Source organism: Miniopterus schreibersii (assembly GCF_964146895.1).
Source record: "Miniopterus schreibersii genome assembly, chromosome: 11".
Classification (NCBI taxonomy): Eukaryota; Metazoa; Chordata; class Mammalia; order Chiroptera; family Miniopteridae; genus Miniopterus; species Miniopterus schreibersii.
Genome location: NC_138111.1, coordinates 5,076,062 through 5,127,888, shown reverse-complemented (window position 1 = coordinate 5,127,888; position 51,827 = coordinate 5,076,062). Strand labels below are relative to the sequence as shown.

Sequence of the window (51,827 nt, the reverse complement as noted above, 5' to 3'; positions counted from 1 at the left end):
ACTGGGGCTGCCAGAATTGACAATCACACAGACAGAAAGTGACAGGGGAGGCAGCTGAACCCATCGCTGTGCCCCACACCCACTGCCCTAGGAAGACAGCCTGGCACTGGGCAAGCTGCCCTATCCTGCTCCCTAGGTGGTGGTTCTAGACACGCTGTTGCATCCTTGGACAGAGGAGAGGCTGTTACCCAATTCCACCTCCTTCCCTAGCTCCGCCCTCCCCCTGGGGAAGTGTTGAAAGAAACGTTCACTTTTCCTCTAACAAGAAGGGGGAGGCCTGGGAGAGGCCAGAGGAGGGGGCATCAGATGTCATGGGTCTGAAACAAATATCCAATATTTTACTGTGATGTTCTATTTGGAAAGCTAACAAAAACTCCTTGTTTCTAGAAGGTGAAACCCAGAGAATCTTCTGGGTTAGTGGAGATGCTGAGCAAAGAGGTTTTCTCTAAAAGCAGTGATTCTCAGCTGAGCAGGGACTGGCCTGGGCTCTACTCAGTTTCCTCCCAAGATTCTGTTGGAAGGAGGGTAGCGCTGCCTCAATGGGCAGGGAGCATATCGCCCTGCCTGACCCTCTCAGGGCTCCCTGAGTCCCCACAACTACCCAGGGAAGCTGCTGGGTGGGTTCGAGGCTGAGTCAGCCCTATCCCCTGCGGGACAACAGCTGAGAGCGCTCCTGGGCATTTGCTGGGACCCAGCCAGACAGCACATGGCATCAGGTGACACAATCAAGGCTGGGCTAGCACCACCTCCTGAAGCCCTTGGGAGCCCTCAGCAAGGGGAGGGGACGCCACTGGGTACAAGGGGCACTCTGACTCTGGCGCACAGATTGGCCAGAGGCTGACCAGGCCACGCGTCTGTCCACCATGGCCTTCTTCTGCTGGGGGCCAGGGTAGGGCCCTGTGGCGTTTGTTTCTCTTGGGTTGGTTGGTGTCTGGCGGAAGGGGCTGAGGCTCTCCATTCCTAGAAGCAATGTGTGACCCTCCCCACCTGCCACGTAGCATTAGGGGCAGGGGCGGGGTGCCCAGCCTTTGAAGTCCCATGATCTGCTTCAGTCTCCAGGTTACCTAACCACACCTGAGCCTCAGTTTCCTTATTGGCTGGGGTGAAAGGAGTACCTGTCCCCAGTCCCCAAAGCCATTCCTCATTTTGCCTCTCATAAGTGCATCCCAGCACGTGGGCTCTGCTTCCTTCAGGTCTGCCCAAGGGAAAGCAAGACAAAGACAAAAGCCAGGGAGGGGACGGTCTCAGAGGGTCCCACAAGATCACAGAGGGTGTGGACAGAAGAGCAGCTGATTACATAGCTGGTCGGGGCAGGGGAGGAGCCCCCTGATCCCTCTTGGGGCCTCACTAGGAGGCTTACCTCCTGGGGAGAAGATTGGAGGGAGCCAGGCCTGGAGGTTGAATGGGAGGCAGGGAGGCAGCTTGGAGAGCCGGGCCCTGTGAAGAGGGGCTGGCGTGAGCCGAGCTGGGCTGCCCTGGGTGCTCAGACAGAGCTCCGCCGGGCCTGTGTGTTTTCCACCTCTTGGTGGGAGTGCCACAAGGAGCAGATGCCAATCTGCCACCTGTAAATAAAGCAGCCTGTGAATCTTTCATGGGCTTGTGCTTAAAAATAGATGAGGTGAGGCCTTCAGGCCCAATTCCTGGGGCTCTGCAGAGGGCTGGGGCCACAAACTCCCCAGGGAGGCAGGGAGAAGAGTGAGGGCCAGGGATCCACGGGGTGCTGGCCAGGGCACATGCTTCTGGGCACATGTGGCCTGAGCTCAGGGGCCAATGGGAAACCACCATCTGGGTGTGCCATCCAGACTGCTGGGTCACAGGCTGGGAAGAGGGGTTGAAAGGCAGAAAGCACAGGGCAGAGGCCAGGTGAGGCCCCACCAGCCAACCTGCCTCTGACGTTGGCTGCTACCCCAGTCTCAGATGGGTCCTCAGAGATGGTCTCGCCCAGCCCCCACTCCCAGACAGGAACAGAGGGGCCCAGAAAGTTGAGAAGACACCCTGAGGTCCCTGACCAGCAAGATGGAGTGGGAGACAGGATTAGGTGAGGGCCTTAGACCCAGGTGGCCCTGCCCAGCCCTCCAGGTGATCTCAGACCAGCCCTTCCTTTCTGGGCCTCAGTTTCCTTATCTGTGCCGAGGAACAACGATAGGCTCTTGGGGGCCTAGTGAGGTTAAATGGGACAGGCTGTGTGTGAGATGCCAGCCGTCAGCAGCGCTTCACCAGGCTGGCTGCCCTCCGGCCACCTAACCCATGGTCCAGTTGGCTTCCAGACTCAGTCAGCTGCCCTAGTGCTCCCAGGCCAGCCCTTGGGACTGATGGGGCCGTCTGCCTTGCCCCACTATTCCTGGTTTTGGCTGCTGGCTAAGGGGCAGCCTCTCTGGGCCAAGGGGCCTCAGAGGTGCCCTGGCCCCTGCTATCAGGCCTCTCACCACTGGGGAGGGTGGAGGCAACAAGCCCTAGGGAAGGGGCCCGGACTGGGGGGTGTCCTCTCCATTCTGAAGGCCAGCAACCTGTCTCTGACACTGGGGGGAGGGGTGGGGACAGTGTGGGGAGGGAGGGAGGGATGACGGCTCTGCTGCTGATCAGGCCTCCTTCACCCTCCCCCTGAATTTGCTGCATTCTGCAGCCCTGGAGAGCTCCGAGTAGCCTGCTACCCCCACCAGCACTGTGGCCAGGCAGGACGTCCTTTCCGTGAGCACTGCCCATGATGTCACGTCCCAGCGAACCCAGTCTGGAGACTCAGAATCACCAATTTAGGGAGCAATTTTTCCCTCTCTTGATAAGATGAGGCAGAAGGTGGGAGGTGGGGAGCTCAGCTCTGCAGGGACCTAGGCTGAATTCTGCCTGACACCTGTGGCCAGCGAGCCCTCCCCTCTGTGGGCTGCTGGCGGCTCTCTGGTCAAATGGAAGGAAGGGACTCAGGGAGGCCAGGCCCTCACCATGGGAATGTGGGCCTTGGCTTTACGGGGCCTCTTCTGCAGCAGTGTGTTCTCAGTCCCAGGGCCAGGTGACCCACACAGGGCTTCCAGGGATCTTCCTTCCTCCCGCAAGCCAGGTGGCAACGTAAGAAGCGTCCAAACCTGGAGAGAATTTAATAAGGGTTTACTTGAACCAACCCGACATGTGCCAAGGAACAAGGCTTCAGATGCTCCTGAGAATAACAGTTGGGCGGCTTCTCCTACGCATTCGATATTAGGGGAGCCTAAGGGAGGTGGCGTGGAGACGGGATCGGATTACAGGGTAGTTAGCAAGATGCTGTGCTCTGCTGAGGCTTAATACCCCCATCAGGTGCACAAGAACAATGGACAGGGTCACTTCACAAAGAAGTCACAGGCCTGGGCCCTGGCTCCCCACCACGATCTGTTCATTAGGAATGTATGGTCACATCACTCTGTGGTCACTCTCCACAGAACATCCCTTTTTTGTCACAAACTAAATAATACCAAGGAAACTCCGCGGGAGCTCAGGGGCAGTGGAGGGAGCAGGAACCTGGCAGGAGAAGGCGAGGGAAGCCTCTGGGTGAAGACGGAAGCGAGACACTGCCCAGGACCACTGGGCACGGCTGTCTAGGCTGTGCGATGGCCAAGTCTAGGGCGTGCCAACAACAGTAACTACAGCTGGAGCTGTTCCTTCCAGAGTGAGCAGACCTGGTGCTCTGGCCTTTGACCTTCGCCACACCCTTCATCACCCAGAGACCTGGACAAATGAGTTCAAAGTCATGGTGAGTGGGTGAGAGGTCAGAGGCCCTGCCTGCTGTCAGCCAGTACCAGTGTCAACACTCACCTGAGTCAGAGCTTCGGGCGGGTGTGGTCTTCCCGTGACCATCCAGACTAATTAGTCATTGAATTAATGAGCTTGGAACTTGCTTGAGCTTCCGCCCTACCCAGACTCCCGCTTGCCCACGCTGTCCCCAAGTAGGGGCTCCCAATCTAGCAAACACAAATACAGGACACGGGGAAGATGTCAGATAAACAAGGAACATTTTTTTAGCATAAGTATATCCCATGTAATATTTGGGACATACTTGTACTGAAATGTATTATTTGTTATGTACTCTATTGAAGGTTAATACCCCCTTGTTTTTGGTCTGGCACCCCCCTTCCCAGAGTAGGGCCAGAGCCCCGTGCTTACCTCTGGATTCTCTGCGTTTTCCTGCCACCTGCAGAGCTGGCTTGGCCCCTGTGAACTGCTGGGCAGCACTGCCCTCTAGTGGACAGTGCGGGGAGGGGGGAAGCCACAGAAGATTGGAGGGAGGGGCTCCAGGTTCTGGAACCCCTCCTCTGCCCCTGGCAGGAAAAGGAGAAGCAACCACCTGATAATTACCAGAGCACCCCACCTGCCCAGGGCCAGCTGCCCGTCAGTGAGCACAATGGTCCCCCCTGGACTGCAAGCTGAGACCCTGCTCTTGGTGCCCACCCCAGTGGCCGGCCTGGAGAGGCCCAAGGTGCAGGCACCTGAGGCTCTGCCTGGACCAGGATGCAAAGGTGATTCCAGTGTGCGAAGTGGTATGGTATTTGGGAGCAGGGGACTTCAAGAGGTGCTTTTCTCCTTCTAGCCCTCTTCTCATTTGAGCTTCAAGTCCCTTCCTCTGAACTCCCCAGCCCAGGGCAGTCAGTGCCCCTTTGAGTAGCAGAGAGCACGGAGAATAGGTCTCCAGGGCGGGGCCCCCAGGCTGCCATGCTGGGGGTCCCTGGAGGCTGTTTTCACACCATGGTGAGAGCTGAAGCCCAGCCTGGCCCTGGGAAAGGTGTTCTGACCAGCAAGACAAAGCATAGGAGACTGGCAGGGGCCCAGTGTCTGGCCCAGTGAGACTGCAGTGGTGCAGGAACCTGTCCCACAGGCCACAGGCATGACCAGCCCGCACGCTGCTGCACGCCTCTGGGGAGAACCTTCCTGCAGAGAGCAGAGCCTGGCCGCAGCCTTATGGGAGAGGGCTTGTGGTTTCCAATCTGTTTGTGGTCGGCCAACTCCTTTAGGTAGAATCTCCCTCTCTGGGCCTACCTAGCTCCTCCATGGACACCTTCGCTTCTGAGCAGACCTTGGAGGGACATTCACAGCGAGGCCGAGATGCCCACATCAGATCACCTGTCACTCTGTGGCTTGGACACGGGAGCGTGCTGGTGTCCCTCAGCAGGGCTGGGTGACATCTCTTGACACTCCCACACATTTACAACCCACGTGCACCTGCCTGTGTACACAGCGTCCCTCTTCTAGACTAGGACCGTGACATCTGTTCTTCCCCACCTGGCTTTGTTGCCACCCCGACGTGCCCTGAGCGTCTCCCGGAGTGAGGTTACCCAGTAGGCCACCGTGTTGGGGCTTAACTAGCCCTCCCTCCCCGCTGCCTTCACACAGGCTGCTCCCTCTGCCCGTGGGCCGTCTCGCCTGGAAGAACCCCACTGTCTTTGAGGCCCAGTATAATGTCTCTCCCTGGGTGGGACCTGCCCCGGCTGCCTGGTCACCAGGACTGCATCGGTCACCCTTTATCATTGCGTAGCAGTGAAACCACGTGGGCCTGTCTCCTGCGCGGTGACATTAGTTTTCAGGACACAGGTTTCGTTTACTCCCCTTTCCATCCCCAGCTCCAGAGTCAATGTGAAGCTCTCAGTAAATACTGAATGAACGAATGAATGAATGAACACCCAGCTTCTGATCCTTCCCGTGGGCTGAAGTGTCCTGGAGATGGAGGGTCTATTGAGTTCACTGAACATGGGCGGGTCCTTGCAAGTCCCATACCAGCAGTCCTCCGTGCCAGGAGGTGAGGGTCCCTGGGGGCCCCTGAGGGCCTGGCCACTTCACATGCTCAGGGATAGTTAGGTCTACACAGGGAGACTTCAGGGGATGACACCGCAGCAGGACGCACTGAGGTGGAGCCAGTGCAGGAAGTCCTAGTGTGATAGCAAATGTTGGAGCCCCAAAGTGCAGGGCTGTCTCCACTCTCCACAAATGGCCAACCTGGGACTCAGAGGACAAGCAGTGCCTCTGTCACACACCACAGTGAAGGGCCAGGATCAGACCTGTCCGTCTGACTCCAGGGCTCTGCCTCTAACCACAACTAATGCGACCCCTTCGCTTGTCAGTGCCTGTGACTGTCACCTGTCACAAGCCACCAGTCTGACATACAGGCAAACAGGCCCTGCTGATATTTATTCAGATTGCAGGTCACCTCCTCTGTCCCTGTCTCCTATGTTCTCTGTCTCCTGTCTCCCTCCCCCTCTTCCCTCTCTCACTCTTTTTCCAGCCCCATCATGATCTCCTTACTGGTCCTGCAGGAACTACTCCAGGGAAGAGGAGCTCACAGTCTCCTGCACCAGCCTCCAGGAGGCAGAGGGGACCATGGACTCAGCAGGGTCAAGAGCTGTAGGGTCAGTGGTCTGATCTTCTAGCTGTCCCTGCGCCTGGGCCCTTCACTGTGAACATCTGCAGTGTCACACGTTTGTCAGCAGCACTGGCCTGGGCCCGGCTGTGTGTGAATCCGTGTATGTGAGCTGGCTGCCTGTGTGTGCGCGCGTCTGTGTTCGCCCTGTGCTGGGGTGAGGGATCTGGCAGCAACTGGAGCCAGACAGAGACGGACTCACTCGCTTGGCCGTGGCTGCAGGGAGCACAGGGTCCAGCGGAGAGCCCAACACTGATGGGGAAGGTAGTGGGGGTCCTGGTCCAAGGTGGAAGTCCAGGGTTAAGGGGGCTCTAGTGACCTGTCAGATCAGAAGGGCCCCTGTGAGAGGGTCATTTGAGCTGGGACCCACCAAAAGGGGTTGCTGTGGAGGGGAGGAGGGGTGGGTGGAATTCCCGACAGAGGGAACAGCATTTCCAAAGGCTTCAAAGCAGAAAAGAGCAGGTGCATTCTGGGAGGTCAATGAGAAGGACATGCCCCACAAGGCCGTGCCACCGGTGGAGAGGGAAGCAGGCGGGAGGCTAACTCCCCCAGGACTGCCACCCCAGAACTCTCATGGCCAGTGCTACTGCAGGGGCCTGCCCCCATCAGTGTCCCCCAAGCCTCCAGCCTGAGATGGCTGAGTTTCTTCCTCAGTTACCTCCAGGGCTGGGCTCTGTGGACAGTGTTACCATGGTAGCAGCCCGTAGAAAGCCTTTGACTGAGAAATGTCACCTGCAGGAACCTGTCCTAAGTTAATGATTAAGGAATGGGATAGAGACGTAGCCAGAAGGTCACTCACCCGGCCTTGTTTAGGGAACAGAAAATTTGCAACATCCTAAATGCCCCTGAGAGGTGACTGGTTACATAAACTGGGGTCCATTCAGGCAATAGAATGCTGAGCGACCCTTACCCTAGGGCTCCAGGCCTCGGAAAGGGGAAGCATATTCTCCAAGGCCTGGAGGTCTGCCCAACACCCACAGCAATGCCACTGCCCTGCCGGGACGCCCCCCCCAAGAAGCCCAAGGTGTTGGGGGAAAACAAGTCTTTCTGATGCCAAAGGGAAGCTTGTTTTTATTGTGATGGTTAGACAATTTCTTTTACATGTCATCAAAGTAAAAGCACAGCATTTAAAACTTCACTTGGAGCTTGTGGGTCTCCAGGAATCTGGCTGAGGACTCCAGTTCTATTGGGAAAACAATCAGAGAAAAGTGACCCCATTTACATAAATTGCCACTTGGTTGAGGATACTGAGTGCCCGAAGGTGGGTCATGTGATTCAAAGCATGGGCGTTATGGGTCTCAGTAAGAAAATCTTGTGACCCGGGGTTAGGCAAAGACTTCTTAGCTGTGACACACATGAAATGCACAAACTGGAAGATAAAAAAAATGAATAAATTGGACCTCAACAAATTAAGAACTTGTGCTCTATGAAAGACACTGTTAAGAAAACTGAAAAGAGCCCTGGCCGGTGTGGCTCAGTTGGTTTGGCATCCTCCCAGTGCACCAAAAGGTTGCCAGCTTGATTCCCTGTCAGGGCACATGCCTGGGTTGCCAGCTTGATCCCCAGTTGGGGGCGTGCAGAAGGCAACGATATAAAAGGTACATTTGACTGTATTCCTTTCGCTCTCACGTATATGCTTCTCTCTCCCTCCCTCTCTAAAAATCAATAAAAAATCTTTAAGAAAGAAAGAGAGAGAGAGGAAAGAAAGAGGAAGGAAGGAAGGAAGGAAGGAAGGAAGGAAGGAAGGAAGGAAGGGAGGAAGGAAGGAAGGAAGGGAGGAAGGAAAAAAGAAAGAAAGAAAGAAAGGAAAGAAAGAAAGAAAGAAAGAAAGAAAGAAAGAAAGAAAGAAAGAAAGAAAGAAAGAAAGAAAGAAAAGAAAGAAGAAAGAGAAAGAAAGAAAAGCTGAAAAGACAATCCATAGACTGAGAGAAAAATCTTTGCAAATCACCTGTTTGACCATGTAACCCAGTAACAAGGGGACAATACAAAAAATTGGGCAGAAAAATTGAATAGACACTTTGCCAGAGAAGGTGTATGGGTTGCAAGTAAGCACATGAGAAATTATTCAGCACCCTGGGTCGTTTGGAAACTGCACACGACAGCCACAAGGAGACTGCGCTCGCTCTGGCCCGGCTAGACTTCAGGACTGAGTGCGCCGCGCTGCCAGGATGAGGCCGCTGGACTCCCGCAACCTGTAGCGGGGACAAAATCGAGGCAGCTCTGCACAAACGCCCGAGTGACAAAGTTTACTCAGCCCTGTTCCGAATCTGGAATCAACTCAAACGCCCTCCAGCCTGGTGAAGGGCTGAGGGAGCCTGAGCATCTCGCGGCAGGGAAGAGGGGCTGACCGTTCAGCGCCAGAGGCCGGACGCCAAGGCCAGCACGTGGAGACCAGCCAGAGCCCGCCAGGGCCGCGCCGCCCCAGGGCTGAGAGAGAGGGGAGTGGGGCGGGCCGGGGGACGGATCCCCATCCTGAACCCGACGCTAAATTTGTAAACAGCGCAGAGCTGCACGGTGTAAAAGGTACATTTGACTGTATTCCTTTAAAAAAATGGAAGAAACGGGTAAACGCTGCCACGGCGTCCACCGCCCCCCTCCAGGCCCACGGTTGGCGCCGACCCCCACTCGGGACCTCTCCCCGGCACGCCCCGTCCCTGGGCTTCCTGCCCTGCCTGACCCCAACCCAGGGGCTCTGCGGGCTGCGAGGCTCGTTCCCGCCCCCTCTGCCGGGGCGCCGCGACAGCCCCGCGTGCGGCAGCCCCGCTGCTCCAGGGCGCGGGGTGAGGCGCGGGTGGGTAGGCCCCGGGTGCCCTCCCCCTTCTCACCAGGGCTGGGGCGCGCCGAGAGGGGGGCGCGGAAGGGTGTGGCGGGGCCGCAGGCGCCTCCACCCCGGCCCCAGCACCCTGGCTCCCCTCCGCTGCGCCCCTCCCTCCTCTTGGGTCTTCATTCCCACCCCTGCGCGCCCTCGCCCCTCCTTCCCCGCTCTCTCTCCGCGCGCGCCCCCGCAGCGCCCCCTCCCAGCCCCCTTCCCCCTCTTCCTCTCCCCCGCGCGCCCCCTCCCAGCCCCCTCCCCCCTCTTCCTCTCCCCCGCGCGCCCCCGCAGCGCCCCCTCCCAGCCCCCCCTCTTCCTCTCCCCCGCGCGCCCCCTCCCAGCCCCCTCCCCCCTCTTCCTCTCCCCCGCGCGCCCCCGCAGCGCCCCCTCCCAGCCCCCTTTCCCCTCTTCCTCGCCCCCGCGCGCCCCCGCAGCGCCCCCTCCCAGCCCCCTTTCCCCTCTTCCTCTCCCCCGCGCGCCCCCGCAGCGCCCCCTCCCAGCCCCCTCCCCCCTCTCCCTCTCCCCCGCGCGCCCCCGCCGCTCCCCTCCCGCGGGCGGCCGGCGGAGGAGCGCGCCCTCGCGGGGACGCGGCGGGCGAGCGCGCGCGACGAGCGGCGGGAGCGCGGCCGTTGCGGGCCGGCCCGCGGGGCTGAGGCCGAGCGGGCCCGGCGCCCACCATGCGGCGGCTGCGGCGCCTGGCGCACCTGGTGCTCTTCTGCCCCTTCTCCAAGGGCTTGCAGGTAGGCGCGCCGCGGCCGGCCCTGGCCTGTGCCCACCCCGCCCGCCCGCCCGCCGCGCTCGGGCGGAGGCCGTGCGCGCGGCGTGTAGCCCTGGGAGGCGGGTGGGGGGCAGGGGCAGAATTCAGGACGCGTGACGAGTGGCCTCGGGGAGCCTGGGGGGCCGGGATGGGCGGGGTGGCTGCGGCGAGCGGAGAGGCCCCCGGCGCCCGTGCTGCGTGGTGGCAGCCCCTGCTCCCAGGGCTGAAGAAGGCCCCACCCCCCCTTGGGCTGGATGGACCCTGCTACCGGAGGCCCAGAAACCACACCAAAAACCTTCCTTTTTTTTCTACTTAAATATAAGGATTTTCTGTTGTGGAAAACTTGGGGCACAAAAATGCCCCAAGACGGACATACATAACCTCCCGCTGGGTTATCCCCCCCGCTAGGTTATCCCCCAGCCAGTCGAGTTTAGGGTGTGCCCTGACCCCACGTTGACCTTGCACAAGTCATGTGCTCGCCTGGGTCCTCTGTCTGCAGGGGAGGCCCAGGCTGCCTTGGGTGCCAGCTGCTGGGGGGGAACCCTGTCATCTCTGCATTGGGTGGTCCGAGCCAGGCCTGTATCAGTCTCAAATCGTCCAGGCCCCTCCTGTGGCTGTGATGCCCTACAGCACAGCCTTTCTGGGGCCAGGGCAGGCGTTCCTGCCAGGTTGGCGTCCTTGGCCCAGGGCCCCGCTGTCCTCAGCTGCTCCTTTCTGGGAAGAATTGGGGAGAAGTGTGGGAGCCTGGAAACACGCAGGTTACATGCCTGTGCCAGACGCCCTCCCTGCCCTCCCAGGTGGAGTGTGCTCTGGCCCCCAGCTCTGGTGGAAGGCCTCGACCACTGCAGGGGCAGCCCAGGAATGTCAGAGGGCTGGAGAGGGGTTCCTGTGAGTTCCCCTGATCTGAGCCCTGCCCTGTCCTCTATTAGTGTCGAGGACACACTCTGAGCCTCAGTTTCCCTGCCTATCAAACACCCTCCTGGGTTGGTGGTGCATGTAGGGAGCTAGCCCATGGGCCACAGATCATTGTGCTGTTACTGTCCCCCAAGCACCCCTCCCTACCCTCCCGTGGCTCCTCCCCAGGAGTAAGGCCTGCCCTGACCCAGGACTCACTCACCAGTGCAGGGCAACGGGATGGGGTCAGTGGCTGCCCCTGGAGGAAGTGCCAGTGGCAGATGAGGGCCTAGGATTCAGTCAGAGTTAGCCAGGTGGGGTCAGTGTATGGAAGGGCCACCACTGGAAGGCCAGGAAGGCTTGGTGCCTTGAGGGGGTGGGGTGGGGTGGGGTAAGGGAGTGGGCTGTGACTGGGGCCTCCTGCAGGCAGGCTCCTGCTCCTGCGATTGCTCTGTGAAGCCTGGTCTCCCCCACCCCCTGGTCCACTGGCTACAGCCTGCCCTCCTGTGGTCCCCCTAGGGCCCCAGTGCTGAAAGCCCACCCAGGCCCTGCCCACTATCACCTCAGGGGACCTTGTTCACCAGCAGTGGGAAGTCCTTGACCCTATCCTGCTCCAACACCCCCCAACTGCCTTGCCCCCCCACCCACTGTTTCTCTGCTTTCCTGTTTTTCCTTTTGAACAAATCTGACGGAAACAGACGCAGTGGCAGGAACAAGTGGGCCTGAGGCCCAACCCCCTCATTCTGCTCCAGGGCCACTCCAGTCCCCACTGCTCCTCAGTGGCCACTGAGGCGCCTAGCCTGTCCCCAGAGTTCTCCGGGTCCTCCTGCTACAGCCCTTCCCGGGGTGGCCAGCCATGTGCGTGGGTGCCAGGAAGTAGGAGGTGAGGACCCTGCCTCTCCTTGAAGAATTATAAAAAATGAATGCAGCTGGGGGTCTTGTGGCCTCTGTCTCAGGGCGGCCCCCAGCCCCCGGCTAACTTGGACCTAGGACTAACCACCAGAAACCCAGGACTGGAGTTGCAGCCCAGTCCACCAATGGGGGGAGCGTCGCCATCGCTGGCAGTGGTGCCTCCTCTGAGGACAGGCTGGCCTGAAGCCCTGAGCCCCTGCTCTCCTGGCTCCTGGGGCTCAGCTACTGCTCCTGGACAGCAGCCTGAGAGGCTGTGATTTGCCAGGACAGGGAGTGGGGAAGAGTGGTGGTGGTGTCCTTGAATCGGGGCTAAGGGTTGCATGCGAGACAGTGTCCCCAGCCCACCAGCTGTGGGCTCTGGGGCGCTCGTGCCCTATGATTCCACTTGTCATCTGGGGAAGCTGCCAGAGGGGCTGAGCCCTACATGGAAGCAGTTTCTGGCCACCTGAACATCAGAAGCTGTGTCTTATTTATTCTTTACTGTGGTACATTATACAATACAAAATTGACTGTCTTTACCATGTCTAAGTGCACAGCTTAGTGGCATTAGGTACATTCACCCTGTTGTGCAGCGGCCACCACCATGCTCTCCAGGACTTTCCCTCTTCCCCAAACTCACCCTCTGCCCATTGAGCACTCGCTCCCACCCCTCCCCTGGCCCCTGAACCCACCATCTATTTCCTGTCTCTGTGGATCTGAGTCCTCCGGGGACCTTGAATGAGTGGGATCCTACAGGATTTGTCCTTCTGCGACTGGCTTCTTTCACTGAGCATTATGACTTCAGGGCTTATCCACATTGTAGCAAGAATCAGGATTTCCTTCCTTTTAAAGGCGGAATGATAGATCCCGTCTTCTGTCAGTGGCACTTGGGTTGTGTCCCTACTTTGGCTGTTGGGAATACGCTGCTGTGAACATGGGCGTTAAGGCCGGGTCGCCAGGCTCGCCGGCCCACTGTGCGGCCGCGGCCCTGCCCTCTGCCCCAGCAGCCCCGAGGCCCATCCTCCCCCTGGCCTGGGTCCAGCCGAACTCTCCACCCATCGGAGGACAGAGTGACTGCCTGGTGATTCTCCAGCCTGCCCTTGTGTGGCGGTTACATGTCATTTTGAAATGAGGGCAAGACAGGAGGGAAATTTGTAAAAAAAAACCCTTTATTCGGCAAAATAAGGAGTTGACTACCCTGTATCCCCCCATTTTGAAATTGATTTTTACTTGCCCCCTGTATTTAAAAGTCTGGGCACCTGCCCCCACTTCGGAGTAGTGAACCTAGGGGGAGGAAGACAGGAGGAGACCCCAGACCATCCCTGGGCCTCAGGCAGTTCTGGACGCTGGGACAGGGCCGGCTGATGGGAAGGCGGGGTCTGTGAGAGGGGGTAACGCATCCCGAATGTGGCACTTCCTCATGTGCCCCTCACCCAGCAGGGCCGGCTGCCGGGCCTCAGGGTCAAGTACGTCTTTCTGGTCTGGCTGGGCATCTTTGCTGGCAGCTGGCTGGCGTACGTGAACTACTCGTCCTACGCAGAGCTCTGCCGCGGGCACGTCTGCCAGGTGGTCATCGTAAGTGTCCCCTTGGGCTGGGTGTCTGGGTTGACATGGGGCAGCAGGCTGAGTGCTCTGTCCCTCCCCTTGCTGGCCCACAGACAGGGACAGGCCTTCCTCAGAGGCCCTGCAGGGGGCTTTTAAGATGGATCCTCTGGCTGGCGGTGGAGGAGACTGGGGGTGGCGGAAGGCAGGACCATGGGGAGGCCATTGCAGGCACCCAGGAGAGCACCGGCCATTCGCTGGGGACGGACAGATGGGCAGACTCCAGAAGTTTGGGAGGGAGACTGGAACAGGCAGATGTTGGTGACCTTGAAGACCCCTTCTGGGGACAAGGGTCCATCAAAGGAGGCGGCAGGACGTGGTCCTCAGAGCTTCCTGCCTAGTCAACAGTCATGGTTTATAGACTCGGGGAGACCCCAGGACTTGAACTTGCCTGCAGTTGCCCCATATCAGCCGGGGCGGCTCAGAGTTTCTGCTGGTTGGAAGGTGAGGGGCACCTGTTTGGGTTCTGTGTGGTGACTGAAGCCAGCCTGCTCTGGCCAGGGTTCTTCGGGGGCCTAGTTTGGGAAAGTTTAGAGATGGTGGTAGGGAGGGGCATGAGGGTCTGGAGCACGGAGAGCCCATGTGACAGGACTTGCAAAGGGCTGGCCCCCGTGGTGCCTGGTTCTCAGATTGTTGGCTGAGTACCTACCTCCCAGGGGCCCGGCTAGCACAGGCCCCAAGGACACAGCCCTCACACTCAAGGCAGGAAAGGTCTTCAGGCCTGCTGTCTCTTCTTGGACTCCATTGTTCATTCCAGAAATGCTCGCTGGTGGCCTGCAGTGGCCAGGTCTGAGCTGGGCACAGACCCATGGCCAGGACCAGGGAGGCACTGCTGGTGGACAGCTCTGGGTGGGGGCATGGGTGTGGGCGTGGGTACAGCTGGAGAGGTCTAGAAGGCGCCGGGCAGCCAGGTGCCACATAGCAGTCAGCCCAGGGGCCATGGGGAGCAGATGCACTGTGGGACTGAGGGCAGTTGGTGGATGGGTCTCCCAGTGAGACTTGGGAGGAGGCCAGAGCTGGGGGTCTGGCCATTAGAGAGCAGTGAGCAAATGGTCAGTGTGACACACTTCCTTTGTGCCAGCAGCAGCCCCTCTCCCATCACCAAGAGAGCTGAGGGAGCCGCGGGGGAGCAGAGGAGGAATGGTCTCCACTCACCAGGAGGAAACTAGCCTCCGTGTTCCTGGGTGCCTTGGCCCGGCCAGCAGGCAGGGAGGTCCTCCACCCCAAAGGATCTGGTGTGCCTCCAAACTCTGGGGTGGCCCACCAGGGAACGTGGGTGGCAGACTGCTCTGCAGAGGCGCCCACTAGGGCCAGGCTGGGCATCCACAGAAGCTGAGGCAGGTGGTGTGCCCAGTGGCTGGAGGCTGCCTGACTACTGCAGCAGCTGTAGCAGTCTGGGCCCCTCTGTGAAGTGCTGTGGCCTAAGAGCCAGGGAGCCACTGGCAGATGTGATGAGGGCCTCAGCCTGCCACCCAGGGCTGCAACATGTAAAGGGTGGGGGAGGGCCTAGATCAGCCAGGGAGGAGCCCCTGAGTCCGTTTCCCAGGCCACTCCCTAGCATGTTCCTCCTCTCCTAGTGTGACCAGTACCGCAAGGGCATCATCTCGGGCTCCCTCTGCCAGGACCTGTGCCAGCTGCAAAAGGTGGAGTGGAGGACCTGCCACTCCTCTGTCCCTGGTCAGCAGGTGAGCCTGGTGGGGTGGGGCCCAGGGCCATGCCTGGAGACCCTCCCTCTATGTGTCTGGGGACTTGGGGCTTAGAGGCTGAGGCGCAGCGGGAGAGGGGCTTCTACACGGAGGATCCCTGTGGCCCATCCAGGTGTACAGCGGGCTCTGGCAGGGCAAGGAGGTGACCATCAAGTGTGGCATCGAAGAGAGCCTGAACTCCAAGGCCAGGTCAGATGCGGCCCCCCGGCGGGAGCTGGTGCTATTTGATAAGCCCACTCGGGGCACCTCAATTAAAGAGTTCCGGGAGATGACTCTCAGCTTTCTCAAGGTCAGTTGGCTCTCTTTCGGGCTGTGTGCAGTTCATGCCTGAGGATGTGTGCACAGAGCAGGAACCAGGCCAGGTGGGGGCCATATAGGCTGGCCAGGCTTCTGGCTAGCCCTCTAGCTCCAAGCAGATCCTTGCTCAGGATGGCCCACTAGGCAGAGAGCACCCTGCTCCCCGGGGCATCAGTAGGGGAGAGCAGGGAGCTGCAGGTGCAGAGGAGGTGGGGTGTGGCAGGAGCGAGTGAGAGCAGAAGAGAAGTGACTGGCCCCACCCAGCAAGCTCTCACCTCCTTGCTGAGGTGCCCACCCCTAGGCCCTCTGAGCATGGTGGAGACATGGGGACACAGTCCCTCGGAGCAGTTCTAGGAGAGAGGCAGGTGGGTGAGTGGTCAGGGTGGGCTTCCAGGAGGTGGCAGTTTGAGGCTGAGCTCCCCTAAGGTTTCAGATGTGCCGTGTCCCGCATGCAGCCCACCCAACTAGCACCCACGTGTCTGGCAGGACCATGCCAAGGCCGGCACCCTGCCACCTTAGCAACATGCTAGCTCTGAAATCACTGTCCTCTCTTTTGGTCCCAAACGTCAGGCGAACCTGGGAGACCTGCCCTCCCTGCCCGCACTGGTTGGACAGGTCCTGCTCATGGCTGACTTCAACAAGGACAGCAGGGTGTCCCTGGCCGAGGCCAAGTCCGTGTGGGCCCTGCTGCAGCGGAACGAGTTCCTGCTGTTGCTGTCCCTGCAGGACAAGGAGCACGCCTCCCGGCTGCTGGGCTTCTGCGGGGACCTGTACATCACTGAGGGTGTTCTGCATAGCTCCTGGCATGAGGCCGCGCTCCCACCCCTCCTGCGCCCACTGCTGCCCCCCGCCCTGCACCGTGCCCTGCAGCAGTGGCTGGGGCCTGCATGGCCCTGGCGGGCCAAGATCGCCATTGGCCTGCTGGAGTTTGTGGAGGAACTATTCCATGGCTCCTACGGGACCTTCTACATGTGTGAGACCACGCTGGCCAACGTGGGCTACACGGCCAAGCACGACTTCAGGATGGCTGACCTGCAGCAGGTGGCGCCAGAGGCCACTGTGCGCCGCTTCCTGCAGGGCCGCCACTGTGAGCACAGCTCAGACTGCACGTATGGGCGCGACTGTAGGGCGCCCTGCGACAAGCTCATGCGGCAGTGTAAGGGTGACCTCATCCAGCCCAACCTGGCCAAGGTGTGCGAGCTGCTACGGGACTACCTGCTGCCCGGCGCCCCCCACGACCTGCGCGAGGAGCTGGGCAAGCAGCTTCGCACCTGCACCACACTGAGCGGGCTGGCCAGCCAGGTGGAGGCCCACCACTCACTGGTGCTGAGCCACCTCAAGACCCTGCTGTGGAAGAAGATCTCCAACACCAAGTACTCCTGACAGTGGCTGGCCCAGAGCGGGGCCTCTAGCAGGGACTGCTGTCTAGGGGGTCTGGGCCCTAGCCCGCCCACTAGGGGCCCTGTAGCCACCTTTGCCCTTGGGGCCTCCTTCCTCACACTGTCACTGGACAAAGGACAGGGCTGGGCCCAGGCTGCTCCTTTCCAGCTCAGTAGTTCCTGTGATAATAGGTTCCTTCACTTTGCCCCTCCCTTCCCTTCAGGATCCAATAGCCCAGATGGACTGACCATTTAGCTGGAATAAGAGGCTGGAAGGGGGAGGGTAGGAAGGACCTGGAGCCTGACCAAGGGGACCCACCCAGGCCAAGTTGGGTTTTGTTACTTTCAAGAACATCTAATGTAAATAAATAGCTTTTCTGTGAGTACTCTGGAGTTCCCCTCACCCGGCCCTGGACCCTTGACCCCGCCCCCTGCCATCCAGAACACCCTTAACAGCTTGGGCATGGAAGTGAGGGCTGCCCTTGCCTTCTGCACAGAACAGTTCAGTTCTCAGGGTCATGGCTGCTGGAGGCCTCAGTGGGTGGTCCCAGAGCCTGCCTGGCCCCTCAAACTCCTAGAGCCAGTGTGAGGTAATTAACTGGGACAAGGGGGTGGTGTGATGGGATGCTGGAAGCTGACCCTCCTGTTTGGTTCCGAGGACCAGACCCCAACATGGCTTAGGGCCTGACTGCCGAAGGTGTGGATGGAGGCAGGACCAATGAGAACGGCGGTGTAGCAGCAAGTGGGGAATCGGGTCGATCTGCAGCGCTGGATACTCAGAACACAGCCCTGACCAGGAATCCTTTGCTGATTTCAGTGAACTGCTGGGTGTAAAAATCTATTATCTGGGGAAGAGCTGTGAATTTTCCCGTCCCTTACCAGCGAGAGGCCGTGCACCCTGGGGCCTGACACCCCTTCCCCACGGGGGGCCCCCACCAGTGAGAACACACACCTTCCCCATGTTTCAGACCCAGCCTATCACACGGGAAATGCACGTCAAGGCAGTTTATTCAAGACCAGCTTAGTCTCCAGTTTTGCCAACACGGAAATCCTTTCCTTGAAGGAAAATGCATTAAATTCTTCAGTTCACTTGAACACTTTGTCTGAAACACGTTCCAAAATTTCAACTGTAATACCCAATTCTTAGTACTAGCCCTTAAAGCTCATCCTAAATTTATCATAACTATTTTTCCCACCTCGATTCCCCCCTTGTGGGGGAAGATAACCCAAGCTGTAGGACCTAGGGGTTCTGGACACTTAAGAGGCTCCGCTTGAACACAAGCTTGAACTGTGCAGGTCCACTTAGATGTGGATTTTTTCAATAGGTTGGAAATTTTGATTTGCAAGTTTGAGAGAACAGCCAAGCCATGTTGCCTGGAAACCAAGAAAGTATGTCATGAGTGCATAAAATGTCATTCTATTTATAAATGATCTCGAGGTCCTGTGGCCTTGTCTTCATGTTTAGGGCAATACTGTAAACCTTGAACTATATACACTGGGACCCACATGCAGTGTCACTAGGGATGCTGGAGGTGCTCCCACAAAAGAAAGCCAGGATGCCACAAGAACTGAAAGTGCTTGACATGTACCTGCCTCTTCAAGATAAACTATTCCAGGTTAAGGACCAAAAGGGAAATTTATGAAGCCATCGTTACAGCTACTCCAACAGGCATGAAAACCTTATACTTTTCGTGAAAGACCCTCTTACCTGGAAATGAAAATGCATCTCTCATGCAGGCGCAGGACTGCTACAAGGCACACCTGCAGGCTGGCTGGAGGAAGTCATTACGTGACAACTTAAAAGCAAAAGCAAGCTGAGGATCTAATGCTGAAGAATTTAATGCCAGTAAAGGACGATCTGAAAATTTTAGAGATTTTTAAAAAAAATGTCAAGATTAACAAGTTCCCAGATACCCTTGAGAAAATCACGAAGGATATTCGCCTGAACAGGTTTTCAGTGCAGCAAAGTGCCCCGCCCCCAATGCCACATTTATCAGAAAAGCAAAGCAGCAGCACAGGACTGAAGGCAGAAGGGACAAGCTCACTCAACTGTTTTCTGCAAAAGCCTTTTGCCTTTGGGTTTCTGAGCAGGACCCCCAGCCTCGAAGGGAACACTAACGCCAGCTACCAGTCCTGGGTTGTACAAGGAGGCTGCACACCGAGAACCTTCTCTGCATTGGGTCAAGTGATGCTTTGTCCCCGAAGTCAGGAAGGACCTGGCCTGTGAGGGACTGCCTTTTAAAGTTCCTGACACTGCACAACACCCTGGCCACCCAGAGCAGAACCCTTGAGCAGCAAAATGGTTGACTTGCCCCCAAACACGTCTAATTTAGCCTCTGGATTGGGGGCTCATAAGGACCGTGAGGCTCCCTGGAAAGGTCTTCATGGAAGGGAATCTCAACAGAACACCATGGAAGTCTGGAAGGAACACACCACTGAAAATGCAGTGTTGTTACAAAGTAATTTATAGGAGAAATGAAGCAAGTCTGTGCCTGCCCCTCCCCTCCAGCCTCCGCCCCACTCAACAGAGCCCCCCACGACCCACTTCAGCTTCGTGAAGACCTGATGCAGTTAACAAGCTTGTCTGGTGTGTGTCTTTGTGTGTGGTACAGTATAGGCCTCTCATAACTAGAGAAACTGCCTATCACCACAGGCAAGTTTAAAAAAAAAATTTTCCAAAACTGCATTGTGAATATGACTGTAACATATGCATAAGTCTCATAACATTCATTCACTGTGTGTGTTGTCCAGTTTGTACCAATGCATGAATCGCCAAGACTGTAAATAAACGTGGTTTACTTTACCGGAAGAATCCTGTACACGATACATATAATTGCAGGGTCACCCAGCACCCCTTGCCATCCCTCTTAATAATGCATTAATGGCCTGCAGATTCTCCTGCACTGGAGACTGCTGCCAGCTCTGACCCACTCTTGCAGCGGACTCCCGGACCAGCAGCACCACAGGTTGCACCTTCCTGTTGTAATGTGAGTCAGGCAGTGTCTTCCTGCCTCTCCGCTCTTTCCAGGACCGAGGATGGTGCCTGGGCTGGTCCAGTGGGATCCCCAACTGTAGACAGAAAGAAAACCAGTGACTTCTGAGATGATCCCCCAGGGGCTGGACCACAACCCTCTCAGTGCACCAAGCCTCCTGCCCTTGGGCTGCAGCCCTCAGGACAGCAGAGCAGAAATGGTTTCTGGAATGAAGCCCCCCCTTCTCCCTGAGATGGCCAAGCCCAACTCTGTCTTCTGAACCTCCCCTCACCACCCAATTTCTGGTGGAGTCCATGTCAAAAGCAACAGACCCAGCCTCCTGCACAGTTCAAAGACCAACAGGAAGCCCCAGCTCTAAGGAAACGCCATGCCCCACAGCACACTTCTAAGTGAGATTCCACTCAATTACCAACAAGGACGGGCCCATTCTGCAGCCACAACTTCCAGCACCAAGATGGCCATTGGGCTCAGGGTGGGCGTGAGCCACCCTTGTCCTCTCTGGCAATTAGGCCCACTCACTCCCTGCCATTCCGTGTCTCCTCCTAGACAAGCCATGGAAAATCGAGCACCTCACATACGGAAAGGCTGCTCCCTCCCAAAACTTGGACTAAGGGCCACAGGAATAAAGGGCAATACAATACCCTGCTCGCCTGTGGTGCGCAGCTCCCGCCCTGCCCCATGCTTACCATGCAGTCCCCTCCCATACATCAGGGCCGGCCAGCTTGACCACAGGGATGATGTCCCTTCCCAGGCAGGGTCACAAGGCTCTGGGGGAGGCCAGGTGCCGTGTTGTGAGGCCCCTCAGCCTCCTGCCAGCAGCCAGAGCGTGCCATCTCAGTCTCATGAGAAATACAGCCACACCGCTCCCGACCCACAGACACGGTGAGAGGGACGAGTCTTTGCTGCCCTAAAGCACCAAGTTCCTGGGCAATATGCTACGCAGAAGTCAGTAACTAATACACCTCCACACAGGTGAGGTGACCAAGGTCAGCTGACAGTCACCTTGTCTCACTGAAAATGGAGGCTCTGGCCACTTGCAACACTGCCAACAAACTAAACCCTCACCTCTCCCACAGGCCTGGGACTGAGAAGTGCTTTTACCACAGGGCCATGAGCGTGTCCCCCAATACACGTACTGTTTACTTTTAACTTTGAAACGACTCACTCCCAGGCCTGGGTTTTGGAAGAAGCTGCTGCACAGTACAGACACAGAGAAGCTGAGGACAAGCATCCCTCTATGAGCATCATTTTGGGGACAGCACAGTACTCCTCCCATGGGTGCCAGGGCAGACCCTTTCCCAAATCAAAGGCCAACAGGCTCCAATTAGACGATGAACGACACCCCCCCCCCCCCCCCCGGAGGATAATTCCATACTCAGCCCTCAGCCAGATTCTGGCAAACCCAGAGTCCACCGTAAGGTCCAGAAGTCCTGACCCCAGTGAGCCATCCCCCTCCCAACTTACCTGTCCTGAAGGAGTCCTGGGGTGACTGCTCGCACCTGCCACTGACCAGCCTCGTGCCCTTCCCGGGCCCCTGGATCTGAGAAAGGAAAGAGGGTGAGAAGCCGGACAGGCATTCCTGCGCTGACCTGGGCTCCCTGAACCCTAATCAAAGTTGTTTTCTGATGGGACTCTGTAGCAGGGGGAGTCAACCTCTGCACTACTGACGTTTGGGGCCGCACCTGTGGACTGTAGCATCCCTGGTTTCTGCCCACTAGATGCCAGCAGCACCTGCCTATCTGATATCCTCACACAATGCCACGTGTCTTGGGAGGGTCACACAAGTTGCCCCTGTTGATACCCACTGATCTTACACTTAAAACACCTCCTCACCTGCAAGGAGACAAGGGCAGCCGGTCACACCTGCCATCCCAGTGGGGTTACCAAGAGTGGCCCCTGCACTCCCCAGTGCCCTGGCTGGGACAATCATTTGCAGAATTCACCCACTGAGGGGATCCACATGGGCCCTGAATTCCAACTCATTGACAGGCAAATGCAGGGAGTGAACCTCTGGCACCTCTCCTGCTCCTTGAAGTGCTCTGCTTGTCTCAAGGGTTCTTATAGTGTGTGTATTCATGTGTGAGGTGGCTCCTGACCGCCCACCCAGGGCCCCACAGGGAGTTCATACCAGCGTAGTGGTTCTTAGCCAGGGGTGCTCTGCCCAAGGACTGCTAAAAAGCCTCCTGCCCAGACTACAGAACATTCATTTCCAGGCAGGAGACCCTATCCTGGTCAATCCCATTTTACTGCGTTTGCCATGTGCATCTACACCCACCCACCTCATTCAGTCCTCAGAACAGCCTCATCTTACAGAGGAAAAGGAAAACCAAAGTGTTTAGGGTCTTGCCTGGGGTTCTGAACTGTAGCCTGAACAGGTCTGACTGCCGTGAACATGTAATCAAAATGCCAGCTGGCCGGGAGCTCCAAGGAATGTCAGGCTACAAACCATTCTTAGTGCTCACTGTTCTGAGCACTGAGCGTAGAAATAGCCACTTCACTTCCTCTTTGCCCTGATGTCACAGGTGCAGCACAGCAGCTGCGTCTGTGGTGCCGGCAGGTCCAGCACCTGCAGGGCAGCCATTCTCGCCCAGCTGCCTGGTCCAGGGCTCTAAGCCCTATACTTATACTACTCTCCCCACTCAGTACTTAAAACCGCCAAAGCTGCTGCTGACTGGGGAGTCCTTCACCTTTCCCACTGTCACCTTTCTGACTCCCAATGGGCAGCCCACAGTGGAGATTAAACACTTGGACCACCTTGCCAGCCCCTGGCAGCAGCTCAGTGTTTGAAGAACGTGGGGATTAGAGTGCAGCCAGGAGGGCCCTCCTTAGAGATTTCTGCACCCTCTCCCCCAGAGCTCCTAGAGAGGCCCTGACACAGCAGTCCACAAGACCAGAGGGGAGAGTGGCAACACAGGAAACAAGCAATGCTTGGCAACTTTTCAAACCTCACATGCTGGAGGTTTACTTGGCCCGTGGCACCGTCCCAAACCTTTAAATCCTACAACAGGATTTCTGGTGTATCTGAATGAGTAGCTATCCATGAATATTTTGTAACACTTAAACCTACCTAAAATAATTTGAATTATCAGATTGCTAGGTGACATTCATCAGCTCACCCTCCAAAGGAAAATTTTTGGTGCCATCTTTTTCATCCATGTGACAGTAAGGAACACTCAGATCTTCACCAAGCCAGCCCGAAACTTACTCACCTTTTCCACTCATCCTTGCGCCAGCAGCGGGCTCCTACCTCCTGCTGCCAGAGGCATGACAACCTCGTGACCCGAGGCCAGCCAAGAACTAGGAAAGAATTAAGAAGCTTTTACTCGATGGGCTTCAGGTTGCCAGCACACACCAGCAACCCAGGGCTTGGGTGCCATGTCAGGCTATCAACCATCCAGACGTTCACAGCCAGAACGCTAGGCGTAGACGAGCCTCTCTTCTCTCTGCCACCTAATGACACAGATGGGACACGGCAGCCACACCTGCAACGCCTCTAGGGGCAGTGTGCACCGAGGATAGTACCTGGCTTCAACCTCTTACCCGGTGTCCTTAGGATGTCACACAGAAGGGGCTGGATTTGCAAGCTACACCTGGGGGGCATGACCTATTCCAGCACCAACCTGTCAGCTCACCTGGGACCCCAGGACACCCTTCCAGGAGCTTAATTTCCAGCAAGCAAGCTCTCCAGAGAGAGAAACCTATTTATAGGAACCTTACAAGTCCTCAAAGCAGCACTTCACCCAGTCTGGGTTTTGCTGCATTTGGCCTTCTGCCACCAGGCCACCGCACCTCTAGAAAATAGCAGGCCGTGACCCCCCCCCCCCCCTTAACTTTCTGCTTAGGTCGAGTGTGGACAATGAAGGTTACAACGCAGCGGAATCGGACGAAAGACAAGGAGGCACTCGGCCTGGGATCCACTGGACACCAGGTGACTCGGGCACCAGGCCACCGCGCCAACCTGCAGCAGTCACACCCACTGCCATTCGGAAACCACTCAGTGAGCAGGGAGTCGACCCACCTTATAAAATAAGAACAGGTGACCCAAAGCATAAAGGGACGTCTTCAAGGCCCCGGCCCGTCAGCAAAGGCAGCGCACCCCGCGCCGCGATGAGCCGCGTGGACGAAGCCGGGGCGACGGCTCCCTTACCGCTCCCGCCTCCTCTCCACGGGGCGCGTCCACCGGAGGCTCCAAATCAGCAGGCGCCTCCTCCCTACCGCCCGCCCAGCAAGGCCGGGGGCGGCGGCGGGGCGGACGGGAGCGGCCTGGGCCACGAACCCCGAGGCGGTGCAAAGCCGCCATGGCCACGGCAACCTGCAGCTCCGCCGCCGCCCAGAAAGAGCGCAGGAAGGCGCCGCGAGCCTTTTATAGTGTGTACGGCGGCCCGCGCGGGCCAAGCCTCGCCAGCCCGCCCGGAGGCCGCAGCCGCAGCGCCCTCTAGTGGGCCCTCCCTTTCCCGCCCCGCCGGTCGGGATTCTCACCCTCCCGCCCGCGCTTGCGCCTGGGTCTGCTACGGGCCAGCCCTGCGCAGCCCCGGGTCCCCTTCCAGGAGGGTGGGACCCTGCAAAACGAGCGTTCTGGTGGGTCCTAGCTCCCGTGGGCAGCGGGACTGCGTGAGTCAGCCAGCCTGTGCAAAGCTCTTAGAGCAGCGCCAGCACTCCGCGATGTCTAACGTAGTCACTGTCCCCTGCCCCATCATGGCCCTGAGCTTGGAACCACTTCTTTGTTGGCTGCAGAAAAGAGGCACCCGATGAGAATCCGACAGGACTCTCTGTGACAGCAGTGTCTGTCATGGGGGCAGAGTGGGGGGTCCTATGGTGCACCCAGACCTGCCTCCTGGGTCTGGCCATTTGGGCCGAAGTCTGGGCAACCACATTGGCCACCTGGCCCTGGCATGGCCTGCAGTGCCCAGTCCCTGGGCAGATGGGTGTCCTCCCCTTGGAAGCGCAGCACAGACAGAAGGGGTCACAGGGGCCTGACTTTGTGGGGAGGGGCTGGCTGGTTTGGGGAAGGAAGGACTCCCTCCTCCCTTCCACCCACCAGCCTGGAGGAAGCTGAGCCCCAGCTGGGGGAGCCAGCCGCAGACTCACATCATCACAGAAGGTGGGATCCCAAACATAGGACCCTGGACATCAGACTTGTAAACGGGTGGGCCAATCTTACCTACAACTTTTCTCTCTTGCCCATGGAGTGATTTTAAAATTGGGTAATTTCACATGAAAATCAGGGTTTCTGGTTTCTTTCTGAGAATCAGCAGCTCTGGGGGCATTCCCAGGAGGCGCGGGGGAGCTGAGGAAAGACAGTGTCCACTCTCCCCACTACCGCAGCCGGGGCTTCGGCCCTCCTGGTAGCTCCTACAGCACAGAGGACATTAGAATTTGGGATTCCTGCTCAAAACGAATTTTCATGTGCCATGTCCCCAAAGTGACATAAGAAAATTCGCGTCATTGTCCCGTGAGCTTGAACTAAGAAGAGGACACGTTATTAATAGGAGGGTCCCGTCCTGCTCTCCAAGGAGATTTCTGTCTGTAGCTGGGCTCTCGGCCCTTGTGTCACACCAGAGAATGGGGAGAGGGGAGGACTGGAGAGGCTGCGTTAGCAGGGGTCGCCTAGGATCTCAGGGGCTCTCACTCCCAAAGCAAACCCCAGGGGAGGGTTGAGACCTGGCCTAGGTGGGCCTGGGGGCGGGGGGAGGGCAGTCCCTGCCTCAGTTTCCCAACTGTCCCATGAGGGTTGCTTATGGAGCAGCCTCAGCCCAGCTCAGCGCGGATATGGCCACGGCTCTCCCCCGCCGTGGGTGGAGGGGACGCACGAGCCTGTAGACACCGGTGGACCCCTGGTGGGCCCCGCGTGGGGCACTTCGGCGCTGCGCCCACAGCCGGGCGCGCACATTGCGCCTGGAAAGCCTGCGCGCGTGACTCCGCCTCGCCGCGCGCGCGCGCCACCCAACGGCGTCACCGCCACGGCGCGCCACCCAAGCGGGCTGACCCCGGGTGTCCCTGTCCGGCCCAACTGCTCTGTAACCCCCCGGTCCGCTGCGGCGTTTGAAGAGTCCTGGGGGGCGCGTGGGCGCTGCGGGGTGCAGCACGCAGCGTGGAGTGACTGCTGTTCCAGAGAACCCACGGCCCTGCAGCTCGTGTTGGCCGGTGTGCAGAGCCAGTTTCCAAATTTCCAGAGCCAGGAGAGACTGACCCCTGAGCCCGGGAACCCCACCTCTTGCTCACTCTGCGAGCTGGGCTCAGGTGGGCGTGGAACCTTTGCTCTCTGCCCGGCCCTTTGTCATGGAGTTCTGCTTGTTGGTACCCAGGGGGACGAGGTGTGCACCCTTGAAGACAAGCTGGAGACTCCATCACCTCCAGGATGGGACAGCGAACCTACCCCCAGTTATCCTGCAGGTGAGAGAGCTGATCCATGTCAGCACCGAGCTGCCACCACTGTGCCCGCCCCCTGCCTGGGCACCTGGTGGCAGGAGTACACCTGTAGTCACTTTTTCTGTGATGACCTGGTAGCAGGTGCACACCTGTGGTCCCATTTCCTGTAATGAGCTGGTGGCAGGTGCACACCTGCAGCTTGTGCTGATGCTACCTGGCTGAGGAGATGAATGTGTTTTGGTTCATTTATGCCCCATTTGTTACGAGTTGATGCATTTATTGTGGGTTGACTATAAGGACGGAGGGAGTCAGGACTCAGTCATTTTATTCAGATCCATTTTGGGGGTGACCTGAAAGTGGCAATATGCCCTGGAGTTTCCTCCAATAGCCGGTTTTGTTTCTGTGTCGGGGAAAGTGCACAAATGATCCTATATTTTACCCTGTGTTGAAATTAAAACACCCAGCCTTGGCTTTTATTTAAGACAATATGAAAAGTCACTAACATCCTTCACATTTTGCTTGAGGATCACTTTGTGGTTCAAAACGCAGCTTTCTTTGAAAATGTCATATTGTAATGATTAGCCCATTTCCGGCGGAGGGAGGAGGAGGTTTCCCAGGTTCCCCATGAGAAAGGGCCCCCAATCAGATGTCAGAGAGACTCCCAGTGTGCCCTTGGGCACCCAACACCGCTCCCCTTTCCTGACCTCAGGGTGAGGCCTCCTGTCTCTCCCCATTGAATGTGATGTGAGCTGTGGGTTGGTCACAGATGCTGTTTGTCAGGCTCAGGAAGTTCCCTGTTTCTCATTTTTTGAGTGTTTTTATCATGAAAGGATGTTGGATTTTGTCAAATGGTTTTTCTGCACTTAGTGAAAATCAGCTACCACAGCAGCTTTTAAAAAAACCATGAGGTCATCTTTCCTTCCCTCTTTCTGCCTTTCTCCCTTATGCAAACACAGAATCCTCTGGAAGCAAATCACAACCCAAATAGCAATACTTGCTGAAGGCTGGTTGGAGGAATAGCCCAGCCCTCGTGACCCCATGAGTGCAGCCTGGCAGCTGTGTAACTGGGGGTGGCCCCTTCAGTGAGGACTAGACATTCAAACATTAATAATGATGATTTCTGGGGTGGTGCATACTCTGTAATTTTTTCTCTCTCTTTTTAAATTGATTTTAGAGAGAGAGGAAGGGAGGGAGAGAGAGAGTGTTAATGATCAGTTGCCTCTTGCATGTGCCCTGACTGGGGACTGAACTTGCAACCTGGGCATGTGCCCTGACTGGGAATTGAACCGGCGACCTTTCAGTGCACGGGACAGTGCTCAACCAATGGTGCCACCCACCCAGGGCACTTCTTTACTGACTGTAGAGTGAAAATAATTAGCATCCCAGTTAGGCATGCGTAGGAAACAGCGTCCAGCAGGTACAGGCGCTGAAAGGGAACAGTGGACAGGCAGAAAACTACTGACCCAAGAGATGTGCCAAAGGGGACATTCTCTACAGGCCTTCCTGTCACGGAGTCACATTCTGAAAACACTGGGTTTATTCTCTGAGGCCTCATGTATCCGCCTTTCTGTTGTAGGAGTCGGGTGCTTACTGTGGCCAGCAGGCCTCTCAAATGAGTTTTCTGTTCAGCATTTTGGCTGGAACAGGCGAGAGGACTTTCGGGGGTCATTTGTGTGTCCAGATGGACAGTACCAATGAGACTTCCCTCAGAGCCCCTGGGCAGTGCCCACAGAGCCCCATGTGCCACATGCTCTGGATGGACAGGCCCTTGGCTGCAGACGTCCTCTGGCTCCGAGTTTCTAAAGCCCTTCAGTTACAGTGATTCTAAAGTGGAGATGGGAGTACACAGGTGTGTTAACATTGTGCGTGTCGGGGGCCTTCAAACGGCCAACAGGATGCATGTGTGCCTGTGTGTATGTATGCGTGTGCTTGCATGGAATAGAGAGGGGAGAGAGACTGATTTTAATATATCGGCTCGTGATCACGTGGGCTGGCACGTTCAAAACCTGTGGGCCAGGCTAGCAGACGGCAAGCCGGGCGGGGTCGAGACGCTGCAGTCTCGAGGCAGGTTTTCTTGTCCTGTAAACCTGGTGTTGCTCTTAAGGCCTTTCATTGGTGAGGCCCATCCACGTAGACAGTGATCTCTAAGTCAAGTCAACCCCATGGAGCATGTTAGCCACACATACAGATCGCATTCCCAGCCACACGCAGATGGCACCAGCCTGGGGAAATGCTGCACACGAGCGCTGGGCTGGCAGAGGGGGAAGATCCCAAACTCCACGGGTTGGGACTGTGGCCACTCAGGAGGCAAAGCCCTGGCTCGGCCCTGAGAGGTGTCTGGGCAAGAGGCCTTCCCTGGCCGTCTCCGGGCCCTGGTTCTGGAGACCCCTCTGTGGCACACTCACCTCAAACTCCCTGGCCCTCAATGGGGTGTGGGGCTCCTGCCCTCACCCACTCTGGCCCCAAATCCCAGCTCTTCCAGGCCCGAGCTCTAACTAGCCGCCCGGAGACACCAGCTGGTCAGGGCACAGCCCTGCCAGGACTCAGAAGTCGTCTAATAGGGCATGTCAGCCATGATGGCAGCAGGGAGGACAGCCCCTCCTGGGCTTTGAGCCAGTCTCCTTGGGCTGCTTTTGGGCTCTCTTGGGGTTCATCTCCGGGGTGGCATGCTTGGAGGCCCCTTCCTGCTGGGGTTGAGGCCCCCTCACCTGAGCCCTGTGGGAGCCTCCCCAGCTGGCTTCTCATCACAGAGTCAGTTCAGAAGAGTCCCCCAGGTCCTCCCTGGCTGCTGCTCCTGGAGCAGCCCCCACGCAGCTCTGCCCCCTCCTGTGCCTTTCCTCCGGGTCCTTCCTCAGCCCTTGCAATGTTCTGGCTCAGGTGCACTTATCTAGTCACCTGGAACTGGAGCAGAGCAAGTGACCAATACAAACTCCTGTACCAGGTGGTCTTCAGGGGACAGAGGATGGCAGGGGCCAGGCAGGCCCTCTGCGTGGTTCATATGGAGTGGGGACCACTCCAGGCAGGCCGCTAGGGGCTTTTGGCATGGACACCCCCAGGGCTGCTTCCCTCCCCCCAGCCCTTTGGTCAAGGACAACAGAACAGGGTCAATCCCACATCTTCCATGTTTTTGAGTTCTCGTGTGTTGCTGTCCTTCCAGAGGGGCCTGGGACACCCTCCCTGTAGGTGATCTTGAGGGTTGGTGTGGACCTCTGCTACCCTCGGCCTCAGGGAAGTCCAGGGACTCCTGTTCAGTTAGCAGTTTCATCTTGTGTTCTGATGTCAAGCGTCTTGGTTCCCCCCGGTGCCTCTCTGGTGCCCAGCTGGCTCTCCCTCAGTGCTTAGCTTGGGGAAATCTCACCTGCGCACACCAAGCCCTGGAGGGGCCCCTCAATTTACCTGCCTGTACACCTGCATTGTTAATTTCAGGTTTGCAAATTAAAGTGGTGATGGTCACTTCTGGTTTCAGTGGCACTCGGTTTCTTGCGCCTTCCAAACCACAAGACATTCCCTGTCCCGCCAACCCTGAGAGGTTGACAGGACACTTGGGACTTGTCTTCCTGTCCCCCATGTGCTCTGTGGGACCCAGGCTGGCAGAGGTGGGCATGTGTACAGCCACATGAGGGCTACCGTGTCCCAGACCCTGCTGTTTACACTCCTCAGCAGACAGGTTGCTCTGGGCAGTCTGAGCATAAATGCTGAGCCATGAGGAGGCATGCTGGACAGAGGGCCCACACTCAGCCCAGGGACACAAGTGTGGCCAGGAAAGTCCTTCCTGACCACTGGGGAGGGTGGCTATTAGACGTGGCCTGGCCTGTGGGGGGGGGGGGTAATAAGGGCCTCTGAGCCCCAACGCTGAAGATGGTGGCCTTGAGGGGCAGTTGGCACTTCTGTTGTCCCAACCAAACTACACATCCACACGCCTGCGCATCCCCTTGAAGCTTAGGGACCCCGAGGGCAGAGACCTCGTGTGCTCCATGGGCATGGTGGGTATCTGGTAAGTGCCACGCTGAGATACCATGTCCACACGGACCACACTGCTGAACCCAGAGGTCGAAGCGGCATTCAGCCTGAACCCGAGTTTCAGTTCTGCTGGACTCATGCGGCCTGCTTTGCCTGTCCTGTCCCAACCTTAGTGGCTCACCGCGCAACCTCATGTTACAAAGCAGTCCCTGAAACCAGACAGTGGGAAAGCAGCCCAACCAAGGGCTACTCTGGTCAAGGATAAAAACCGACCTGCTGGCAGAACTGAGCCCATGAGGACTGATCTCAAGGTGGAAGCAGGTAGACTCAGGGACAAGCTATCTCCTGACGGGTCCTTTCTGGGCAGGCCACATGCCCTCTGCGCACCTGCTGGGCCCTGCGGGGCTGCAGGAGCCTTGGGAGGCAGCTGCCCAGAGCTGCGACCAGGGGCGGGAACGCAACGCGGGAATGACTCGAATGCATTAGGACTGCAGCCAGGGACAGAAGGGTTTTCTAACTTAGGAACAGGCCTGACCACTGTTTTTATTTGGGAGGAGAGTGGACATGTCACGGTGAACGACCCACTTCTAGCGGGGCCTGTGTGCCTGGGGATGAAGGGTTAGCAGGACCCCGGCCCTCGGTCCCCTCCTGGCCCTGCAGTCGATACAGGGCCTCGACCTGCCTCCGTTTCTCTTTGGCCCGGTTGATGGTGGTCCGGAAGAGCCTGCAGAAAAGCTGGATGGATGGGGGCGAGTCGTCATTGCCGGGCACGGGGTATGTGATGAGGCAGGGGTTGCAGTTGGTGTCCACGATGCCCACTGTGGGGATGTTCATCTTCGCTGCGTCTCTTACGGCCACGTGGGGCTCAAAGACGTTGTTGAGCGTGTGCAGAAAGATGATCAGGTCTGGCAGTCGGACCCCAGGGCCCAGCAGAAGGGGCGCGTTGGTCAGCAGGCCACCCTTGAAGTAGCGGGTGTGGGCGTACTCACCACAGTCCCGGGCTGTGTTCTCGATCAGGTATGAGAACTGACGATTGCGGCCCACGAACAAGATGATGCCCTTGCGATAGGCCACATGAGCCGTGAAGTTCAAGGCCAGCTGCAGGTGTGTGGCTGTTTGTTCCAGGTCGATGATGTCCTGGTTCAGGCGGCTCCCGAAGATGTAGGGCTCCATAAACCTGCCAGAGACCCCATCCAGGCAAGTGAACAGGATCCCTTCTTGCCCTCTGGGGGGGGAATCCCATACCTAGGGCTGGTATAGTCTGCAACCCCTCCCCATGACAGGAGAACCCTGTCCCCTGAGTGTCGGCTAGGGCAGCCAGGGAGTGAGGGGGGCAGGCCTGGGTGGCCGGCCACTTCCAAATGTCGGGCAAGTGGCTTAGTGTTGGAACCTGCAGCCTGTCAGGAATCCTAACACAGCTCATCCTACGTGGACGTCTGGACATTTAAACACTACGTCAACAAGTATTCTGCCCACTGCTATTCATTTCATAGCTACTTTTGTCGTTATTGTTTTCGAGGCTCTATGACGGATGTCCTTCTAGGGCTGGGCAAAGGGACCAGCAGAGCGGGGAGGTGCCCTAGGCTGCACAGTAGCCAGCCAGGCCTGAGAGGGGAACCCTGAGGATACAGAGGGCCAACTGGGCAGGAGAGATGTCCGCCCCTCAGCACATGACATGCTGTCTGTACTGGTGGGTCCCTTGTCCTCACCTCCACTTCAGCTCACTCCCACCTGGCTCTTGTCCCTTCCTCTCAACAGAGGCCCCCATGGCCCCCATCTCACCCTCGCCTCATGTGACTGCTCAGCAGCCTCCACAGCGCAGCACATCGTCCTGCTTTCCCTGCTCCCTCCTCCCCAGGTGCTCTTAAATTGTCCCACTGATGTGGAGGCACCCCAGGCCCAGGCTGCTCCCTCCCAACACCCACGTGACATCTGCACTGGGGTGGCCAACCTTCACAGGGCCCAAGCTCCTGATGTCCCCTGGGCCTCCCCTTGTTCTAGTAACCTTGGTAAAGGCCACTGACACCTGCACTGTGCTCTGCCCCCCTTACCCCACCTCCAACCCCAAAGCCTGGACCCCAGCTCTGCCCCCATCACCTCACATCCACCCGCTGTTCCAGTTCTTCTGCCCCCGGGAGTCAGGCCGTGTCCCCTTTCTCTGGACATCACAGCCACCTTCCTCACTGGCCTCCCACCTGCCCCTCTAGCTCCCTCCGATCCATTCTCCATGCAGCTGGCATGCTGCCGACCACGTGACAGATCAGGTTAGTTACCAGTTACCACTCCTCTACAGAACCTTGCGGACCTCCCTCACCTCCACCCCCAGGGCTGTGAGTCTGCTCCAAGGAAGTCGCATGAGTCCCCCGAGGGAGGGGTGGGAGTGGGGCCAACAAGCTGAGTCTGAGGACAAACCCCTGCCTTTCCATAGGGCCCAGGGATCCCATTTGAAGGAGGAAGAGGTTGTACAGTACAGAGTGACCCTGCACCTCAGGACTCCAGTAGAAGGGCCCCAAAGCTCCAGGAACCACCACCTACCTGTGCCGACAGCCGGCTTTGTGTCCCAGGTGCACCCGGGCGTCAAAGAGACTTCTCACGGAAAACAGCTCCTTGACGTTGAAGAAGTCGGAGTGCTTGAGGGGCTCGCTGAGGATCTTGTCCTGGAGATCTGGCACAGAGGACAGGCTGCTGGGTCTCGGGGCCCCTGCTCTGCCCATGTCCCAGGGGAAGAGAGACGGCTGTGGGCAAGGGCAGTGAAGCTCCCGCAGAAGGTGCCCAGGGCCACAGGGTCCTTCTCAGGAAACTCGGTGCCAGAGGCTGGGTTCTGACCGTGGCTTTGCTCCTGAGCCCAGGTGGTTTCTGAGGTCCTTACGGTCCCTCCTGGGGCCAGCAGAGACTCCCCGGGGGGGGGGGAGCCAAGCCCCGCGGACCGCAGTCTCTGGCGCCACCTGGGCAGGGAGGTGCTGGTCTTGGCCCCATTCTCAGATGTGGGCGGCAGCTCAGGGGTGGGGGGATGACAGTGCCCAGCGTCTAGCCCGTGGGGGCTGCTGGGGGCCAGCCCGCCCCTTCTCCTCCCCTGAGCTCCTCCAGGGTTTCACAACTAAACCAAAGGGGGGGACTCGGGCCTCCTGACGACAGACGATTTCAACCCAAACTGGGAGGACTGCCCCCCCCCCGCCCCCCCCCCGCCCCCGCCCCCCGGTCAGCCCAGGGACCTGCATTACCGCTGCTGCCCTCGGGCTCGCGCACGGCGGGGGCCGCGGCGCTTCCCAGCGTCCTGCCGCGCGGCCGGGGGGGCCCGGGGGTCGCCGCCTGGAGGACGTGCAGCCGGAGCGGCCCGGGCCGGGCACCTGCGGGGAGAGCGGAGAGCGGAGTCGAGGCGCGCGGCAGCCCGTTTCCCTGCCCCCCCAGGTCCCCATGCGGCGACCCTGCAGGCCCGGGGCGGGGGTCCCCGGGAGGCGACCCTGCAGGCGGGGTACGGTGGCCCCCAGGGCGCGCTCACCCGCGCTCAGCAGTCGGGGCAGGGTGGGCGCCATGGCGCGGAGGAGGCGGGCGCGGTGCAGAGCGGCTTCGTTTCCGCCGCGGCCCGCGCCCCGCGCCCCGGCCGCACCGCCGCCTGCAGGCCCGGAGGTGCCACTGCACGCGCCGCGCCGCGCTCTGGCGGCGTCCCGCCCGCGATCCGGGTTCTCAACGTCGGATTTCAGCCCCGCGGGCCAGCGGGGGGGCGTGGCCCGGGAGGCGCGGCGCCTTTAAGGACGCTACCTATCCAGTCAGGTGACCAAGCCGTCGCTTAGCAACGGGACGCCGCGCGATCCTGGCGGCGCGGGCTGCGGAGAGGCTGTTCCTTGCCCTTCCTTTCTTCCCCGTGCAGCTCCCGTGGACGGCGGGATGTCCGAGGAGAACCCCCGAGAGTGCGCGGAGCCTGTGGAGCCTGCGGCCCAGGCACCCCTGGAGAAAACCAGCGACTACTACCACGTAAAGGAGGACCTGCCGGTCAGGTTCAACAACCCGGCGTGGTTCCGTGGCTACAGGTGAGCACCACAAGTAGGGTCCACCCGGCAAACGCAGAAGAGAGAGAGGCCACCTCTTCCAGCGGGTAGCCAGGTGTCCAGCCGGTCCTGCGCTCTGCTCAGGTTGTCCTGCATGCAAGAGTCCTCAGGCCCCCAGCCTGCCCTGGCACCCAAGTCAAAAGCGTGGTCAGCTCATCACCAAATGAGCTGCAAAAGTGCTGCGCAGAGCTTTAGACACACAAGTCAGTGGTTATCCAGCCGCGGTGGGTGATTCCAGCAGAAGTCACAAAACCTAGTTCTGAGGCCGGGGGTAAGTCTCCACTTCTCTCTAGACTGAGAGGAGCCTCTGCAAAGGGTGGATCCGGCCACATGTCCATAGTCGTGCTGAGTCAGTGACCTGTGAGCTGTTTTTGTGCACTGCAAACTCTACACCCTTCGTCACAGCCCGGCAGCGATGTGAAGGTGTGAGCACCTTCTCCGCCCTCCCGCCTTCAGTCCCCTCTATGATCCCAGAGAGTTGGATCTGTTATCCTTGTGTTCCAGGAGAGATGACTGGGAGGGTGGAAAGATCATGTCATGCCCGAGATCTCGTAGTATGGGGCACAGCCCTCTCAGTCTTACTGTTCTGTCAATAGAGTCCGTACTAGAGACTGCAGGTATGTTCTCAGGAGGCTCGAAAATGGAGGGACCCCCCTGAGTGGCAGGGTCTGGAGGCTGAGCCACAGCTCTGGGCCTACCCACCTACCCAGGAAATGACCATGTGTGCCAGGACCGATGGGTGCTGAGGACCAGCACTTGTCCCTTGGAAGTTCTCTAGGGCTTTGGTCTAAGTTGTGAAGGGCAAGGGCAGAGGTGAGCAGAGGGGACCAGGGGCTGAGCCGGCAATCCCTAGGAACCCATATCCAGGGATACATCTCCAACCTGAGGCATTTCCAACAAGGCTCCATCAATCAAATCCATTAAGGCTGTGGCTTGGGCAGAATTAGAATGGATGGAAAATAGAGGGCGTTTCTTACACCTGCCAGGACCAAGGAACCCGCCTCGGTGTACAGGACCAGTAACCAAACTTACGGGAGCAGAGCCCCCACCGTGCATGAGATGCCGGTAAGCGGGAAGCAAAGAAGAGCATGCGAGTAGGTGGGATGTGTCTAGAAGAGACCTAACCCCTAGATTTCTCAAAAAGGCAACACATCATGGGGGTGGGATAGAAGGGGCCCAAAGCTCCAACATTGCAAAGTGGGAGGGGCATCTCCGATCCTATTGGATCAGGGCCAGGTATAAATGAGTGGATCTAGCAATGAAATGTTTTCAAAGATGCAAAAAGTGCATGTAGACTTGCTTAGATGTTGGGAAGGACTGGCCCCATTCACACATACACACAACCAATCTTGCAACTGAAGGCAGTCAGTTCTGAGGCAAATAAATCCAATAATCTGCCTAGTAGCACAGTTTGTAAACGAACTGGGGGTGGCTTCGGGCGGGACCCCTAAATCAAGGCTCATAACCACACCCAGGTGTGGACATGCCATACTCAGGTAGCCCCAAAATTGACCCATCCATTTGTGTAACAGTGGAAGGAAGCATTCTTTATAATTTTTCCCAGTTACCAAGCACGAATTGGGATGGTCTGGGGGACCATCCTGCTGGCATTGGCTTCACTGCTTCCTAGGAATAGAGACATTTTCTTATGAATTTTCTTCCAAAAGTACCTAATGACCAACTGACTGCATTGTTGTGTTCCATTTTTACTTCCAGAAAGTATTCTATGCAAATTCAAATCAATTTTCCAGACAACTAGCAGCTGCTGGAATGTTCCAGAACAATTCTTTCAACGTCTGCATGGAGAAGAGCATCGTGACGGGTGCTGACAACTATATCACCTCATACGACCGGCTGAACTTCCACCCCAGCTACAACGTCAGCAGGCCATCCATCTGCAACGATTGAGGTGCTGGTGAACCTCCCCTCCAGCCAGGGCTCCCCGGCTCCAGTGGAAGCGACCTGGAGAATTGTCACCCCCCCCCACCTTTGATAACTTGCCCAATGGTGAAAGTACTGAATTCACTGCTTTCCCTCAAAATATGTTTCCTCTCTAGATTAGAAAAACAGGGTTGTGATGTCCTACTTTCCCATCTTACATCTGAGATGGAGCGGATGCTGCCCTGACTTTGTATTAAAATGTTGCCACATCCTGCGTCCCTGACTCCGCTGTGATCAAGAAGCAGGTCCTCAGGCATCCAGGGACCCACGTGTTGTCCTGGACGCTGTCCACCTGCGTCTCTGTTTGGGAGCCTTGTTTCTACTCATGATTGCTCGGCCGTGGAGGGAGGGGAGGGTGCCCTGCCCCGGGCGGATGGGGCTGGGCAAGGGAGGGGCACTGCAGAGCCCTTCCGGAAAGTGCTAGGCAGGAGCAGGCAGGAGGGTCACGTCGGTCCCTGGGCCACAGGGGACAGAGTGGGAGTCCCAGGGAACATCCTCCAGCCACAAGGAAGGCCCGGAGGGAGGCATATTAAATGAAACAGCTGGAATTGCTGCTTGCAGCAGAGGGGCCGATGCCCACATGGGAGTTCTCACCTTCGTGTTCATTTAAAATTTTCAATAAAAAGTGAAAAAAAAGAAAAAAAAAGGCAGGCAGGGCAAAACAATTTTCTCAGGCAGGGGTAACAGCTGTAGTAAGTGGATTTTTATCTCTGTGTAGTCAGTCCTCAATCCGTATTTACCAGGAGTTAGAGGGTCCTCAATAAAAAAGCAATTTTTGTGACAGTCCGAATCTTTCAGACCGAGATATGCTCGTTACATTTGGAAACTAGACAGAAGAAACCATTGCTACATACCACCCATAACATCTTCTTTACAGAGACTTTTACCCAAAGAGATTTTACTCGTATATGAATTTGGGAAGAAATTAAACACCAACTGGTTATTTTTTCATTAAAACCTTTTGTTATTAACACACACAGTAAACATTTTGGCAACATTCTTCAAGTCCAATTTGGAATGAAAATGGTTTCCAGAGAAAATCAATACATTTAATAAAAGATACAAAGCTGCGCCTGAAGCCAGGATCTGCATAACGTGCTTTCTCTGAGCTGGAAAACCAGCGAGACTCCAGGCATCTAACGGAAAATCAGTTCTGACAACCCTTCATTAAAACCACCAAAATACTAAGAACTCTTCCGTGTTCAGCCTCTGATGAAATAAAAAAAAGAAAGAATGCCTACCAACCAAGTTTCTAAACTCACCAGAAAGAATGACTCCTTCCTTGGCTGCTGCCTGGAGAGCAGATTAGCAGCTGGGGGTGGGGGTGGGATAAAGCCAGCAGCAAAATAGCTTTTTCTTCTACCTTAGAAGTGGTGAGCACCTGAACATGTCGCTGGGCTCCGGCTGGGAGTTTCATCCAGCTGACACCCCCGGGCCGGGAGGGGCTTAAGGGATCCACAGGCAAATGTGAAAGTCAAACAACAAAGCTTCTAGGAGGAAACACAGGAAAGGTTGTGTGCTTAACCTTGGGCAGGCAGAGTTTTCTTAAAGGAAGGTTGATGAGTTAAACATAATTAAAATTGAGCTATATTTATTTTCCTAAAAAAAAAAAAAAAAAAAAAAAAGGCCAATAAAAAAAGATGCCAAGCTCACCAGCAGGTGTCACAAAGTGAATGCTGGCATAATGGGGCACTGAAGGGTTTTAATTGGTCGTAGCTAATAACTGACATTTCTGTAACAGCTGCTCATGCGTCGAGGTGAAGTTAGACTCTGTGCAATTTTTCTAAATAGAATAATTGTCTGAAAAGATGGAAACCAGAGATAGCTTTGGTACACGTGTCATCTTCCCGAAACTCAGCCACTATCTGTAGCTCCGGCTCCCAGTGTCCGTGGTCTGGCGCCTGCGCCCCAGTGAGCTGCCAGCGGCTGTTCTTCCCTGTCTGTCTACCGTCTACGGTTTTCCAAAAGGCTTTGACGCTGTCACCTCCTCTGACACGCACACCTGGGGCAAGTCTTACTCCTGCACCTCTATTTCTGGATGGGAAAATTAGGGTCCAAAGGAGGTGGCCCTGGGCCTGAACCCGCCTTGGGGATGTCCTGGGAGGGGCGAGGTCCCAGTGTCTGCCCTCCCTTCCCGGCCCTAATTTCCTACACATTTGCATAAGTCATTCAGGAACCGCAGTGGTTACAGATTTCGTGAGCTTTTCATCTTGTTAGCATATTTTCAAACTGGAATCTCTGTCCTGCAGGGGCAGGGAGTGGAGACCCACAGGGTAACGGGAGGCCCCTGGAACTTGTCCCGTCTGGGTGATCGCAGGCAGAAGGCCAGATGAGAAGCGAAAGAAAACGCCTCTTCTGCCCTCGTACTGAGCTCGTTCACAATCTTAAATCCAATCTGAACAATTAGAGAAAAGGAGACCGAAGTATGTAGGGTAACAAAAACCTGTTCCCACAGGGAGGTGGGATTTGTCCTGGTTCATCCTCTAACAGGCCCTTCAGTTAACTTGGAGGGGGGTCAAGGTGGCGGTCGATGCCTTTCATGTTTGCATGCGCGCAGATAAGGCGCAGTGTTTCCCACTGCAAGTGCATCTCAGGCTGCAAGGAGCCGCCAGCAGCCTATTCAGACTCAGAGCAACAGGCTGGAGCAACTCTTCCCCACAGAGGACCCTCCGTGCAGGATGTGCGTGGTGAGCACCCATCACCCACCGCCAGCACTTTCCTCTCCTTCCATTCCCACTCCTGTCCCTCGGCCTCGTGACTGGGAGAGTGGACAGTTCTGGCAGACACTGTGACCCCCATGACCCACCCCAGGGCACTGGACATCCCATTTCCTTGCGTCAAATGAAATGAAGCCGGGCCCAGACACGCAGACCCACCACCCCTACTCCCTGGCTCTTTGGGTGTGACTCGCCTGCAGGTCGCCACTCTAGATTGAATAACAACACATTGTCCACCTGGGACCCTCTTTCACCAGTGGGTGCGTATATAGTGTCTTAGGCAGCAGTTCCCACAACACTGCCATACTGCACGGTCAGGCCCGGAGCCGTGGTGTGGGACAGAGGCTGCAAACAGCCAGCCAGTTGTCACCCCGGGAAAGCGCTCCCATCTGCTCCACTGCAGCCCCCTTTCCAGACGGGGTGCCGGGGAACCTCCTGCCCAGGGTATGGGGTGCTGAAGCAGAAGTTTTCACATGATGTTGTTGGCAGAGAGGGGCCGGCACCAGGTGTGTGTCTGGTTTGTGAAAACAAGGCACGTGTGAGACGGTGAGCGCACAGGTGGGGCTGCGAGGCGGAGGTGGTGGCAACTCTGGAGGCAGGAAGAGGCAGGTGTGAAGGCTCCGGGTCTGGGAGGCTGGGGTGGGCAGAGGGAGTGGAGGTCTCAGTGAAGAAGGTGCTGAAAGAGGGGAAACAGGTCCCAGACATTGGGCCACCTCGCAGAGGACGAACTACATAAACTGATTCATGAGCAGTGCTTGATTTATTAGCATTAAAAAACCAATTCTCACGTATAAAACAAGCTGACTTTTCTTGAGTGTCCAATGCACTCCTTAAAAATTAAATAAAATTTAAATGATGGATCACGTGAAATTTTTCCTGGTAGCACTTGAGTGAATATTTGACGATGGAGATCTCAAGTGTACATCATGCAAGCACCGAAAAGTGGGAGTCCCCGGGCCTGCTCGTCCCAGCGTGTGACCAGGCAGACGTTGACTGTGGTGCTGGCACAGGTCCGCATGTGGGCATAGGGGTGAGTCACTGCCAAAACCAAGGGGTGCAGGGCCTGCAAACTTGCACGTTAGGATACCAACTACATTCGGCTGCAAAGTAAACCTTGCTCCAGGGCCATCGCAGCTAAATTGCGAGGGAGAGTTTTAAAACTAGGGGCAACCGATGAAAGTTTGCTGGATAAACACATGTAAACATGGTGACTGGTCAGGGCCCAGCCCATGTGACAGAGCTGTCTCTCCTGTGTCTATAGTAGCCACAGGCACGCCTGCAGAGCAGAGCAGAGCAGAGCAGAGCAGAGCAAAAGGCACAGGATGCCATGGTCATCCCTATCCTGAACTCAAACACCGATAGTGCCAGCAGAAGACTGGGAACCTGCCCACAGCCATCCTCGGAGCCAGACACAACCCTGCCACGGGAGGCAGGCCCCCCTAAAGCTGCTGAAGCGTCTGCTTGGCTGTTCCCTGCAGGGGACTTGGCTCTGTCCTCGGTGCTCAAGGGGTCTGGACACGGACATTTAAGACGCACAGGCTAAATGTAGGGCCCTGGCTAAAAATGAGAACAGTGGCTCCTGTGTACAAAGAGGTTTATTGAGCTGATAGAACCATGTAGTCATTGAACAGGACTGGACATGAGACAATACAGGTCCCAGGGGAACTGGGGTGACCTGCCCGAGCTCCCTCCTGGGACTTCCACATGCACCGGGAGAGGCCAGTGTGATCGCTGGCTTTTGTGCTTTGACAGTTCTCCAGTGGAAGGCTGAGGCCTCAGTGTTCAGGGGATGTGCTCAGCCTCTCGGCCCAGGGTCCCTTATAACCAGTGAAGTCCAGGAGCCTCTGGACGGAGACCTCAGGGCTTGGGGGTGCTCTTGGTATGTCACTGCTGCCCCCTCAGGCACTGCTGGATGTTTCCACAGCAATCACCCCAAAGTACCAGTCTCAGAGTCACTTAAACCTGGCCGCGACGGGCAGAACCCAGTGAGTGCTACGGAGGCCACAGAAATTGTAGTCAGGGATGCCCTACAAAATCAAACAGCTATATTTTCCAAAAATAGTTTTTACAGCACTTTAAATAACTTACAAAAAGCTACAAAAATCATATTTACCAGGACACGTGTTAAATAAGGGCATAGTTTCCCCTTAGTGTACATATGTACAGGGTGGTTACAGTGGCCCCGTTCCCCCTACCCAGTGTGGCCTATACACACACAGGCACGTGCACATCCGCGCCGTCCACGGATGCTGGCGCCAGGGTGCCTCCTCACAGCTTGAGGACTTTGCCCTTGGCCACGGGGCTGCCGTCCTCCACGGAGGTGTCGCTCAACTCACTGGTGTCGCTGCCCCAGGCCTCCTGGTCCTCCTCGTCTCGATCCACCCTCTGTCTATACCTCAGGTCTAAAATGTCCTCGTCGGAGCCCGAGTTCCTGCTGTCGTGCAGGCTGAGCGTGGCCGCTGACTTCCTCCTGGGCCAGCGCGCGCCGTCTTTCTTCACGAGCAGGTGTGAGCTCCCGAACACGGGGCCGTGGCTGGCTGGCGCCTCTCTGAAGGCTGAGAAGGACGGGCCCTGCAGGGGCAGGCCCAGGCCGGGGCTGAAGAGGCCGGCGGGCTTGGGCCCCCAGGACACAGCATTCCCGAAGTGGAATAACTGTGTGGAGAGCAGCGGGGAGAAGCCTGCAAAGGGCAGGCCTTTCTTGGGGTCCGTGGCGAGGCCGGGGGTGCCCCGGGCCTGGCCCTCGGGGCCCTTTTCCTTCTCGCTCCCCAGGCCCCCTTTCCACACCGTTTCCCTGCCTTCCGAGCTCAGTGCCCACATGCTCTGCAGCCGGCTCTGGTGGGCGAAGTCCCCCCATGGGAGGGCAAGGCCGGCCTGGGGTCCCCCCTCCCTGTCTGCTCCGGGACTCCGAGTTAGTGCGTTCCGGCTCTGAGATGCCCCGGGCAAGGCCCCGCAGGGACTTCCAGCCCGAGCGCCCGCTTCCGCACAACTAGGCAGCTGATGGAAAGCACCATCTCCGGGGGCGGGCCCGGGCCCTTGTGGGCTCTGGTCTTTGTGAGGACAAAGGTTTCTCCTACCTGCGGGTGACCTTCTGGCAGACACAGTATTACTGGTGCTCCTGGGTGGCACCAGCTGGCTTCTGGACAGAGCAGCGGGGAGGCAAACCTGCTCTGTGCGGGGGCCACCCCTGGGTCCCGCAGCCAGCTGAGGGGTCCCCCTGCCCCTCTGGCTCCGTGTGCACATGCCAGGCTGAAGGGCCAGGGCTGGGGCCACCACCTTCCGGCACAGTGGCTCTGGTCTGGGCATGCTCCCCGCCCCAAGAGTGGTGGGACCTCCTCCTTGAATTTCTGAACCACTCACGGACTCCTTGGCCTTTTCGGCCAAAAACTTCCTGATCTCCAGCTCAATGCTGTCGTCACTGTCCACAGAACTACTGTCATCAGACCGAGAGCCGGGGCTGGTGGCTGAGCCATGAAGGTGGAGGGCCTCTGCCTCACTGGAGAACAGACGCCCTTCGCCAGCTCTCTGTCCTGGTGGGAGGGCCAGGGGCGCATCCACGGGCCCAGCGCTGCCCGGCTTTGTTCTCTCTGTCCGGCTGCAGAAGACGCTGGAAGGTTTCCTCAGCGGGTCCTCCCTGCTGTCCCTTTTGGACTTTGAGAGGCAGCTTTTCAACAAGGGAGGGCTTCTGTCTTTCCAGCCTCTCTGGAAGTCACTCTGCTGACCCAGGGCCCGGGTCTCGGTGGTGCTGAACCTGACCTTCTTTCTGCACACAGCTCTGGGGTCCCGACACCGCTTCTTGAGCTTCCGCTTGGACCGTAACAAGTCCTTAATGGCGGTGTCCAGGTCCTCATCACTGTCCAGTGAGCTGCTCTTGTCTTCAGAACTCTCCTTCTCGTCCGCACCCCTCGCCTCGACCACCTTCCTGTGGCCTGGCGACACACCACCCCTCAAGTCTGGGGCGACACGCTCATCACCCAGCCCAACCGTCCTGCAGGAGAGGAGCGGCCCCCTGGTCTCGCCCTCCCTTCCAGGGGCCTCACTGACTTTTCCCTGGCTGAAGTTAGCATCTGGTGCACCCTCCTTCGCCATCTCTCTTGGTTTTTTGGGTGTGGATGACCACACGGCACTGGCGCCTCCCCTGCGTTTCCTTTTACAGCTCAGCGACGGCTCCGGTGTTTTAGAGACAGGGGCCTTGGGGCCACCAGCCTGCCCGTTGGGGCCGGGTGACGGCAGCGGGCTCTGTGTGGACTGTGGGCAGCTGTCCGTTCTGGCCAGCAAACTCCCTGACTGCGCCTTCAGTGCCAAAAATGTCCGGATCTCTTGCTCTATGCTGTCATCACTGTCCACAGAGCTGCTGTCACCGTCTGAGCGGGAAGGCACATTTGGGGGACAAGGGAGTGGACTGCCAGAGAGCGGTCTGTCACTGCCCTCCCCGGGGGCTGGCAGGATGGTTTTGGAAATGTCCAGGATCGCTTCAGCGCACATCAGCTCGGCAGATGTGTCTGCCCGGCATGAGGACCGGTCCACAAACTCGCTCTTGGCCACTGTGTTTCCTGGGGGTGCAGGGGCTTTGGTTTCCTTTGGTGGCTTGGAGGGATGGTCAGGGTCAAGGCCACCTGGGCTGAGGTCCACGGCCTTCGAGGCCACTGGCTTCTTCTTGCCTGGTGGTTTTCTATGGGTTTCGGGCAAGGCACTTTTTGTGGCATGGCTCGTGCCATGGGCAAGAGGATCAGGCTGCTCCTCCCCTGGTGGGGTTTTCTGTGGCGGGTCCCCGCTCGCCTCCTTTCTCTTCTCCAGCTGGTACAGCTGGATGGCCTCCTCGATGCCGTCGTCGCTGCTGGAGTCAGCGGCCTCACACACCAGGGCTGTGCTCTTGACTCCCTGTCCTCTCCTCCCGGGGCCCGGGTTCCTCTTGGCCCTACCCTTTCCCTGGGCTTCTGCAGCGCGGCAGGTGGCTGCCGGCCTAGGGGTTGCTGGCTTCGTGCTGCCCAAGCTCTCCGGCTCAGTGGTGACTTTAGACCTGAGGTTTCTGGGCGGTGCAGCTGTCGTTGCCAACCTGGGAGGTTTCCGGAACACAAACTCCTTACAAGCTCCTGCCAACTCCTGCCGGTGCGCCTTGCTGGCCGGCTCTTTGCTGGATCTGAGTGCCAATTTGGTCAAGTTATCGCTGGGGTCTGGTTTTTCATCTGCAGGTTCATCACATTTTGGGGTCTCGTGTTGTCTTTTCTCACTTAGAAACTGCTCTATTTCTGCCCGGATGCTCTGCTCGAAGGAGTCCTCGCTGCTGACGCTGACTGGGGAGGTGGAGCCTGGGGCCTCGCCGGCCCCAACACGGACACCAGGGACACCTCTGGAGCCAGGTGCAAGTTTTGGGGGACACAGGGTAGTCGTGGAGCTGGTCTGAGGAGGCTCTGGCTTGCACTGACTGTCTGTGTTGGTAGCCCTGGGCTGGGCTGCCCCGCTCTTGGCCTTTAGGTACTCCTGGATGGCTTCCTCAATGTCCCGGTCCACGGAGTCATCACTGTCTGAATCTAGCACCAAGGGGCCGAAGTCTGTGGCTTCCTCCTCACCGTTGGGGTCAAAATCAGCAGCAAGACCACAGGCAGCCAAGGCGGGGCTGGCAGCTGGCTGGGTGTGACGGCCCCTCTCACCTCTGTGCAGGGCGCGCTCCTGGCTCCTGCCCCGCGCGGCCCGGTCGCCCTGAAGCGTGCTGATGATCATCTGCACCCTGGCGCTCACCGCCGCCCTTCCCTCGGGCTCCGCAAAGTGGCCGGGAAACCTACAGCTCCCCGGCGGCCCGAAGGCCTCCCATGTGGACTGGAGAGCAAGCACAGGAGGGGCATTCATGAGGAACATTCTAGCGACGGGGAGGCACGCAGAGGCCGGTCTTTGCCCACTTGCTTCACATCCTGCAGGGAAGAGAGCACACTGGTGAGACCACTGCGTGAGGGGACAGCGCCCTGTGGCCACCGGTCAGCGTCCTGCGAGCTGGGGCCATGTGACTCAGGCCACGTGGGCCTCAGTGTCCTGACCTGTGCAGGGAGGTCTGCCGTGAGGAATCAAGAGGAAACTGTGTCTGCACCACCTGCCCGCGCCCACAGAGCACACGTGTCATTTCCCGTTCCCCACTTTGACTCTGTGTCTTTCTTCTCTGTAAGAGAACAGGTTTCATGTACCTCAAAAAGCTGCCCAGATGCCAACGAGATGAAGGCCACAGATGCTTCTCTACAGGTTAGAGAGCAGGAGGATCTGGATCCTGGGTGGGCGAGTGGCGTGTTGTGGGTCGGTTCATTCTTGATGGGAACAGCAAGCCCCTGAGAGAAAGTGTCATTTGGTGATGTGAGCAACCCGGCAATCACTCCCCCAAATGTCTTTAGAGAATCAATTTTTATTTAAAAACGTCAAATGTATATTTGCCAGATGGTCTTATGGAGCTGTACCGTTATTTTTGGCTAATTAGCATACAAGTTGCCCCAAACACAGTCATGAGCCCTTTTTCATCTTGTGTGGTTGCCCTAGTTGCCGTGTCTCAGACCAAATGTGGCTTTGTCAGCAGAACTGCTGGGCCAGTCCTGGGAACACTGGGGACCAGCTGGCAAACAGCTTCTACCCCAAAGGTGTGGGGGCCACTGAAAGCTGATGATGATGGGAACTGCAAATGGTCATTTTGGAAACACAAGACAACGACATGTAACTGAATTCCTAACAGGTGTCTCTGACTTCTCGCCACCCCGAGAATCAGAACGTACAAAGCTGCTGAATGAAGAGGGTGGCCTGGCAGCATCTATGGAAATGGCAAATTGAGTTCCTCTCCAAAAGTGGTGCCAGGCAGGGCTGTCACCACCCTGGGGATGTGAGGGGTGGGCTGGAATTGGCCTGTGGATTTGCTTTGCTTCTGACACTGACCCTTCTCTACCAGGAGCTCCCTTTCTGACTGGCATGTAATCTTGTCTGTAGAGCACAGTCCTCTCTAGGGAAGCGTGGCCTGGCCACCTAGGGACAGACATGCCCAAAAAGGTGTGACTGGCGACTGACCAGAGGGCCATTTGCTATTACTGTATGTGCTCAAAAGGTGAAACTACAATGTCAAAGAACTTCTTGCACTTACCTGAAACTCTCTTCAAGTACAGGTTCAGAGTTTTGATAGAGCAGCGAAGAATGTTGGCACGTCTTGAGCATGAGGTCTTCATTGCCCCGCATGCACTCAGTGGTGTCCTTTGCCCACTTTTAAAATAGACTTTGTACAGCCAGGATAAAAAGAAGCGGAGACATTTAATTCAGAGGCTGAAGCTATAGCTGGCAAATATATATATTTGGAAAGAAATAGCGTCAATTCAAGAGCTAAAAATTAAATTTTGGAGGAACTTACCCTGAGACCAAATAGTTAATCACAACTAGTTTACAACTATCTGGGCCATAGGTCTGACACTGTAGGGCGGTGATAGATATATGTGACGCTAGCCACCAGTCCTCAGACCCTGGCACCCACGACCTCTCCCATAACATCACAGCCACAGAGCACTGGGGACCACCAGTGGAGGGGGGGCTCTTTCACTGGCTGGGGACCTGTGCCCACTTTGCTGTGGTCATTATTTAAAATTATAGAGGTTACAAGATGTTTGCAAGAGAGACACACTATCTTAGTTGCTGACTGGCTATTTTGAGCCAGAACTTGCCTGTGTGGTCAGCTACTTTTTAAAAACTCTACGTTGCTTTCAGACCTTAAAATTACTTATATTAATATAAGTGCAGACAGGAGTTAACCCGTGACCGGTCAGCAACGCTTGGACACGGAAACACGAGCATACTTGTGACTGGTGAGCAAGGTGTTAAAAGTGGGCCCAGGGATGACCCAGACTCACCAGGTCTGGACTCAGGGTGTTTACTGAGCTCACTGCTCTTAACTGACTGTAGATTGAGCTTGGACTCCTAGTAAACAGTTCCCTGAATCGTCAAACTACCCAGTGCGAGAACAAGGTTAAAAATTCAGAGGGCGTCTCCAGCCCACAGCCTGTGGCTTTAAAACAACCAACTGCACCAGATGAATCACTCTGGAAAACTCCCCTAAACTGTACTTGGAGAGAGCTGTGAGCTGAGCCTGGGGCTCGGCTCTGTCAAACTGCTTCCCTGCACCCCGAGAGCCCCAGAGCCAGGTCAGAGGGGGGCTGTGGACACCCAGCCTTGTACCCCAAAGCCACGCAGCGCCGGAATTGAAAAAGTGGTGGAGGACCCATGGACATCTTCGCAGCCTAGACACCCTCTTCCAGGGAGGAAAAAACCTGGTTTAGCTTATTCTGAACAAAACAACATCACGGAAAGTGGTCTTGCCCCCGTTACCCCCCCAGGTAGGGTGTCCCTGTCCCCCGGGGTGAGGGAGGGGAGGGCCTGGCAGGCCCACGGGAGGTGGGCGTGGGCCAGAATTCCGGCCCACCGGCCAGGTCAGGCCTCACAATGCTGCAGCACGGTCTCCCCAAGCAGAGCTGCTAGTGCCTGGGGGCCGAGGCCCGCGCACTGGGGCTCCCTGCCTGGGGGCGCTGACGCCCGCGCGGCCCCTTCCGGAGGATCCTCGCGCCCGGGGCGCAGCCAGGTCCTCGGCCACGTAAGAGCGCGCACCTCCTGCAGGGAAGGGGGCCGGCCTCCACGCGGTCTGCACCCCCCGAGCTTGCTTCTGGGGTCGGGGGGCCGGAGGGGCGCCGGCGACCCTGCCGGAAGCTGCGCCGGACCAGACTGTCCCTCCGCGGGGTGGGGCAGGCCCTCGGCCGCGCTCCCAGGGCGGCAGCGCCCGGCCGGCCGGAAGCCGCCCGCGGCCCTCACCTGCGCCTCACCTGGGTGCGCCCCGCGCCCCGCCGGCTTCCAGGAGCGCTGGGCACACGGGGGGCCCGGCGGCGCGGAGGCGGGGCCGGGGGCGGCCGCCGGGGCTGCGCCCCCCGCCGGGGAGCACCAGCCCTCGGCGGCTGCGGAGCGCGCCCCCGCCCCGCGCGCCCTCCCCGGGGGCCCGGCGCCGCCGTCCGCGGCCTGCCCCGCCGGCCCCGGCCCCGGCCCCGGCCCCGGCGATCAGCTCCGCCCGGCCGCCCGGCCCCTCGCCGCCATCCCCTAACCCAGCGCCGGCCGGTCCGCCCCGCGTCCCGGGGGAGGAGCGGCGCGCGGGGGGCGCGCGGGGGCGGCGGGGTCCCGGCGCCCCGCCCCTCGGGCCGCGCGGAGGGGGCTGGGGCCGCCTTCTCCCCGGCGCCGCTCCCCACCCCCGCCCGGCGTCGAGGGACGCGCGGAGGGCGGGGCGCGCGGGGCGGGGCGACCCCCGGCGCCCCCTCCCCGGACCTACCGGCGGCGGCGGGAGCGGCGGCCGCGCTCCGGAAGCCGTGCCCGGTGGCTGGGCATCATGGGAATGGCACGGCCGAGTTCCGGGGGAGGCGCGCGGCCCGGCCGGACCCCCGCCCGGCGAGCGCGCGCCCACCTGCCGGCCGCCGCGGAGGCCCGGGGACGCCCCACCCTCCGCGCCTCGGACGGGGCCCCGGAAACGCCCTGGCGCCCGGGGTGGATGGGTTGTTGGTGTGATGCCCGACTCCCACCCACCGGCAGAGGCGGGGACCCCAGGGGTCGCTCGCTGCCCGTCCCCGGGGCCACGCTGAGTGCGGGGGCCCGCGAAGGCCCGCCCTGCAGAGGGGGGCGTGGGGCTGGAGGGGCGCCAGGCGGGCGAGCTGGTGGCGATTTTACTCTGGAGGTCGTGACTGTGGTTACACGCTGCCGCACCCCTAGAAGGTCCTGCATGTCCAGCGTCCCCTGTGTGCCCCACGCCGTGCCTGCATCGCCTCCCTCCCGGGTGAAGTTCCCTGCACAGAGCAGAGTGAGCCTGGACTCCCAGCCCTGCGAGTAGCTGGTCCCTCTGTCCCCCCCCAGGTTTCCCCAGCTGCGTGCTGCTGGGCCAGCTTTCCTTCCAGGCAACTGCCCAGGCCTCCACCGTGACCCAGGGTGGGCAGGGTTCCAGCTGGCCCTGTGTTTAGTAGAAGTCCAGAACTTGACTAGGGAGAGCTTCGCTCAGTCACTCAAAAATTGGTCTTCGGGCCCCTGAGAGTATGTGGGCGCTGGAGTGGGGGCAGGGGATTGGGTGACTGGCTCCCCATTTATACTTGCAGCCTGGTTGCAACATCACTCCTGTCCTGGACAACTGGGCCTGTTTGGGAAGAGGGAGGGGAGCACTTGGGGACCCACCCTGGACCGAAATCAGGTTCTGTTTCTGGTCTCTTACTGAACGAGAGACTCAGAATGCTCCAGTTTTATTTCTCAATCCACCCAGAGATCTCCTCCCAAGGCCTATGGTGTTGCAGGTGCTGCTCAGGGTTCTAGGGCCCAGGGGTGGTGGTGGTGATAAACCTCTACCGGTGGAAGGGTTGGATCAAGAGTAAGACACCAGCTTTGTCCATCTGTCTGTCCCTGCCCACCGGCCTCCATGGTCCAACACAGATGGATTTGGGGATAAACTGAGCTTTCATTTCCTGTCTTGAAAATACCAGAGGTTTAATAAAAAACCAGAGGTGCCCTGGCCAATGTAGCTCAGTGGTTAGAGCGTCTGCCGGAGCACCCAAGGGTGGAGGGTTCTATCCCCGCCCCAGATCAGGGCATGTGCAGAAGGCAATCAGTTGATGTAGTCTCTCTCACATCAATGTTTCTCTCTCACCCCCTCTCCCTCCTTCCCACTCTCTGAAAAAGCAATGGAAAAAATATCCTCAAGTGAGGATTAAAAAACAAAAAAACCCACCAGAGACTTTTCTTATAGGGCACGAGAAAGGGGATATTTCTAGTCTTAACCAGTCTGGGGAATTTGGGGGCCAATTGTCAAGAAACTCATTAAACATGGTTTTAATGCTTCAGTGAATTGTTTTAACAAACAATATTTTCTCATTATAATAATATAATTCATTACCAAAAATTTGGGAAAATGTATCTAATTAATCCCCAAACAACCCAGAAATACGGACTATAAATATTTTGGCATGTGCTTTCATGGTTTTTAAGTAGTGCTGCGGTGACCTTTGATGATATGTCCTCCGAAGTGGCTATGTCCTCAGGGTAAATGCCTGGAAGAGACACCTGGGGCCAAAGACTAGGATGCATTTTGCCAAAATGCCCTCTAGCAATGCCTGGCCACGCAGGGGGAGCTGCCTGGACTGGGCTTTCCATTCCGTCTCGGGCAGCCTCATAGGTAAAACAGCCTTTCCATCACTTTACTTTTAATTTCTCTGACTGCTGGTGATGCCGAACATCTTTTCATTTCATTATTGGCCGTTTGGAAAATTGCCTGTGTGTGTTATTTGTGCATTTTTCTTTTTCTTTTGGGCTCTGTGTCTTTTCCTTTTTTTGTTTTTGTTGTTAATCCTTACCTGAGGATATTTTTCCATTGACATTTATTTTTTTAGAGAGAGTGGAAAGGAGGGAGGGGGAGAGAGAGAGAAACATTGATTGGTTGCCTCCCACACCCAGGCACATGCCCTTGACCGGGAATGGACTCCATGGCCCTTTAATGCGTGGGCCAACGCTCTTAACTACTGAGCCACACTGCCCAGGGTTGTGTCTTTTTCTTATCTTAGAGCTTTTTCAGTTAGGGATTTTATCCTGTCTCTACCACGTACTTGTGTACTAACTATTTATTTTTCAGCTCATTTTTCTTTCCACTTGGGATTTAGCTTTTTGCTTGTTTTCTTTGCGATGTACAATTTTAAAATTTGTTACGTAGCCAAATCTATCAAGTTTTCTTTTGTGGTTTCTGGCTTTGGGGTAAGGCCCAGGGTAGCTTTCCCCACTCTGAGATTTCATGTGCGTTCACCAGTTTAATGGCTAAATTTCAAAATAAGGGAAGGACTCACCTGTGTTCCTTTAAGGAGTTGATGATGCTCGTAGTTGAAAACACCAGTGGCAACAGGCACGGGTTGGGTTCCGCTGGAGAAGCCTGACGGTCCCGGGTGGGGCCGCTGGTGCACCCTGCCCTGCCTGTGAGTACTCAACCGCACTGTGAGGAAATGACCCTGGGGTCCTGCTCACATTCTGTGCAAGTGGATCTCTACAAAGACTGTTCTTCATTTATCAAAGCAAAAAACCCCAAAACAACCAACATGAGGGGGCCAGTGAAGTAGGATGGTGGGTCCATGCGCCGTGGAGCCTCTGATGGAAAGGAGGTCAGGCCATGCCCACCGGGACAGGTCCATGGAAAGCCTCATCCAGGCGTGCTCTCAGCAGCGGGTAGGGGTGGGGCGGGACAGGTGACCTGCTGCCCGGCAGAGGGAGGCACAGATTTACCTTGTCCTGCTAGGACCTCAGTGGCCATAATAGGATTTCCTCTGGGGAGTGGCCTGGGTGGGGGGCCGGCCTGGAGGCGTTTCACTGTTCATTATACCCTTTCAGTTTTTAAAATCATAAGCATTGCTTTCATATATATAAAAATATTAACCCTCATGAAATATGCGATGGGGATTCATGAATGTTAATGTATGCAAATGATGTCATATGCGTATTCCACTCAGAACCAGGTCCAAGGAATGCTGACTCGATTCAGTCTTTGGAAATTCTATTTCTGCACAAGTTTTTAAATCTTTTACTTGAGAAGGGACTTTTAATAGCATTATTCAGTCTTATTTCTTGAGTGTCAGGTTCTTAGAATTCTCCTGGCACGGATTTCACCAGGTTTATTACTGACTGTTTCCGGGCACGCCTTGACGTGGAGGTTGATGTCACAGAAGGCAGTATTCTGCAATAAAGCAGGAAATAAGTCCCTTGGGATGAAATGATTCCGGAGCATCATCAACATAAACCCAGGACACGTCACCTCTGGTTTATTCAAGAGAGCAGGATGTTGTCTAATTGGAGATTTGAGAGAAAAACCATTTTCTTGCTCTGATTCTTTGCAGAAAATAAATTGGACAAGGGCCCTTGTTCTTATTAGGACCTGGGCGGCGGCAGAGCCGTGAGCAGGGGGGTTTATCCCCGGCTTTTAAATCAGAAAGACAGACGCAGCTTGTCTGTCCCTGGAGTCCAGGTGTTACCTTCTTAGATTTCAGTGGGCTCAGGCCTCTGAGTGTGACACGTGACCACACATTCCCCAGGC

At 57.4% G+C, this 51,827-nt stretch overlaps 4 protein-coding genes and 1 long non-coding RNA gene across 13 annotated transcripts; 2 read left to right on the top strand and 3 right to left on the bottom strand.

The window, feature by feature from the left end:
* The first annotated feature begins 9,769 nt into the window (after positions 1–9,769).
* On the top strand, positions 9,770–19,523 carry DIPK1B (divergent protein kinase domain 1B). 4 transcript variants are annotated; one of them, XM_081151477.1, is made up of 5 exons: positions 9,770–9,925; positions 13,168–13,302; positions 14,907–15,014; positions 15,148–15,324; positions 15,903–19,523. In XM_081151477.1, exons 1-5 carry the CDS (start codon positions 9,863–9,865, stop codon positions 16,713–16,715), a joined length of 1,296 nt encoding a protein of 431 aa, XP_081007603.1. In that variant the 5' UTR covers positions 9,770–9,862; the 3' UTR covers positions 16,716–19,523. The 4 variants fall into 4 exon arrangements, with proteins under 4 accessions (XP_081007603.1, XP_081007605.1, XP_081007602.1 ...); XM_081151476.1 differs by having other exon boundaries at positions 9,787–9,925; positions 13,165–13,302; XM_081151479.1 differs by lacking the exon at positions 15,148–15,324.
* LOC308563891 lies at positions 19,491–24,045 on the bottom strand. Its single transcript, XR_013999860.1, has 4 exons — positions 23,723–24,045; positions 22,914–23,001; positions 21,169–21,244; positions 19,491–19,780 (listed from the first exon to the last, which is right to left on the bottom strand). It is a non-coding gene; the product is annotated as an uncharacterized lncRNA (long non-coding RNA).
* Positions 24,046–30,540: 6,495 nt separating this feature from the next.
* MRPS2 (mitochondrial ribosomal protein S2) lies at positions 30,541–33,635 on the bottom strand. Its single transcript, XM_081151204.1, has 4 exons — positions 33,533–33,635; positions 33,255–33,380; positions 32,569–32,698; positions 30,541–31,210 (listed from the first exon to the last, which is right to left on the bottom strand). Exons 1-4 carry the CDS (start codon positions 33,564–33,566, stop codon positions 30,601–30,603), a joined length of 900 nt encoding a protein of 299 aa, XP_081007330.1. The 5' UTR covers positions 33,567–33,635; the 3' UTR covers positions 30,541–30,600.
* A 189-nt stretch (positions 33,636–33,824) lies between these two features.
* PIERCE1 (piercer of microtubule wall 1) lies at positions 33,825–36,637 on the top strand. Its single transcript, XM_081150840.1, has 3 exons — positions 33,825–34,061; positions 35,066–35,144; positions 35,796–36,637. Exons 1-3 carry the CDS (start codon positions 33,919–33,921, stop codon positions 35,985–35,987), a joined length of 414 nt encoding a protein of 137 aa, XP_081006966.1. The 5' UTR covers positions 33,825–33,918; the 3' UTR covers positions 35,988–36,637.
* Positions 36,638–40,316: 3,679 nt separating this feature from the next.
* PPP1R26 (protein phosphatase 1 regulatory subunit 26) lies at positions 40,317–48,130 on the bottom strand. Of its 6 annotated transcripts, none has more exons than XM_081150485.1 (4): positions 48,054–48,130; positions 45,843–45,971; positions 44,911–45,048; positions 40,317–44,643 (listed from the first exon to the last, which is right to left on the bottom strand). In XM_081150485.1, exon 4 carries the CDS (start codon positions 44,588–44,590, stop codon positions 41,006–41,008), a length of 3,585 nt encoding a protein of 1,194 aa, XP_081006611.1. In that variant the 5' UTR covers positions 44,591–44,643; positions 44,911–45,048; positions 45,843–45,971; positions 48,054–48,130; the 3' UTR covers positions 40,317–41,005. The 6 variants fall into 6 exon arrangements, with proteins under 6 accessions (XP_081006611.1, XP_081006613.1, XP_081006615.1 ...); XM_081150487.1 differs by lacking the exon at positions 48,054–48,130 and adding an exon at positions 47,549–47,622; XM_081150489.1 differs by lacking the exon at positions 48,054–48,130 and adding an exon at positions 47,560–47,581.
* Positions 48,131–51,827: the final 3,697 nt, after the last annotated feature.

What these genes read in the sequence shown, in the direction of transcription:
- DIPK1B (XM_081151476.1), top strand. Translation starts at nt 9,863, where the DNA reads ATGCGGCGGCTGCGGCGCCTGGCGCACCTGGTGCTCTTCTGCCCCTTC. An exon ending in CCTTCTCCAAGGGCTTGCAG is followed by an intron (nt 9,926 to 13,164) that starts GTAGGCGCGCCG and finishes CCCCTCACCCAG; the next exon opens with CAGGGCCGGCTGCCGGGCCT. An exon ending in CCTCTGTCCCTGGTCAGCAG is followed by an intron (nt 15,015 to 15,147) that starts GTGAGCCTGGTG and finishes TGGCCCATCCAG; the next exon opens with GTGTACAGCGGGCTCTGGCA.
- MRPS2 (XM_081151204.1), bottom strand. Translation starts at nt 33,566, where the DNA reads ATGGCGCCCACCCTGCCCCGACTGCTGAGCGCGG. An exon ending in GCCCCGACTGCTGAGCGCGG is followed by an intron (nt 33,381 to 33,532) that starts GTGAGCGCGCCC and finishes CTCTCCCCGCAG; the next exon opens with GTGCCCGGCCCGGGCCGCTC. An exon ending in AAAGCCGGCTGTCGGCACAG is followed by an intron (nt 31,211 to 32,568) that starts GTAGGTGGTGGT and finishes GGTCTCTGGCAG; the next exon opens with GTTTATGGAGCCCTACATCT.
- PIERCE1 (XM_081150840.1), top strand. Translation starts at nt 33,919, where the DNA reads ATGTCCGAGGAGAACCCCCGAGAGTGCGCGGAGCCTGTGGAGCCTGCG. An exon ending in GCGTGGTTCCGTGGCTACAG is followed by an intron (nt 34,062 to 35,065) that starts GTGAGCACCACA and finishes TACACCTGCCAG; the next exon opens with GACCAAGGAACCCGCCTCGG. An exon ending in CCACCGTGCATGAGATGCCG is followed by an intron (nt 35,145 to 35,795) that starts GTAAGCGGGAAG and finishes TTTTACTTCCAG; the next exon opens with AAAGTATTCTATGCAAATTC.
- PPP1R26 (XM_081150485.1), bottom strand. Translation starts at nt 44,590, where the DNA reads ATGTTCCTCATGAATGCCCCTCCTGTGCTTGCTCTCCAGTCCACATGG.